The sequence below is a fragment of the Dryobates pubescens genome, chromosome 36 (assembly GCF_014839835.1).
Source record: "Dryobates pubescens isolate bDryPub1 chromosome 36, bDryPub1.pri, whole genome shotgun sequence".
NCBI classification, from domain to species: domain Eukaryota; kingdom Metazoa; phylum Chordata; class Aves; order Piciformes; family Picidae; genus Dryobates; species Dryobates pubescens.
In genome coordinates, this window is record NC_071647.1 from 4,573,356 (window position 1) to 4,642,272 (window position 68,917).

At 56.5% G+C, this 68,917-nt stretch overlaps 1 protein-coding gene across 1 annotated transcript; it reads right to left on the reverse strand.

Annotated features, from left to right (window-relative positions):
* Positions 1-13,690: 13,690 nt before the first annotated feature.
* Positions 13,691-49,148, reverse strand: CRHR1 (corticotropin releasing hormone receptor 1). Its single transcript, XM_054176812.1, has 12 exons — positions 49,058-49,148; positions 33,123-33,242; positions 31,446-31,531; positions 28,565-28,671; positions 27,329-27,449; positions 26,943-27,096; positions 25,971-26,031; positions 23,747-23,819; positions 19,987-20,072; positions 16,420-16,555; positions 16,164-16,205; positions 13,691-13,847 (listed from the first exon to the last, which is right to left on the reverse strand). Exons 1-12 carry the CDS (start codon positions 49,146-49,148, stop codon positions 13,707-13,709), a joined length of 1,218 nt encoding a protein of 405 aa, XP_054032787.1. The 3' UTR covers positions 13,691-13,706.
* Positions 49,149-68,917: the final 19,769 nt, after the last annotated feature.

Sequence of the window (68,917 nt, forward strand, 5' to 3'; positions counted from 1 at the left end):
TCTCTGCACCTTTCACAGAAGCAAAGAATCACAGAGTGCTTTTGGTTGGAGAAGCCCTGTAAGCTCATCCAGGCCAAGCATTCTCCGACTCTCCCAAGGCCGGTGCCAAGCCACATCCCTCAGTGCCGCATCCCTGAGTCTTTGCAGCACCTCCAGGGACGGGGTTTCAACCAGCTCCCTGGGCAGCCCCGTTCCCAGTCTGTGAGAAGCCTTTCAGTGAAGAAGTTCCTTCTAATGGCCATCCTAAACCACCCCCGGGGCGAGCCTGAGGCCCTTTCCCATTCGCGCTCCCAGCGCACTGCCGGCGCCTCTCTCCCTGCAGCGCCCTGAACGCCTTCGGTGCTAGCGCAGGGCTGCGCTGGCAGGAGGGAAGCGCCGAGCTGAGAACCGCTGCCGCAGCCACCTGCCTCCCCATTAGGATTCCTCTCACGCCGTGCAATCCCCCCGGGGGAAGGCGCCGGGAGCCCTGCCGGGGTTTTCTCTGCAGCTGCTTTGCGGCACGGCGGCCACCGGCGGCACCGAGCTGCCTGCTCGGGCTGGGTGATGGGAAGGCTGCAGGTGACGAGGCGACTTTGATGGAGGATCCACCGCCCCTGCGTGTAATGGGGCTGCTGATTATGCTCCTCCTGCTCGGGGTTTGCTGCGATACAGCCCAGCGGTGACGATGCTGCAGCAAAAGCAGGGTGAGGGAGGGGATTCTGGCCCTCTGCTCTGCTCTGGGGAGATCCCACCGGCAGTGCTGCATCCAGATCTGCAGCCCCCAGCACAAGAAGCACATGGAACTGTTGGAGTGGGTCCAGAGGAAGCCATGAAGGTGATCAGAGGGCTGGAGAACCTCCCTTGTGGGGACAGGCTGAGAGAGTTGGGGCTGTTCAGCCTGGAGAAGAGAAGGCTCCAGGGGAGATCTTAGAGCAGCCTGAAGGGGGCTACAGGAGAGCTGGGGATGGACTTCTGATAAGGGCTGGGAGTGCCAGGACAAGGGCCAATGGCTTTGCCCAGTTCTCCAGACCCTTCAGCAGCTTTGTTGCCCTTTGAGCAGACCTGACCTGCAAGGAGATGAAGGCTATTAGAATACATAGAATAAACCAGGTTGGAAGAGACCTTCAAGATCATCGCGTCCAACCCATCAACCAATCCAACTCCGCCCAAGCAACTAACCCACAGCACCAAGTATTCCTCCCTAGAAGGAGCAAGCAGGAGCTGGGGAAGGCACTGACCTCACCCAGGGGCTGCTCAGGTGCTGCACCATGTTCTGCTTCCTGATGTCTGGCTCTGCCTGCCCCATGCTTCACAGCCACTTGCTAATACCCATCCCTGGGGCTCCTCCAGCTCCCTGCCTCCGGTGCATGAAAGCTGAGCTGGAAACTTCACCCCCTCCCCAAGCAGGGCTCCTCTTCCCCAGGAGATCACAGCTTGGTGCTAAGCAGGGTGGTCATGCAGGCTCCTTCTCCACGGCTCTGTGTCCTTCTCCCCTTCACTGGAGGGTAATTGCTGCCTCTTGGCTTGCTGGTGTGATAACCTGGCAGCAAGAGCAGGGGCACAGCACAGGCAGCAGGGAGGGAGTGGGAAGCAGCTGGGGGTTAGGGTGCCTGGCTCCAAAATCCAGCCTCAGGTGAATGGTTCATCCTCTTGGGGCTTTGAATGAGTTCAAGCACTAGGAGAAGAACAAAATGGCCTCAGGTTGCTCCAGGGGAGGTGTAGGTTGGGCATTGGAAGAAGATTCTTTACTGGAAGGGTTCTCAAAGCCTGGCACAGGCTGCCCAGGTAGGTGGTTGAACCCCACCACCCCTGGAGGTGTTTGAGACAGAGATGTGGTGCTGAGGGACATGGCTCAGCATCAGCCTTGGGAGAGCTAGAGAATGCTTGGGCTGGATGAGCTTAAAAATATCTTCCAACCTAAACCAATTCTGTGCTTCCATAGCCCATTTCCTACCCTCTTGCTGGGCACACAAGGTGTGTCCCTAGGGTGTACCCCTAGGGTGAACCCCCTGCCTCTGATCACACCCCAGGTGTGGATCACTTCTGTGATTCAGGACAAAGACAAGAGCCTGATGGACACTGTCAGCACCTTCACCATGGGTGCTCTGGATGCTCTCCACCTGGTTCTGCTGCCCCTACCAAAAAGGGGACAATGAGCTGCTGGGGCAGGATCAGAGGAGGCCATGAAGATGATCAGAGGGCTGGAGAACCTCCTCTGTTGGGGCAGGCTGAGGGTGTTGGGGCTGTTCAGCCTGGAGAAGAAAAGGCTCCAGGCAGACCTTAGAGCAGCCTTCCAGTACCAGAAAGGGGCCTACAAGAGAGCCAGGAAGGGACTTCTGACAAGGGCTGGTAGTGATGGGGTGAGAGGGAATGGCTTGGAGCCTGGGGAGGGCAGATTTAGACTGGAGATTAGGAAGACTTTCTTTCAGTGAGGCTGGTGAGACACTGGAACAGGTTGCCCAGGGAGGCTGGGGATGTCCCTTCTCTGGAGGTGATCAAGGCCAGGCTGGAAGAGGCTTTGAGCAACCTGGGCTGGTGAAAGCTTATGTCCAGTTCTGGGCCCCTCAACTGAAGAAGGACTCTGAGAGACTTGAAGGTGTCCAGAGAAGGGCAAGAAAGCTGGGGAGGGGTCTGGGGCACAGCCCTGGGAGGAGAGGCTGAGGGAGCTGGGGTTGAAGAGGAGGCTCAGGGGAGACCTTCTTGCTCTCTCCAGCTCCCTGCAGGGAGGTTGCAGCCAGGTGGGGGTTGGTCTCTTCTGCCAGGCAAGCAGCCCCAGAACAAGAGGACACAGTCTCAAGCTGTGCCAGGGGAGGTTTAGGCAGGAGGTGAGGAGAAAGTTCTTCCCAGCAAGAGAGATTGGCCACTGGAATGTGCTGCCCAGGGAGGTGGTGGAGTCCCCATCCCTGGAGGTGTTTAAGAGCCTGGATGAGGCACTTGGTGCCATGGTTTAGTTGTCAGGAGGTGCTGGGTGCCGGGTTGGACTTGATTATCTCTGAGGTCTTTTCCAACCTTATTGATTCTCTGATTCTCTGTTTCTAAGGATGTGTGGGGTGGAACTGGATGATCTTTAAGGTCCCTTCCAACCCAATCCATTCTAGGAATCTGAATCTATTGATGCTCTCAGGAGTGTGGGAACAGCTAAGTACATCTCCATGCCAATGCAGGAGGTTGAACTTGCCCCAGGAAGAATCAGATGAGGCATGAGGGAGCTGTTCCTGTGGAGGTTAGAGCAGCTGTGTCCCCAGAGCCCTGCTCTTCCTCACCTCTGCTTGCCCAGGGCTATGACTCAGAAGCCCAGAGAGCCCCAGGGCTGCTGGAGGGCTGCTCCAGGCAGGGCCTGAGTTTCTCCAAGACAGACAGGTCTGCTCTGAGCACGGTGTTGCTGTTGGGTAATTAGCTCCTGCTTCCATCCCTCAGCCCTGCCATTAATCTCCAATTAATGCAATTAGCAGTGTGGTGGTGTGGCTGGCACAGAAAGCAGCTGCAGCTCAGCTGCTGAGAGCCAGCAGGCACCGAGTTGGGGGTTGCTCTGAGCTTGGGGAGCAGGGGTGGCTGGTGGTCACCTCTCCAAGCAGAGGATGGGCACCCACCTGTGCTCCCTGCTGGCTTCAGCTGCAATGCAAAACAGTTTCCCACCCTTTGCCCTTGCTTCAGAGCCCTGGAGCTGCTCAGGAGAGCTGATGAGAGGTGTCCCAGCTGCTCCCCAGAGGTGGTTTCTGTCCTTCTAGGGCATCAGAGGACCAAACCTGACCTTGGCTGGATGCAGATCCTCTCCCAAAGCCTTTTAAAGCCTGAGGCTGTGTGGATGCCAGAGGTGATCATCCATCTGGTTGCTGTGCAGGGGTTGTAAGGGTGGACAGGGGGAGGAATCTCATGTGGGTTAATGGCCATGGAGGTGTTAGTTTGAGAGGTGGATTCAGTGACCTTAGAGGACTTTTCCAACCAACACTATTCTGAGTCTATGACTCTGTCTGCCCACCCCATGCCATTCCCTGGCACCCAGCTCATCCTGGCATCTCATCTCATCAGCCCATGGCAAGGCTTGGCCTTTGGCAAGGTGGTCTGACAAAGCTCCCTGCTCTCCTGCCACACTGTGGTGCTGATGGCAAACAGAATTTGCCTTTCAGGATGTCAGGGAAGGAATCACAGAATCAGCAACTCAGGGGTTGGAAGGCACCTCTGGAGATTGCCCAGTCCAACCCTCCTGCTAATGTGGGTTTCCTAGTCCAGGCTGCCCAGGATGGTGACCAGGTGGGTTTTGAATGACTTGAGAGAAGGAGACCCCACAAACTCTCTGGGCAGCCTGCTCCAGGGCTGCTGTCACCCTCAAAGTGAAGAAGGTCCTCCTTAAGTTCAAGTGAAACCTGTACTCCATTGCCCCTTGCCCTGTCAGTGGCCAGCACTGGAAAGAGCCCAGCCTCATCCTCTTGCCCTCCACCCTTCAGCTCTTGCTGAGGATTGCTCAGATCCCCTCTCAGGCTGCTCTTCTCCAGGCTACACAGGCCCAGGGCTCTCAGCCTCTCCTTGTAAGAGAGAGAGAATGGAATGGAATGGAATAGAAGAGACCTTTGAGATCATCAAGTCCAACCTGTCACCCAACACCATCTGATCAACTAAACCATGGCCCCAAGGGCCTCATCCAGGCTCTTCCTAAACACCTCCAGGGATGGGGACTCCACCACCTCCCTGGGCAGCACATTCTGCCTGGCTGCTCTCAGCCACTCTGTCCCCAGCCTGTAGCACTGCCTGGGGTTGTTGTGGCCAAAGGGCAGCCCCTGGCACTTGGACTTGTTGAATGCCATCCTGTTGGACTCTGCCCATCTGTCCAGCCTGGCAAGGTCCCACTGCAGAGCTCTCCTGCCCTCTAACTGATCATCTCCTGCCCCCAGCTTGCTGTCATCTGCAAATGTACTGCTGATGGACTCAATCCCCACCTCCAGATCATCAATAAAGATATTGAACAGGCTGGGGCCCAGCACTGCTCCCTGGGGCACACCACTGGTGCCTGGCTGCCAGCTGGCTGTGGCACCATTCACCACCACTCTCTGGGCTCAGCCTCCAGCCAGTTCCTACCCCAGCTCAGAGTGCTCCAGCAGGATACAAACCAGTAACAATGCTGTTTGTTTGGGAGCATTTTGGCTGCTTAAGTAGTAAGTTCATGTTAAAATTCATTCATCAGTGGAGCAATACAGGAGGCAGCTTTTAAAGGGTTGGGTGGGATCAGGAGGGGGTTTCATGGCCGTGGTGCTGTTAGCTCAGTGGTTGGACTCCATGATCCTAAGGAGCCTTTTCCAACCAGACCAATGCTGTAATTCTATGGCTGTGGAGGGTCCATCTCCATCCCACCCCACCAGAGGTGTCACCTGTGAAATCTCTTACTGAACAAAGCAGTAAGCCACCCCCCTCCTGCTGCCTGTGCTTCTGTGGCGGGGAGCTGAGCAGGTGAAGCTGGGGCAAAGGGAAAGGGCTGTGCCAAGCCCTCCCTCTGAGGAGGCTGCTTGGCTTTGGGAGAGCTTCTGACAATCTTGATTAACAAGCTCTGCATCTGTTCACACCACTGATAAGCCATGGGAGCTCTGGGCCATTGCAGCTCGATAATCAAGAGGGTTTTGAGAGAAGCAATTTTCTCCCCTTGCCACCCAGTTAATTCTCATTTAATTGCTACCCACTTTGCATAGATTTTTTTTTTCCCCCTGCATTGCCATGGCATTGGTTCCAAGCTTCCTCCTCCCTCCAGTGGTGCTTGACTCGTGGTTTGTTTTGCCAGGCTGGGATTTGTGATGCTTCAGGTTGTGTCGAGGGCTTCAGATCTCCCTTTGCAGTTTAGGAGGAGCCTGCCTGAGCTGCAGCTTTTGCAGGAGGAGATCTCTGGGGACTGGGCTGAGCTTTGTCCCCTGCTCCCACTCAGTGTTTTGGGGTGTTGGAAAAAGAAGTAGAAAAGCATGGGTCCAGAGGAGGGCCACAAAGAAGGCTGGAGCACCTCTCCCATGAAGACAGGCTGGGAGGATTGGGGCTGTTCAGCCTGGGGAAGGGAAGGCTTCAGGGAGACCTTATTGCACTCTTCCAGTGCCTGAAGGGGGGTACAGGAGAGTTGGGGAGGGACTGCTTAAAAGGGCCTGTGGTGACAAGATGAGCAGCAATGGTTTGAAACTGGAGCAGGGGAGGTTTAGGTTGGACATCAGGAGGAAGCTCTGCACAGTGAGGGTGGTGAGACACTGGAACTGGTGCAGGCTTCATCACTGGAGACATGCAGGACTTGATGTGACCCTGGGCTGCCTGCTCTGGTTGGAGGTGTCCCTGCTGACTGCAGGGGGGTTGGACAGGATGACCTTTGAGGGTCCCTTCCAACCCAATGCCATCTGTGACTCTGTTAAACTGTGGCTGTGGGCTGCCCTCCAGCAGGCTGGGCAAGGCTCCAGGTGACGCGCGGGTGACAAGCAGCGGTGGCTCAGCTCCCCTCGGCTCAGCTCCCCTCGGCTCAGCTCGGCTCAGCTCCCTGTCCCCGTGTGCGAGCTCCCTCGGGTTCAGCTCGCAGTTCTGTTTATTGCTGGTAATTGGATGAATTTCCCTTGGCAGCAGCAGGGCACAAAGGCAGCGGCAGAACGATCCCTGTGCAGGAAGCTGGCTGGAACGAGCCGTTCCCCGCCGAGCGACGACAAAAGAAACCCCATCAAGGGCCATTTTGTCTGCTTAGTCGATCTGGGGGGCTTTGAGCACATCTTAACCACATTAATGAGTTAAAATATAGCTCCCATTAGCCACCCAAATCGCCTCCATCACCAGCAGCGGCGTTTCTATTGCCATGGCTTTGGGTTAGTGATGCAGCGGCGGTCAAACTTCAACAAGGATGCAATCATTCTAGCCTGCGATCCAGGGCTCTTCCTGCATAGCTCATCTCATTTCCCTTCCACCCCAGCAGGCACAGGCGTGCTGCTTCTGCCTGGCTTGTGCTGAGGTCCTGCTCCTGTGTTTGCAGCCTCTTTCATTTCCATGTGGAAAAGAGAAGGCTCCGAGGAGACCTAATCGTGGCCTTCCAGTATCTGAAAGGGGCTACGAGAAAGCTGGGGAGGGACTTCTGAGGGTGTCAGGGAGGGATAGGACTGGGGGGGATGGAGCAGCACTAGAAATGTGGAGATTCAGCTCCCTCCCTGGGCAGCACACATCCCAGTGGCCAATCTCTCTTGCTGGGAAGAACCTTTTCCTCACCTCCAGCCTGAACCTCCCCTGGCACAGCTTGAGACTGTGTCCTCTTGTTCTGGTGCTGCTTGCCTGGCAGAAGAGACCAACCCCCACCTGGCTGCAACCTCCCTGCAGGCAGTTGGAAAGAGCAAGGCTAAGCAACCCCAGCTCCCTCAGCCTCTCCTCCCAGGGCTGTGCTCCAGACCCCTCCCCAGCCTTGTTGCCCTTCTCTGGACACCTTCAAGTCTCTCAATGTCCTTCTTAAACTGAGGAGCCCAGAGCTGGACACAGGACTCCAGGTGTGGCCTGGGCAGTGCTGAGCACAGGGCACAATGACCTCCCTGCTCCTGCTGGCCACACTCTTCCTGCTGCAGTCCAGGATGCCCTTGGCCTTCTTGGCCACCTTCCTCACCCATCCTTGTTCCTTACCCTTGTGAACCCTTCTGTTATTGTTATATATATATATATAGCTTAAAGAAAATTTTTTGCCTCTGTACTTCCAAGCCAACTCCCAAATTATTTCTTGGTAGATTTGCTCCTTCCTTTCCCCCCTCCCCCCCTCCCCTCCTATTGGGGAAGAGGAGGGGGGGCAGCAGGGGAGGGATTCTGAGCCTTGCCCCCATCTGAGCTCTTACATCCCAGTGAAGGCTCAGACCACCACAGGGCTCCATCTGGGAGGATGGACTCGGGTGTGGGGTGACCACCATGGACAGATCCAGAGCCAGGATCAGGGATGGCTTTCCACTTGTGGGGCTGCCCCATGGCTGCTCCCTGCCCATCCCCAGCACTCTGTGTGATGCCTACACCTCTGCTACCTTCAGCACAGCCTTGGGGCTCCTCGAGGAGCGGCCAGGAAAAACCCTTTCTCCATGGCTGAATAGGCAAAGCTCTCTGAGGGGCCCTGTGGGAGCTCCACTTGTGTCTCTGATCTTCAGATTGCCTCCAAATAGGAACAAATAAAAGCAAAACTAAAGCACAGCCCTTTGACAGTTGCATGAGGGTGGCAGGAAGCTGCTGTCTGTTGCCACCACAGGCTTTTGAAAGCCACTCAGCTGTGACTGCAGTGACACGTGGCAAAGGGGAGGGGGGGGGTTGGAAGAGAAGTGGGAGCAGCTGCAGAGGACACCATAATCCACAGGGGAAAGGTTTGCTGGGGAGTTGGCAGTGTTGGAAGGACAACACATCCAGAGGCATTGGGATGGGTTACACCCATCCTGGAAGCAGGGTGGGGGGAGGGGTTGTGAGGGCATTGCCCTCCCTGCAGGGGGCTTTCCCCCTGGGAAACTCAATCACAGAATCACAGAATCCCCAAGGCTGGAAGAGACCTCAAAGATCACCAAGTCCAAGCTGTCACCCCAGACCTCATGGCTAAACCATGGCTCCAAGTGCCACATCCAATCCCCTCTTCAACACCTCCAGGGATGGGGACTCCACCACCTCCCTGGGCAGCACATCCCAGTGGCCAACAACTCTTTCTGTGAAGAACTTTCTCCTCACCTCCTGCCTAAACCTCCCCTGGCAGAGCTGGAGACTGTGTCCTCTTGTTCTGGTGCAGGTTGCTTGAGAGATGAGACCAACCCCCTCCTGGTTACAACCACCCTTCAGGTAGTTGTAGACAGCAAGAAGGTCTCCCCTGAGCCTCCTCTTCTGCAGGCTAAGCTCCCTCAGCCTCTCCTCACAGGGCTGTGCTCCAGACCCCTCCCCAGCCTCATTGCCCTTCTCTGTACAAATTAGTCTGTTCCACTCCCCCTCCCTGCCCAGCAGGGCTATAAAAGGGAGGACACTGCAGCCATTAGGTCTCTTGGCCCCTGCCTTTGCCTGAATGAGGACTGCTGCTGGCTCCCTGCTCCTCTGCCATGTGGTCAGGCCTGATCCTTCTCCCTGCTACCTCCACACCTCTGCAAAGAGACTGGTTCTGTATTCTTATTTTTTTCTCCCATCCATCCTTGTTCCTTACCCTTCTGAACCCTACCTGTTATTGTTACATAGATATATATATATAATGTTTAAAGAAAATTCTTTACTTCTCTACTTCCAAGCCAACTTCAAATTATTTCTTCCCTTTCTTTTTCCTCTCTCTTGGGAAAGAGGAGGGGGGAACAGGGGAGGGATTCTCAGCCTTGCCCCCATCTGAGCTCTTAAGTCCCAGTGAAGGCTCAAACCACCCCAGGGCTCCATCTGGGAAGAGGGACTCGGGTGTGGGGTGACCACCATGGACAGATCCAGAGCCAGCTCAAACCACCACAGGTGTGCTGGGCTGGATGGTGCTGGGAGCCCCAGAGGAGCCCAACAGGCCCAACCATGAGATTACCTCCTCAGCTCTCCCACCCCTTCCAGCATGGTTACCAGCTTGGGAAGGCACAGAGAGGGTTAAACATCCAGGAATGGCCCAGAGCTGTGGACAACCAGACAGAAATAGGGGTGTGAGAGCCAGGGTGGATGATAGTCAGCTTGGGAAGGCACAGAGAGGGTTAAACATCCAGGAATGGCCCAGAGCTGTGGACAACCAGACTCAAATAGGGAATCAGAGCCAGGATGGATGATAGTCAGCTTGGGAAGGCACAGAGAGGGTTAAACATCCAGGGTTAAACATCCTGGAGTGGCCCAGAGCTGTGGACAACCAGACTCAAATAGGGAATCAGAGCCAGGGTGGATGATAGTCAGCTTGGCTTTAAACACAAGCTGCAAACCCTCCCAGCTGATGCATGATGCCACCATGCCCATGCCAGTGCAGCAGGAACTGGGAGGTCCTGGCTCTGGCAGAGGGGATGTTTGCCCAGCAAAGCCTGGTCCCCCACAGAGGACCAGGATCATGAGCTGTCCTCTCCCTTCATTCATGGCTCTGGAGGGGAGGTTTCTCCTTTGCCAGCTCTTGGTTTGCTGGGGATGGGCAGAGTCCAACATGAAGGCTTTTAACAGGTCCAAGTGCTGGGCTCTGCACTTTGGCCACAACAGCCCCAGGGGTTGCTCAGCCTGCAGAAGAGGAGGCTCAGGGGAGACCTTCTTGCTCTCTGCAACTCCCTGCAGGGAGGTTGTAGCCAGGTGGGGGTTGGGCTCTTCTCCCAGGCAAGCAGCCCCAGAACAAGAGGACACAGCCTCAAGCTGTGCCAGGGGAGGTTCAGGCTGGATGTTAGGAAGAAGTTCTTCACAGGGGGAACTGGCCACTGGAATGTGTTGCCCAGGGAGATGGTGGCATCCCCATCCCTGGAGGTGTTCAAGAGGGGCTTGGATGTGGCACTTGGAGCTATGGTTTGGCTGCTAGGAGGTGTTAGGTATTAGGTCACAGGTTGGCCTTAATGATCTCTGAGGTCTTTTCCAACCTGGTTGATTCTGTGGTTCTGTGCAGCACAGGGCAGTCAGCACCACCAGGTGAGAGGTGTGAGGCTGGGGAGAGACTTCAGCTCTGGAGGCAAGCTCTGTGGTGGGTTTCACAGGTGACTAAAGAAAGAAGCTGAGTTAAACCCCACCTCTGTGTGCCGGGGAGGCTGCTCCTGCGGCTCTGCCTCAGGGCGTCCTGTTAAGCCCCGGCCCCGAGGTCCCACTTTGCCTCTCCCAGCCCTGAGAGCTGCCAGGATACATCAAAGATTAGCTCAGGATTACCTCAAGAGGCTCCAACCTCGTGGAGAGCGCAGGATTGGCAGGTCATTAACCTTGGAATTGCTTGCTAACAATCCTGTAATCAGCAGGAGCCTCTAATTATTATTTACGTGCAGGGTGCTTACCAAATGCCACCTCTCCAAGGCTCTGTGGGAGGAGCACATTCACTCTGCAAGGCAAGGGCTTGACCAGAGAGATGTTTGGGTCTGAATTCCCCTGGTAAACATTGATGGATGAAATGAAATTCGAGTTTAATTGCCACCCTCCCCCCCCCCCCAGCCCCCTGCTGTAAAGCACAGTTGGAGGTTTGCTCTCTCTTAGCTCAGAGCCTGCAGGAGTTTCTCCAGCCCTGATGTGTGGGAGACCTACAGGAGGTGCTCCTCACCCCTCTTAGATGAGATCACAGAACCCCAGCATGCTGAGGTTGGAAGGCACCTCTGGAGGTCATCGAGGCTGGAGGTGAGGAGAAAGTTCTTCCCAGGAAGAGGAATTGGCCACTGGGATGTGCTGCCCAGGGAGGTGGTGGAGTCCCCATCCCTGGAGGTGTTTAAGAGGGGCTTGGATGTGGCACTTGGAGCCATGGGTTAGTTAGTCAGGAGGTGTTGGGTGACAGGTTGGACTTGATGATCTCTGAGGTCTTTTCCAACCTGGTTTATTCTATGATTCTATCCAGTCCACCCCCCCCTTGCTCAAGCAGGGCACCCACAGCAGCTTGCCCAGGAGCACAATGGGCAGGGGGTGTTGGAAGCTCTCCAGAGAAGGAGGCTCCACAACCTCTCTGGGCAGCCTGCTCCAGGCCTCCAGCACCCTCACACCAAGGATATTTCTCCTCCTGTTCAGATGGAACCTCCTGGGTTCCAGTTTGTGCCCACTGCTCCTTGGCCTGCTGCTGGGCACCACTGAGAAGAGTCTGGCCCCAGCCAAGCTGAAAGAAAGTGGTAGTGAGGTGGGGGTCAGCCAGTTCTGTCAAGCAGCTAGCAACAGGGCAAGGGGAAATGGCCTCCAGATGCACCAGGGGAGGGTCAGGTTGGGGATGAGGAACAATTCCTTTGCTGCAGGAGTGGTCAGGGATTGGCAGAGGCTGCCCAGGGAGGTGGTGGAGTCTCCATGCCTGGAGGTGCTCAAGGAATGTGTGGCCAAGGCACCTGGGACCAGGGTTTGGTGGCCATGGTGCTGTTGGGTTGCTGGCTGGACTCAGTGGGTTCAGAGGACTTTTCCAACCCAAACTGAGGCTCTTAAAGGTCTCTTTCAATCAAAACACTTTGCTGATTCTGTGACCCTCTTTCCCCCTGCCCTCGAGAGGATTATAAGCACCGAGATGCTGTTGGTACCCCCCTGGACAGCAGGTACCTCACCCCCATGCTCCCAGGGGAGGTAGGGAGGGAGGGGCTGTGCTGGGGTCGTCTTTTCCAAGGGAGGAACTTGCCCCAGAAGTCCTTGAGAGAGGAGTCAAAGGCATTTTAATCAGCCAAGGCTGAGAACACACACTCACACTGCTCCAGCCACAGGAAGCAAGCTCACATCAGTTGGAGCTCACCACCAAGAGGAGAAGGGGGGAAAAACCAACCAGTGATGTGAGCATGGGGGCTTCTGGTGGGGTTGTTGCTTTGCTTCTTCAAATCCCAGCTTCTTTTCCACCAAAAAATGACCAATTCCAGCTCCTTGTGCATCACATTTTGGTGACATCACTTGTGTGGACCATGACAAAACCTCCCCCTGGGATGCAGAGATCAAACTTGAGCCATAACCCCTCTGCCCCGCTCCTCCTGCCTGAGCAGCCCCAGACCTCACGTGGGGCAGGGCAAATGTGGCTCCAGGAGGCCAGGGCAAACCCCTCCACCTTGCATGGACCTCTCTGCTCAGCTGCTTCTGGTGACCACAGGAAACAGGGCAGCTGCATGGGAGATGATCTGAGGTCCCCAGCATGGGGAGGGAGGCTGCTGCTCCTCCAAGGCACTTAACCCCAGTGCAGGAATGATTCGAGCCCATCCCCTGTGAAGGAGCAAGAAGCAGCTTTGGCACTGAGCCCACCTGGATGGGTCAGAGCAGGGCAGGAGGAGGGCAGCAAAGCCACAGCGTGTCCCCATGCTAGCTGCCTTCGGGGAGCTCATCCATTGCTTCTCTAAGGTGCTCCCTCACCTTCCCACCCCCTTGAGCAGGGGCATGGAGTCAGCCTGAGCTCCAGGCTGCAAAGACCTGCAGACCCTTCTGGGCTGGAAAGGACCTCAGGATTTCCTGACCTGAACTTGGTCCCTTCAGACCAAGCTGCTCAGAGCTCCTGGGAACCATCACCATCCTCTGCCTGCTTCCCTTCCCCTCTCCCACCCCATTGCTCAGCCTCACATCCTCGGTGTGGTGATGAGAAATGACTTGGTCAGACCAAGCAGCAGTTTCAGGATGTGCTGGAGACCTAGCAAAGGGCAGGGGAAGGGCTCAAATGACCCCAGGGGTATAAAAACACAGCCACAGAAACAGCATCTGCAACCAGCCCAGGGCTCTCCATCCATTCCCTGGCAACCCAGAGGGTTTTGCCTCCCCCAGCGGCATCCCAGCACACACTCACTGGAAGGCTGACCCAAGGGATTAGCCCCACAAACTCTCCTGCCAGTGTCCTGGTGTCCTGTCACCTCCAAGCAGGCAGTGATGGGACGTGGGGCATCGTGCCCAGGATGGAGGCAGGCAGGGATGATGCTGCAGCCTCTCTGGGCTCCTCTGCGCCTTCTGCCACCCCAGCAGGTCACAGCGCTGCCAGGGAGGTGAGAAAGCAGCATCTCAGCTGTCCTCTCCTGCAGGTCTGCCCCGGAGGAGCTTCTGCGGCGCTGCCCATGGCTGCAGCGAGTTTGGGGGTCCTCTGGCAGGCCGGTGCTGCAGGCAGGCGCCGGCTGCGGGGCCGATCCGCGGCAGGGTCCCACACGGTGGGGCCGGCAGCCTCCCCGCTCCCGTAGAGCAGCTCAGACAGCCGTGGACTGCTTGATGCTGTGGAAGCTGACGCGGGTGGGGGAGGTGGGGATGGACATGGCCCTGGCCACCCGGGCCCGGATGGAGTGTTTGTCCTGCCAGCGGTGCCAGCGCTTCCGCACGGCCGAGCGCACCTGGCGGGGAGACACGGGAGGGGACCGTGAGTCGCCGAGCAGCCGCCCGGAGCTGTTCAGAGGCCACCGCAAGCGCTGCCCGGGAGCCCCTGCCCCCCCCGCAGGGCACCCAGCCGCGCTGCATGTGATGCTGCCCCCGCAGCCGGGCGAGGAGAGAGAGCTGCTGGAGGGGGAACAGCGCAGGGCTGTGGAGGTGAGGAGGAGGCTGAAGAAAGGCTGAGGGGCTTGGGGCTTTTTAGACTGCAGAGGAGAAGCCTGAGGGGGGGATCCTCTCGTTGCTTATCAGTGTGGGTGTCAGGAGGATGGGGCCAGGCTTTTTGCAGTGGTGCCCAGGGACAGGACACAAACTGGAACATAGTTTAACACATCCAAGTGCCAGGGGCTGCACTTTGGCTACAGCAACCCGAGGCAGTGCTACAGGCTGGGGGCAGAGTGGCTGAGAGCAGCCAGGCAGAGAGGGACCTAGGGGTACTGGTGGACAGCCACCTAAACATGAGCCAGCAGTGTGCCCAGGGGGACAAGAAGGCCAAGGGCATCCTGGCCTGCATCAGGAAGAGTGTGGCCAGCAGCAGCAGGGAAGTCCTTGTGCCCTGTGCTCAGCACTGCTGAGGCCACACCTGCAGTCCTGTGTCCAGTTCTGGGCTCCTCAGGTCAAGAAGGACATTGAGAGACTTGAAGGTGTCCAGAGAAGGGCAAGAAAGCTGGGGAGGGGTCTGGAGCACAGCCCTGGGAGGAGAGGCTGAGGGAGCTGGGGTTGCTTAGCCTGCAGAAGAGGAGGCTCAGGGGAGACCTTCTTGCTCTCTCCAGCTCCCTGCAGGGAGGTTGTAGCCAGGTGGGGGTTGGTCTCCTCTGCCAGGCAAGCAGCACCAGAACAAGAGGCCACAGTCTCAAGCTGTGCCAGGGGAGGTTTAGGTCTGGTCTGGTCTGGTCTGGTCTGGTCTATTCTATCCTATCCTATCCTATCCCATCCTATCCTATCCTCTCATTGCTTATCAGTGTGGGTGTCAGGAGGATGGGACCAGGCTTTTTTCAGTGGTGCCCAGGGCCAGGACACAAACTGGAACATCAGCAGCTCCATCTAAACGTGAGGAGGAGCTTCTTAAATTTAAGGGTGACGGAGTCCTGGAGCAGGCTGCCCAGAGAGGTGGTGGAGTGACCCTCTGTGGAGAGCTTCCAGCCCCACCTGGCCACTGTGATCCTGGGCAAGCTGCTCTAGGTCACAGAATCATAGAATCAATAAGGTTGGAAAGGGCCTCAGAGATCACCAAGTCCAACCTGTCACCCTGATCAGACAGCAGGGGCTGGACTGGATGACCTACAGAGCTCCTTTCCAACCCTGTGGTTGTGTGATCCTGTGCAGAGAAATGGCCCTGGCCAATGGTGCCTCTGAGTGCAAAATGGGAACAGAAGAGTGAAATCAACCTGGGCAGGGGTTCTGCAGGAGAGCCAGCAGCTTGCACACTGCTTTGGGTGCTGCAAGGGGCTGGGAGCAGTGTGAGTGACAGGCTGGGAGGTTTCATGGCTTCCCTGGCTCACGCTAGGGACATTTCTTCAGCATTAATCCCACCCTGCAGCAGCCTCAGGTGCTTAGTGTGGCAGGTCAGCAGTGAGGAGGTGCCTGTTCACCAGCTGCAGTGTGGGATGGCTCTGGGACATGGGCACTGGCTGCAGGGGGCTGAGGAGCTGCAGCTGGGTGCACACCGAAATCCCCAGCCAGCCCAGCTGGGGACCATGAATTGCAGGGTTTGCTGTGCTCCTGGGCCACCAGCCAGTCCTGCTCCAGTTCCTTCTCCTCCTGCATCAGCCCTGTGTGATTTGGTAACAAAGCAGGCCTGCCTGGGGCCAGCTCTCCTGAGCCACCAAAGGTTCAAGAGCATTTGGGAGGAGGCAGAGGAAAGAGCTGCCCAAACCATCAGCCCTTCTCCACTCTCACCTCCTATGCCTTCCACTGTCTGTGTTTGGGGTCAGAGCCCTGAGATGGCCTTGTCTGTATAGGGAGAAGGATTTCCCAGGGATGGGAGGACCCTTGGCTCTTCTGATGCACCAGATCACACAGGTGCACCCCTAGAGCATCTGCTCCCAGAGAAGGATTTTCCTCCTCCAAAGGAGACCTACAGTAACCATTTCCACCTGTGGCTGCAGATGTGGCTGGAACAGGAGGTAAAGCACCAGCTTGGACCACCCAACACCTTCAGCTGGGGAACTGGGTGCCAGCACCCTCCAAGGCTCTGCAGGGGCAAAGCCTTGGGCTTGTCTTTGCTTGCAAGGAAAGATGCAGGCTCCCCCCACCAAGCATCCCCAGCCCTTAGTGCTCACCTCGCTGTTCAGGAAGCAATAGAAGACAGAGACAAAGAAGCCCTGGAAGGAGACAAGCAGCAGAGTCACCACAGGGCTACAGCCAGCAGACACCCCCAGGCCCAGGAGCTCGGGGGGAGCCCTGGGGGGGGTGGGAATGTCTGGTTTTGGGAGGGAGCAGAAGCAGGGTGAGGCATCAGCCAGGACAGGCTCCTCCACTTCCCTTGGCTGGGGGGGGTGAGGGGTCTGGAATGGTAGGTGGAGCTGGGGACCTTACCTGGAAGGACTCTAGGAAGGAGTTAAAGTAGATGAAGACGACCCTGGAGATCTCATCCTCCCCTGGATTGACGAAGAACAACATGTAGGTGATTCCCAGCAAGGGCAGCAGCACCAGCGTGGCCTTGACTGCTTTCCTGGGGGGAAAACAGGGACCTGAGCTGCTGCAGGGCAGCCCAGGGCAGGGGGAGCCTCTCCATCCCACTCCCAGCACCATGCCCAGGCTGCCCAGGGAGGAGGTGGAGTCACCACCTCTGGAGCTGTGTGGAAGATGTCTGGATGAGGAACGTGGTCTGGCAGCTGTGTTCAGGGAGATGTTAGGTTGTGGCTGGACCTGAGGACCTTGAGAGCTTTTCCAACCAGGCAATCACAGAATCACTAAGGATGGAAGAGACCTCAAAGATCATCAAGCCCAACCTGTCACCACAGACCTCATGACTGAACCATGGCTCCAAGTGCCACATCCAAGTCCCTCTTGAACACCTCCAGGGATGGGGACTCCACCACCTCCCTGGGCAGCACATTCCAGTGGCTAACAACTCTCCCTGGGAAGAACTTTCTCCTCACCTCCAGCCTAAACCTCTCCTGGCACAGCTTGAGACTGTGTCCTCTTGTTCTGGTGCTGCTTGCCTGGCAGAAGAGCCCAACCCCCACCTGGCTCCAACCTCCCTGCAGGGAGTTGCAGAGAGCAAGAAGGTCTCCCCTGAGCCTCCTCTTCTCCAGGCTAAGCAACCCCAGCTCCCTCAGCCTCTCCTCCCAGGGCTGTGCCCCAGACCCCTCCCCAGCTTTCTTGCCCTTCTCTGGACACCTTCCAGCACCTCAACATCTTTCCTAACCTGAGGAGCCCAGAACTGGACACAAGACTCCAGGTGTGGCCTCAGCAGTGCTGAGCACAGGGCACAAGGACTTCCCTGCTCCTGCTGGCCACACTCTTCCTGCTGCAGGCCAGGATGCCCTTGGCCACCTTCTCTTCTCCAAGCTGAACACCCCCAGCTCCCTCAGCCTATCCTCACAGCAGAGTTGCTCCAGCCCTTGGATCATCTTTGTGGCCTCCTCTGGACTTGCTCCAACATCTCTGTGTCCTTCTTATGCTGGGGACATCCAGCCTAAACCTAAACAACCCCAGCTCCCTCAGCAATGCTATGGTTGTGTGTCTGGAGCTGGTCTGTCTGAGGCTGGGCAAAGCAGTGCCTGGGAAAGGATGGAGCAGGGCTGAGCTGTTTGGTTCTCAAGTGCCTGGGCTGCCTTGAGCACTGGGCCCCTTCTGTGGTTTCTCCATGCAGAAGAGGGCAGTGGAGAGAGGAAGGCTGACCTTGAGCTGGCAAGAAATGATTGCTTGGCTGATCTAAGGCTCAATTAAAAACGAATTAAGGGGAGTGAAATAATTCCCAGCCTTCAGCACGGGTTTGTGACAACCTTATCTCAGCTAATTAATTGGCTGTCTTTTCCTAACGAGATTAGCAGTGTGGTTTGTGAGAAGCCATAGTGCTGATAGAGGATCAGGGGCTCTCCTTCATGTGGATTAGGGGGCAAGAACAATGCCAAGTCAACTCTTTTTGCTTCCAAATCCTGTTAATGGAGAGAGCCCAACACTAGCTGAGAGCAGGACGCTCATCCCTGGCAGGGTTGGGCTGGGGCTTGGGACTGTGCTGGCCTGGAGGAGAGCCACAGCCACTGACACAAACTGGCAGCTGGCATGGAGGGGGCTGGAAAGAAATGAGGCTCTGAGCATCTTCAGGCTGGCACATGATGGGACACAGCACAAGCACTGGGGTGGCTTTGCCAGGGGAGCAGCCACAGTGCTGGGGGATCCAGCAGCTTTTTCTCCCGTGTCACAAGGGATAGGACAAGAGGGAATGGCCTCAAGCTATGCCAGGGGAGGTTTAGGTTGGAGATTAGGAACAATTTCTTCACTGAAAGGGTGGTCAGGCAGTGGCACAGGCTGCCCAGGGAGGTGGTGGAGTCACCATGCCTGGAGGTGTTCCAACCCCCATGTGGGCCATGGCACCTGGGCACAGGGTTTAGAGGCCATGCTGGTGTTGGGTTGATGGTTGGACTTGATGGTCTTAAAGGTCTCTTCCAACCTTTAGGATTCTATGATTTCTTTACCAGAAGCCATCTTCTAAGGTGGGCAAGAGCCCCCCCCCAGGGCTGCCCCTTGCCTGGGTGAAGCAGAACTGCCCAGTTTGGAACATACCAAACCCTCCAGCTTTTTCCCACCAAATGTTCCTGGGGCATGAAAATGTTTCTCTGTGCAGAGGTGAACCACCTTAACCTCCTCTGCCAAAATCAGGAGAGGCTACTGGAAAAGCAAAAGTCTCTTGAGACTGCTGCCAGAGCCCAAGCAACCTGCTTCAGTAACCTTCAGCTTTGCTCGCTCCGGGCTGCATCACTCATCCCAGCTCAGTGCTGTGTGATGAGGAAAGCTGGCACCTCCCAGCTGAAGCTTTCCCTTCTCAGCTGACAGACTCTCCCTCCAGCCCAAACCTGCTTCCTCCTGTCCCAGCACTCAGGGAGATTCCCTGAGTCCAGAGAAAAATCACAGAATTCTTTTGTTTGGAAAAGACCTTTAAGGTCGTGGGGTCCAACCCTCCTCTGACTCTAAGGGAAGTCATTCTGCCCCTGTGCTGACCTTGAGTCCTGTGTCCAGTTCTGGGCTCCTCAGGTTAGGAAAGATGTTGAGCTGCTGGAAGGTGTCCAGAGAAGGGCAACAAGGCTGGGGAGGGGTCTGGAGCACAGCCCTGTGAGGAGAGGCTGAGGGAGCTGGGGTTGCTTAGCCTGCAGAAGAGGAGGCTCAGGGGAGACCTTCTTGCTCTCTGCAACTCCCTGCAGGGAGGTTGGAGCCAGGTGGGGGTTGGTCTCTTCTCCCAGGCAAGCAGCAGCAGAACAAGAGGACACAGTCTCAAGCTGTGCCAGGGGAGGTTTAGGCTGGATGTCAGGAAGAAGTTCTTCCCAGCAAGAGAGACTGGCCATTGGGATGTGCTGCCCAGGGAGGTGGTGGAGTCCCCATCCCTGGAGGTGTTTAGGAAGAGCCTGGATGAGGCACTTGGTGCCATGGTTTAGTTGCTCAGATGGTGCTGGGTGAGAGGTTGGACTTGATGATCTCAGAGGTCTTTTCCAACCTGGTTAATCCTATTCCATCCTATCCTATTCCATCCTATCCTATCCTATCCTATCCTATCCTATCCATCCCTCCTCCCTTGCCCTTTGCTTTGCTGCCAGGCATCGATTTAATTCTCACCTCCATGCCAGGATTTGCTGCTCCAAGGCAGCTGAGCTGCTCAGGTTCCAGCAGGACAGGCTGTTGCAGGGACTCATTTCCCAGCAGCTCCCTCCCAAGGCAGTCCCAGCCACCCATGGTCCCCATGGCAGGGCTCTCACTGGCCAGGATTTCTCAGCAACCCCATATGCAAGAGCCAGCGCTCTCCCAAAAGCACCTGAGAGGCTCTTAGATGTCTCTCCATGCTCTCATAACTTGCCTCTTGGCTGATGGGGTTGTTCCTATCCCCTCTAATGATGCTACTGCAGCTTCTAGGCCTGCTCTCTGCAGTGCCCCTCATGCTCTTACCTGTACTGGATTGTCTCTGACGTGGTTGAAGCTCGGAGCTTCGTCATGAGGATTCGGACAATGTTGAACAGAAAGATGAAGTTGATCTGGAAGGAAGGAAGGAAGAGAGCAGCTGGGCCCAGCTTCCCTCCCATGTCCTCAGCAGAGGCAATGGGATGTGCCAGGGGAAATGGGAATGGTTCCTCTGGGAACTGATCTGGACTTTTAAAGGTCTTTGTCAATGAGGTTTAGGAGGCTGCTGAAGGGAGCGGGGTGCGCCGGGGGGACTGCGGCCGAAGGGAGCGGGGAGCGCCGGGAGGATGCTGCTGAAGGGAGCGGGGAGCGCCGGGAGGATGCTGCTGAAGGGAGCGGGGAGCGCCGGGGGGGCTGCGGCCGAAGGGAGCGGGGAGCGCCGGGGGGGCTGCGGCCGAAGGGAGCGGGGAGCGCCGGGGGGGGCTGCGGCCGAAGGGAGCGGGGGCGCCCCGGGGGGAGCGGCGGCCGAGGGGAGTGGGGAGCGCCGGGGGAGCGGCGGCCGAAGGGAGCGGGGAGCGCCGGGGGAGCGACGGCCGAAGGGAGCGGGGTGCGCCGGGGGGACTGCGGCCGAAGGGAGCGGGGAGCGCCGGGAGGATGCTGCTGAAGGGAGCGGGGAGCGCCGGGAGGATGCTGCTGAAGGGAGCGGGGAGCGCCGGGGGGGCTGCGGCCGAAGGGAGCGGGGCGCCCCGGGGGGAGCGGCGGCCGAGGGGAGCGGGGCGCCCCGGGGGGAGCGGCGGCCGAGGGGAGCGGGGCGCCCCGGGGGGAGCGGCGGCCGAGGGGAGCGGCGGCCGAGGGGAGCGGCGGCCGAGGGGAGCGGGGCGCCCCGGGGGAAGCGGCGGCCGAGGGGAGCGGGGAGCGCCGGGGGAGCGGCGGCCGAAGGGAGCGGGGAGCGCCGGGGGAGCGGCGGCCGAAGGGAGCGGGGAGCGCCGGGGGAGCGGCGGCCGAAGGGAGCGGGGAGCGCCGCGGGGAGCGGCGGCCGAAGGGAGCGGGGAGCGCCGGGGGGAGCGGCGGCCGAAGGGAGCGGGGCGCCCCGGGGGGAGCGGCGGCCGAGGGGAGCGGGGCGCCCCGGGGGGAGCGGCGGCCGCGGGGAGCGGGGCGCCCCGGGGGGAGCGGCGGCCGAGGGGAGCGGCGGCCGAGGGGAGCGGCGGCCGAGGGGAGCGGGGCGCCCCGGGGGGAGCGGCGGCCGAGGGGAGCGGGGCGCCCCGGGGGGAGCGGCGGCCGAGGGGAGCGGCGGCCGAGGGGAGCGGCGGCCGAGGGGAGCGGGGCGCCCCGGGGGAAGCGGCGGCCGAGGGGAGCGGGGCGCCCCGGGGGAAGCGGCGGCCGAAGGGAGCGGGGAGCGCCGCGGGGAGCGGCGGCCGAGGGGAGCGGGGAGCGCCGGGGGAGCGGCGGCCGAAGGGAGCGGGGAGCGCCGGGGGAGCGGCGGCCGAAGGGAGCGGGGAGCGCCGGGGGGTTGGTGAGGAAGGACAAACATTAGGGAAAGGGCTGAAGGAGGAAAAGTTGGGAAGGGAGGGGAAGTACAAGGCAGCTGAAGGGCTCTGGGGAGAGTGGCTGCCATCACAGCAAGGAACCACCTGGCTGCTCTCCCAGCTGCCAAAGCACTAATGAGGGCAGGGGAAGGTGGCACTGGGGGCTGAGGACAATTGACACAGATTGGAAGTGGCCTGGCCGCCTGATGGGCTGGGAAATGAGAAGCAGGCTCAGTTATTAGTGAGTGATTAGCTCTCCCTTGGCTTTGCTCAGCACTGGGCAAGCAGGGAGGAAGAGCAGCTCAACATCTTTCCTAAACTGAGGAGCCCAGAACTGGACACAGGACTCAAGGTGTAGCCTCAGCAGTGCTGAGCACAGGGCACAAGGACTTCCCTGCTCCTGCTGGCCACACTCTTCCTGATGCAGGCCAGGATGCCATTGGCCTTCTTGGCCTCCTGGGCACACTGTAGGCTCATGTTCAGCTGCTGTCCACCAATACCCCCACGTCCATTTCTGCCTGGCTGCTCTCAGCCACTCTGACCCCAGCCTGTAGCACTGCCTGGGGTTGTTGTGACCAAAGTGTAGAACCTGGCACCTAGATGTGTTCAATCTCCTGCCCTTGGCCTCTGCCCAGCTGTCCAGCTTGGCAAGGTCCCTCTGCAGAGCTCTCCTGCCCTCTAACAGAGCAACTCCTGCCCCCAGCTTGCTGTCATCTGCAAATGTACTGCTGATGGACTCAATCCCCTCCTCCAGATCATCAATGAAGATATTGAACAGGCTGGGGCCCAGCACTGCTCCCTGGGGCACACCACTGGTGCCTGGCTGCCAGCTGGCTGTGGCACCATTCACCACCACTCTCTGGGCTCAGCCTTCAGCCAGTTCCTCACGCAGCTCAGAGTGCTGCTGTCCAAGCCAGGGGCTGCCAGCTTGGCCAGGTGTTTGCTGTGGGGGATGGTAGCAAAGGCAGAGCTACACTCTCCAATGGAATGCAATGGATATGAACCAAATATACTGCAGTTACAGTTAAGAAACAGCACAAGAACATCCTTGGCCAAAACCCAGGGGAGCTTGTAACTTCTCAACTCCATGCCTCCCCCCACTTCTCACCCTGGTCACAAAGAGAGAAGTGAAAGAGCAGAGAGTTGTTAGAACTGAGCCAAAACAATGCAGCCAAGGTCAAGCAGAAGCCAGCACAGCACTAAGTTAATATCTCCCAGAGCAATGAAGCCAAAGGAGAGAAAGATTGCTCACCAAGCTGATTCTTTGCTAGATCTCTCTACAAGAAGATGCTGTAGAGCTGTCATTGTTTGCCTTTTCACACCCAGTGCTGGGCTGGCAGTTTAAGGTTTGGGGGGAAAATTTCAACCTCAGCTCTGGTGAGGTCTGAAGAGACCTAATTGTGGCCTTCCAGGATCTGAAGGGAGCTACAAGAAAGCCTTCACCCACCCCCTGCCCTGCCCTTCACTGATGGCTGCTGCCCAGCTCCCTCCCCTGCTGCCCAGCTCCCTCCCCTGCTGCCCAGCTCCCTCCCCTGCTGCCCAGCTCCACTGCCCATCTGGGCTGCAGCAAGAGAAGTGTGGCCAGCAGGTCAAGGGAGGGGATTCTCCCCCTCTACTCAGCTCTGCTGAGACCCCACCTGGAGTACTGCCTCCAGTTCTGGGGCCCCTATTACAAGAGGGATCTGGAGGGGCTGGAAGGTGTCCAGAGAAGGGCCACGAGGAGGAGCAGAGGGCTGGAGCTGCTCTGCTCTGCAGACTGAGGGAGTTGGGGTTGTTCAGTCTGGAGAAGAGAAGGCTCCAAGGAGACCTAATTGTGGCCTTCCAGGATCTGAAGGGGGCTGCAAGAAAGCTGGAGAGGGACTTCTGAGGGTGTCAGGGAAGGATAGGACTGGGGGGGATGGAGCAAAACTAGAAGTGGGGAGATTCAGATTGGATGTGAGGAAGAAGTTGTTCCCCAGGAGGGTGGTGAGAGCCTGGCACAGGCTGCCCAGGGAGGTGGTGGAAGCCTCCTGCCTGGAGGTGGTTGCAGCCAGGCTGGAGGTGGCTGTGAGCAACCTGCTGTGGTGTGAGGTGTCCCTGGCCATGGCAGGGGGGTTGGGACTGGCTGAGCCTTGAGCTCCCTTCCAACCCTGACAGTTCTGTGATTTATTTACACTTTACTACTTTCTGTTCAAGATCTGTGGAAAAAACCTAAAGGTAGAGCCTAAAAATACCAGCTGGCCCCCTTCAGGAACAGCCTCATCCCAGGGGATAGCAAGCAAGCAAGGTCACTTTGCTCTTACCAGAAGCACCAGGATCATGGGACCTTGGTAAATGTAGTCAGTGTAGACTCCTGCTCGCTTCCCAAACCAGCACCTGCAAGCCAAGGACAGGAGGTGTTAGGGACAGCTGGCCTTGGGGACAAGCCTACCTGAAGGGACGTTGTAGCCAGGAGGGGGTTGGTCTCTTCTGCCAGGCAAGCAGCACCAGAACAAGAGGACAAAGTCTCAAGCGGTGCCAAGGGAAGTTTAAGCTCAAGGTGAGGAGAAAGTTCTTCCCAGAGAGAGTTGTTAGCCATTGGGATGCTCTGCCCAGGGAGGTGGTGGAGTCCCCATCCCTGGAGGTGTTCAAGAGGGGATTGGATGTGGCACTTGGTGCCATGGTTTAGTCATGAGGTCTGTAGTGACAGGCTGAACTTGATGCTCTTGGAGGTCTCTTCCAACCTTGGTGATTCTGTGTGACTGGCCTGGATTTACTGCTCTCCTTGCTCAGACTCTGTAAGCCACTGTCCCTGTAAGCACCTGCAGCTTGTACTGCTGGAGCCACCCTGGCATGGCTTTCCCAGGAACATGGTTCATGGAGGTTCAGGAGGGGGCTTGTGGAGGTGTTCTGGGACCCCACAGGGGTGTGGGATCTGCTCAGTGCAGGATGAGCAGGGAGGACATCATGTGGAGACAGGTTTGAGTTGGTTTTGTCCCCAGCAATCCCAGCAGGAACTCACTCTGGTGGATCCATGACCTGGAGACAGGCTTGGGTCAGTTCTGTCCCCAGCAATCCCAGCAGGAACTCACTCTGGTGGATCCATGACCTGGAGACAGGCTTGGGTCAGTTCTGTCCCCAGCAATCCCAGCAAGAACTCACTCTGGTGGATCCAAAAGGAGAACTGAAACCCAAGACAAGCTGCCAGTCACCTGAACTAGTTCCTTTTAACTCCCCAGCACAGCTGATGAGCTCTCAGGTGCTTGCTAAGTCCTCCATTAGCAGGTCCCTGTGAAAGTGGCTCTGGTGGTGGGGGCAGTCCCTGTCTCTGTTGGCAGATCAAATCCCAGCTCCATTTAGCAAACACACTGCAGGAGCTCTGCCTTCGCCCTGCCTTTCCCCCCTTAAAATCTCATTTGCCCTTTGAAGATCAAAATGCAGCAGCAGGAAGAGGCTGCAGGCAGGGCTGGTGCAGCCAAGAGCCCAAAGCAGGCATAGAAGAAAGGCTGGAAAAAAATCACAGAGTCACCAAGGTTGGAAGAGACCTCAAAGCTCATCGAGTCCAACCTGGCACCACAGACCTCATGACTAAACCATGGCTCCAAGTGCCACATCCAATCCCCTCTTCAACACCTCCAGGGATGGGGACTCCACCACCTCCCTGGGCAGCACATTCCAGTGGCTAACAACTCTCTCTGGGAAGAACTTTCTCCTCACCTCCAGCCTAAACCTCCCCTGGCACAGCTTGAGACTGTGGCCTCTTGTTCTGATCCTGGTTGCTTGGGAAAAGAGACCAACTCCCACCTGGCTCCAACCTCCCTGCAGGGAGTTGGAGAGAGCAAGAAGGTCTCCCCTGAGCCTCCTCTTCTGCAGGCTAAGCAACCCCAGCTCCCTCAGCCTCTCCTCCCAGGGCTGTGCTCCAGACCCCTCCCCAGCTTTCTTGCCCTTCTCTGGACACTTCAAGTCTCTCAATGTCCTTCTTAAACTGGGGGGCCCAGAATTGGACACAGAATCTGACCTCTTTTTCCTCCCACTCTTCCCAAGTGCCTGGTGCCAGCCTTTGCAGGCAGGATCTCTGCCCCTGGCACAATTGATCTGCAGGAAACTGGAACAGAAATCTGGTGGAAGGGTCTGGAGAGCAGGGCTGGGGAGGAGCTGCTGAGGGACCTGGTGGTGTTCAGCCTGGAGAAGAGAAGGCTGAGGGGAGACCTCATTGCTCTCTACAGCTCCCTGAAAGGAGGCTGAAGTGAGGTGGGGGTTGGTCTCTTCTCCCTGGGATCAGGTGGTAGAAGGAGAGGAAATGACTTGAAATTGTGCCAGGGGAGGGCTAGGTTGGAGGAACAATTCCTTTGCTGCAGCAGTGGTCAGGGCTTGGCACAGGCTGCCCAGGGAGGTGGTGGAGTGCCCATCCCTGGAGGTGTGCAAGAAACCTGTGGCCATGGCACTTGGGGCCATGGGTTAGTGGTTGAAGTCAATGACCTTAGAGGGCTTTTCCAACCCAGAGCATTCTAGGAGAGGAGCTGGGGGAGTGAAAGCAGCCAGGCTCACTTCTCGTTGTCGTAGTACAGCTTCCCGACGGCCCAGGCGACGATGATGGGCAAGGGGATACCTGCAGATGAACACACAGAGGAGTCTCAGGGCTGCCACACTGCCACAAGCCCCTAACCAGGCCTGCTCTCACATAGGCACAGACCACCAGGTGAGAAGAGACAACCAGGTAAACCCCAGCCTGCTCCTGGCTGCTAACATTTGGGCAGCCCTTTGAATCACAGAACTGTCAGGGTTGGAAGGGACCTCAAGGCTCAGCCAGCCCCAACCCCCTGCCATGGGCAGGGACACCTCACACTGCAGCAGGTTGCTCACAGCCACCTCCAGCCTGGCTGCAAACACCTCCAGGCAGGAGGCTTCCACCACCTCCCTGGGCAGCCTGTGCCAGGCTCTCACCACCCTCCTGGGGAACAACTTCTTCCTCACATCCAAGCTGAATCTCCCCACTTCTAGTCTTGCTCCATCCCCCCCACTCCTATCCCTCCCTGACACCCTCAAAAGTCCCTCCCCAGCTTTCTTGGAGCCCCCTGCAGATTTTGGAAGGCCATAATGAGGTCTCCTCGGAGCCTTCTCTTCTCCAGACTGAACAGCCCCAAAGCCCTCAGTCTGTCCTCATAGGACAGCTCCAGCCCTCTGCTCATCCTCGTGGCCCTTCTCTGGGCACCTTCCAGCCCCTCCAGATCCCTCTTGTAATAGGGGCCCCAGAACTGGAGGCAGTACTCCAGGTGGGGTCTCAGCAGAGCTGAGTAGAGGGGGAGAATCCCCTCCCTTGACCTGCTGGCCACACTTCTCTTGCTGCAGCCCAGATGGGCAGTGGAGGTGGGCAGCAGGGGAGGGAGCTGGGCAGCAGGGGAGGGAGCTGGGCAGCAGGGGAGGGAGCTGGGCAGCAGGGGAGGGAGCTGGGCAGCAGCCATCAGTGAAGGGCAGGGCAGGGGCTGGGTGAAGGGGGGGAGGAGACCTCCTGGCACTTACACCAGCCAATGCAGATGAACATCCACTTGCGGAGCTTGTCGGTGGAGTAGGTGAGCACGATGGCCGTGTGCAGGTAGCAGCCCTCCCCAAACATCCAGAAGAAGTTGGTGACGTGGAAATAGTTGTAGGCAGCAGTGACCAGGCGACACCAGACCTGCCCAGGGGGTTAGAGGTGAGGTGGGTGAGAGGCTGAAGGGCAGAGCTCTCTGTTGCTGCTGCACACAGCAGCACAGCGCCCAGCAGAGCGGCGGAACCCCGCCAGGCTCATAAGGAGGGCAATGTCCTCCACCCACCAGACACAGCCCCATTTGGGCCCTCAAGCTGGTTTTGTGGCCTCAGGCTCCCCAGGCTGGGCTCAGACTGCTGCCCAGCAGAGCTGCACCTACCACGTTGCTCTCGTGCACCTCTGGGTTCATGGTGAGCTGCACCACGAACCAGGTGGCGTTGCGCAGGATGAAGGCTGTGATCAGGTTCCAGTGGATGATGTTCCTCAGACACCTGATGCTCCTAGAGAAGGGGGAGGGGGACAAGGGACTGTCAGAGCATGGGCAAGGAAGCTGGTGTGGAGAGGAGAGGACTTATGAGGAGTGATTGAAGGCACTGAGGTTGTTGAGCCTTCAGCAGAGAAGGCTGGGAGGAGACCTCACTGCTCTTTACAACTCCTTGAAAGGGGGTTGGAGAGAGGTGGGGGTTGGTCTCTTCTCCCTGGGATCAGGTGATAGAAGGAGAGGAAATGGCCTGAAATTGTGCCAGGTTAGGTTGGAGATGAGGAAAGATGTCTTCACTGCAAGAGTGGTCAGGGATTGGCACAGGCTGCCCAGGCAGTCCCCATCCCTGGAGGTGTTCAGGAATTGTGTGGATGTGGCACTTTGGGGCATGGCCTAATGTCCATGGTGGTGTGGAGTTGATGGTTGAACCTGATGGCCTTAGAGGGCTTCTCCAACCCAACCAATTCCAGGCTTGGCACTGGGGGACCCCAATGCCTCTCACCACTGAGGTGCCGTGGGAGCAGCATGGGGGCTGGCTACAGGAGGGCTAGGGGACAAGGATGTTGGTGAAGCTGAATGTCTGTGCTGGGAGCTCAAGGTGAGCTTCTGAGGTCAGTCTTTGGGTGAAGTGGGCAGGAGCAAGGCCAGGAGGTGGAAGGCACCAAGGATGACTCTCTGCCTCCTTATCCAGGTGCTCTCAAACAGCAGCAGGAGGAAAATAACCCAGAGATACATCTGGTGATCCCTCCAGACCAGAGAGCATCTGCCTCACAGAATCTCAGGATCAACCAGCTTGGAAGAGACCTCCAAGATCACCAAGTCCAAGTGATCACCCAACCCTCAGGTGGTGAAATATAGGGGCTGGGTCCATCCCCAGACCAAGTTCTTCCTAGAAAGGGGAATTGGCCACTGGGATGTGCTGCCCAGGGGGGTGGTGGAGTCCCCATCCCTGGAGGTGTTCAAGAAGGGATCAGATGTGGCACTTGGAGCCATGGTTTAGTTAGTCAGGAGGTGTTGGGTGCCAGGTTCGACTTGATGATCTCTGAGGTCTTTTCCAAGCTTATTGATTCTATGAATGGCTCCCTCTGGGCTGGTCCCCCCAGCAGGAAGAGGGCAGCAGGTTGGGTCACTCACCTCAGCCGCATGAAGAGGACGAAGGCCATGAGCAGGGCCCCCAGTGAGACACAGTGCCCCAGGTAGTTGATGATGACAGCAATGTGGTAGTGCAGCTTGCTCTTCTTCTGGGGGGGCAGATGGAGAGGGTGTCAGCAGCAGCCTTGGCTACCACCACAGACCCACCTCCTCCTCCCCACCACCTCTGAGAGCTGCACCACAAATCCACCTCCTCCTCCTCCTCCTCCCCACCACCTCAGAGAGCTGCACCACAAACCCACCTCCTCCTCCTCTTCCTCCTCCTCACCACCTCTGAGAGCTGCACCACAAACCCACCTCCTCCTCCTCCTCACCACCTCTGAGAGCTGCACCACAAACCCACCTCCTCCTCCTCCTCCACACCATCTCTGAGAGCTGCACCACAAACCTACCTCGTCCTCCTCCTCCCCACCACCTCTGAGAGCTGCACCACAAACCCACCTCCTCCTCCTCACCACCTCTGAGAGCTACACCACAAACCCACCTCCTCCTCCACACCACCTCTGAGAGCTGCACCACAAACCCACCTCCTCCTCCCCACCATCTCTGAGAGCTGCACCACAAACCCACCTCCTCCTCCACACCATCTCTGAGAGCTGCACCACAAACCCACCTCCTCCTCCTCCTCCTCCACACCATCTCTGAGAGCTGCAGCACAAACCCACCTCCACCTCCTCCTCCTCCACACCATCTCTGAGAGCTGCACCACAAACCCTCCTTCTCCTCCACACCACCTCTGAGCTGCACCACTAACTCTGGGCCCTTCTTTCAGAAAGCAATTGGAGCCCAGCTGATGCAGGACGGTGGAGATGGGGCTGGGAAGGGGCACAGCTGGTTGGTGGACAGCAGAGGCACCAGCCTGACCCTGCAACGAGCTGAGATGTTTCACATCCTACTCACGCCAGAGCAGCACCTGGTGGCTGCCCCTCTGTCACCCCTGCTCAGCGCTGGGACATCCCCAGGCTGCTGCGCAGGGAGATCCTGCTGCAGCTCCTCCCAGCTGCCAGCAGCCTGGCGTCGGAGGGCTCAGCGCATTCCCTTTGCCCCGGGGGCAGCTTGAGAGGCTGGGCTGGCTTTGGACAGAAGGAGCAGAGGATCCCGGGGGAGGTGTGAGTGATAATGGAATTAATTGATCCTCCTGCTGTTAGGCACTCAGCCATGAGCGATTAGCTGAGTGAGGAAACCATTCCTGAGGGGAGCAGCAGCTCGAGTGCCAGAGGTGGCATCAACTGCAAATGAGCAGCCTGTGTCCCTTCTCCTCTCCTCTGAGGGGTGGCCTGACCTCCTCAGGGGCTTGCAGTCCTTGGGCCCTATCCTTTTTTATCCCTTCCAGCTTCCTGAACATCTCCTTCATGTCATTTCCAGCACAGAGGGATGAGCAGACACCGAGTCCCTGTGTCAGCAGGGAGCTGCAGGAGGGTGATGTGGCTGGAGGGTGTTTTGATCTGCACCCTTGGGCCAGGAGACCTCACCCTGCAGGTTCTCTTGGCTTTCTAACAGGGAAACAACCAGGAGTGGTTGTGTGCATGGCAGGGAATGAAAGTGCACATCAAGAAGGGGGTCAGCTGGTGAGCAAGGCCTGGAGAACAGGTCTGGTGAGGAGCAGCTGAGAGAATTGGGATTGCTCAGCCTGGGGTAAAGGAGGCTGAGGGGAGACCTCAGTGCTCTCTACAGCTCCCTGAAAGGTTGGAGCCAGGTGAGGGTTGGGTTCTTCTCCCTAGTCTCAGGTGATAGAAGGAGGGGAAATGAGCTGAAATTGTGCCAGGGGAGGGTTAGGTTGGAGATGAGGAACATGTTTGTTACTGCAAGAGTGGTCAGGGATTGGAAGAGGCTGCCCAGGGAGGTGGAGGAGTCCCCATGCCTGGAGGTGTTCAAGAAACCTGTGGCCATGGCACTTGGGGTCATGGTTTAGTGGCCATGGTGGTGCTGGGTTGCTGGTAGGACTCAGTGGTTTTAGAGGACTTTTCCAACCCAATCAGTTCTGTGCTTCTCCACATGCTGCATGAAACCTTCTCCCTGGGATGCTGCTGCACTTGCAGCCAGCAGCTCCCTTGGGCCATTCCTGACCTGGAGGCTGTTGTCCTTCAAGGGATGATGCACTTTGGTCACAACAACCCCAGGCAGTGCTGCAGGCTGGGGAGAGTGGCTGGAGAGCTGCCAAACAGAGAGGGACCTGGAGAGACTGGGGGACAGCAGCTGAACATGAGCCTACAGTCTGCCCAGGTGGCCAAGAAGGCCAAGGGCATCCTGGCCTGCAGCAGGAAGAGTGTGGCCAGCAGGAGCAGGGAAGTCCTTGTGCCCTGTGCTCAGCACTGCTTAGGCCACACCTGGAGTCCTGTGTCCAGCTCTGGGCTCCTCAGGTTAGGAAAGAGGTTGAGCTGCTGGAAGGTGTCCAGAGAAGGGCAAGAAAGCTGGGGAGGGGTCTGGAGCACAGCCCTGGGAGGAGAGGCTGAGGGAGCTGGGGTTGCTTAGCCTGCAGAAGAGGAGGCTCAGGGGAGACCTTCTTGCTCTCTGCAACTCCCTGCAGGGAGGTTGTAGCCAGGTGGGGGTTGGTCTCGTCTGCCAGGCAAGCAGCACCAGAACAAGAGGACACAGTCTCAAGTGGTGCCAGGGGAGGTTTAGGCTGGAGGTGAGGAGAAAGTTCTTCCCAGGGAGAGTTGTTAGCCACTGGAATGTGCTGCCCAGGGAGGTGGTGGAGTCCCCATCCCTGGAGGTGTTGAAGAGGGGATTGGATGAGGCCCTTGGTGCCATGGTTTAGTTGATCAGATGGTGCTGGGTGAGAGGTTGGACTTGATGACCTTTGAGGTCTTTTCCAGCCTTATTGATTCTGTGATTGTCTGATGAGGGACAACCAAGGTCCTACCTCTTCGCTGAGGATCTCCTGGCACTGGGAGTAGTTGACCCGTGCTGCCCAGCTCCCGTTGGCAAGGCACTCCCTGTAGCCATTATCTGAAAGAGAGGCAGCAGCCAGAGGGTGAGCAGTGCCTGGGGATGGGCACCAAGAGGTGACCTGATGAGGGGCTGCTGCAGGGGTCACTGCCATCAGCACAGCACTGCCTCTTGCTTTGAAGCCAGCTCAGATGCTGCCTTGGTTGCAATTGCAGAACCAAAACCCTTGGAAATTTCTCTCCCACTGAAGGACTTTGGGTTTGCTGCAGCTTTCTTTCCTGTCCAGAGAAGGGCAAGGAAGCTGGTGGAAGGGTGTGGAGAGGAGAGGACTTATGAGGAGTGATTGAAGGCACTGAGGTTGTTGAGCCTTCAGCAGAGAAGGCTGGGAGGAGACCTCATTGCTCTTTACAACTCCTTGAAAGGGGGTTGGAGAGAGGTGGGGGTTGGTCTCTTCTCCCTGGGATCAGGTGATAGAAGGAGAGGAAATGGCCTGAAATTGTGCCAGGTTAGGTTGGAGATGAGGAAAGATGTCTTCACTGCAAGAGTGGTCAGGGATTGGCACAGGCTGCCCAGGCAGTCCCCATCCCTGGAGGTGTTCAGGAATTGTGTGGATGTGGCACTTTGGGGCATGGCCTAATGTCCATGGTGGTGTGGAGTTGATGGTTGAACCTGATGGCCTTAGAGGGCTTCTCCAACCCAACCAATTCCAGGCTTGGCACTGGGGGACCCCAGTGCCTCTCACCACTGAGGTGCAGTGGGAGCAGCAGGAGCTCAGCTCCTTTCTCTTCCTCTGCACCTTTTGCTTGAGTTATCATCCAGCATGAAGCTTTCAGTTCTCTCCATGACTTAGGAGACTTCTTCAGCTCCCAGCAAAGGCAGCAAGCAGCAAGGCTAATCGGAATGGCCTCGACTGCCCAAGAGGAGTCACCAGTTACCACTGGCACCAGGGTGATGCCAGCACTGGGCTGGGCTGAGCTGGTAACAGGAGAGCCCATGAACCCCATCAGGGTGATGGGATGGGACAGGAAGAGGGATTGGGGATGGGTTCTGGGCAGACACCAGGGTGGGTGAATGCAGAGAGACTCCTGTGAGGCCCCACCTGGCAGGAGCTGTCTGCATGCAATCTCCCACCCTGGCCAAAAGGTGTGGGATGGTAAAATGCATGTTCTCTGTGGGAAGCAAGATGTTCCTTTCACCACTAGCAGAGCTTGAGTGGTCAGAAGCTTAAGCATGTGCTAGGAATGGCTTTGGGCACTTTGCAAATGCCTTTGCTCTGCCCCCTGCTCCCAGCGTGTCATCGGCAGTGCCAAGGCAGTCACCCGTGCCAGGAGCTGCAGGCTCCCCAAGCCCATCTCCAGCCGGGGGCTGCAGACCTCTGTGCCACCTCCAGCAGCACAGCTGGCCCCCTCCTCTTCCCCTCTCCCCAAGATGGGGACATCAGCCCTCTTCCCCTTCACAGGGGCACGGCAGGGAGGACCTTTGGGTACAGCTGCTGCTTTGAGACCGCCCCCGGAGGCTTGGGGCGCGATGGACGGCACAGAGCCTCCAGCGAGCTCTGGCCCCCGAGGTGCCACCCATGCCCCACAGCTCCTGCTGCACAGGAGCCCCCACCCCCATCCTGCACCCACCCCCCCGGTGCTGGGGGTCTTACTGGTGGTGTTGTACCGCACACCATAGAAGTACTCGGGGCAGGGACGAGCCACCAGCTGCCCCCCGGCGCTGCGCGGCCAGCAGGTGCCGATCAGGTCCACCGAGGCGTTGCACTGGGGACCTGCAGGCAGAAAGGACAGAGGCTTAGCAGAGGTCTGTGGGCCACTGTGGGCCACCTCCAGGCTTGCCTGGAATGCTGGGGCTGAGTCCTGGCTCAGCTACCCTATGGAGATAGACTGAGGGAGTTGGGGCTGTTCAGTCTGGGGAAGAGAAGGCTCCCAGGAGACCTAATTGTGGCCTTCCAGGATCTGCAGGGGGCTCCAAGAAAGATGGGGAGGGACTTCTGAGGGTGTCAGGGAGGGCAACAAGGCTGGGGAGAGGCCTTGAGCACAGCCCTGTGAGGAGAGGCTGAGGGAGCTGGGGTTGCTTAGCCTGCAGAAGAGGAGGCTCAGGGGAGACCTTCTTGCTCTCTCCAACTCCCTGAAGGGAGTTGTAGCCAGGTGAGGGTTGGTCTCTTCTGCCAGGCAAGCAGCACCAGAACAAGAGGGCACAGTCTCAAGCTGTGCCAGGGGAAGTTTAGGCTGGAGGTGAGGAGAAAGTTCTTCCCAGAGAGAGTTGTTAGCCACTGGAATGTGCTGCCCAGGGAGGTGGTGGAGTCCCCATCCCTGGAGGTGTTGAAGAGGGGATTGGATGTGGCACTTGGAGCCATGGTTTAGTCATGAGGTCTGTGATGACAGCTTGGTCTTTATGATCTTTGAGGCCTCTTCCCACCTTGGTGATTCTGTGACTCTGTGATCTCCTTCCCAGCCTTTGCCGTTGGTCTCTTGCAGCCTTTCCTGGGACAGAAAGCTGCGGAGTCCGCTTGCTGCTATTTCAGCTTTCAGGCAGGACTTGTGTGTGCTTTTCCCAGCTCCACAAGTGTGCTAACGTAGGCATTAGGTAGGCCAGATTGCAGGCTTTCATTTTTTTTCCCCCCTGTGTAATTTGTGTATATTTAGAACAACTTGTTCTGCTGCTAAATATGTCCCAGCTGCAGCCCAGAGCGAGCTAGGAAGCACGAGGGCTGCAGTATCCATATCACACTAACCCTGATGGGCAGCATCAAGGTGGGGGGGAGGGAAGGAGACCCTAGAAGGGGGTAGAGTTCAGTGCAAAGCACTCCTGAGGCCCAGAGCTGTTTGTGCTGCTGGCTCAGAGGCAGGCCTTGGCGTCTCCTAAAGCACGGCACCCCCCGGTCGCAGCGCTCGGGGTGCGGGAGCGTGGCGTCTCCTCCCCACCCAGGCTCAGCGGTGGTTGCTTGAATGTGCTTCACAGAAGCAGAGAATCCCAGCATGGAAGGGGCTGGAAAGGACTTCTGGAGGTCACAGAATCACCAAGGTTGGAAGTGACCTCGAAGATCATCCAACCTGGCACCACAGACCTCATGACTAAACCATGGCTCCAAGTGCTACATCCAATCCCCTCTCTAACACCTCCAGGGATGGGGACTCCACCACCTCCCTGGGCAGCACATTCCAGTGGCCAATGACTCTTTCTCTGAAGAACTTCTTCCTAACCTCCAGCCTAAACCTCCCCTGGCACAGCTTGAGACTGTGGCCTCTTGTTCTGCTGCTGCTTGCCTGGGAGAAGAGATCAACCCCCACCTGGCTACAACCTTCCTGCAGGGAGTTGGAGAGAGCAAGAAGGTCTCCCCTGAGCCTCCTCTTCTGCAGGCTAAGCAACCCCAGCTCCAGAACAAGGGGACACAGTCTCAAGCTGTGCCAGGGGAAGTTTAGGCTGGAGGTTGGGAAGAAGTTCTTCAGAGAAAGAGTTGTTGGACACTGGAATGTGCTGCCCAGGGAGGTGGTGGAGTCCCCATCCCTGGAGGTGTTCAAGAGGAGCCTGGATGAGGCACTTGGTGCCATGGTTTAGTTGATCAGATGGTGTTGGGTGACAGGGTGGACTTGATGATCTCTGAGGTCTTTTCCAACCTGGCCTGATCTGTTCTGTTCTATTCTATTCTATTCTATTCTATTCTATTCTATTCTATTCTATTCTATTCTATTCTATTCTATTCTATTCTATTCTATTCTATTCTGTTCTGTTCTGTTCTGTTCTGTTCTATCCTATTCTATTCTGTTCTGTTCTGTTCTGTTCTGTTCTGTTCTGTTCTACTCTACTCTACTCTATTCTATTCTTCCATTCCATTCCATTCCATTCCATTCCATTCCATTCCATTCCATTCCATTCCATCCCATCCCATCCCATTCCATTCCATGATGTTCTCAGAGGGAAGTTTCAGTGCAAAGCAGAGGAGGCTTTCCTCCAAACAGATCTGCAAGAGACAACAACTTCCAAGCTGGGGAACAGGAGAGCCTGCTGAGCCTCTCCCTCTGCCTTGCATAGCTGCTGGTGAGAAATTACTGTTCACAATGACCTTTGTTTTCAGCTTTGCTGGTGTGGCTGGTTGCTGAGGCAACCTTCCCTTGAAGTTAACTGTTTTAAGCCTGCATTTGTGAGGAAACAAGGAGCGTGGCATCATGAGCAGTGGCTGAGCCCATCTGCATCCAGCAGCTTTTGCTGAGCCCCTAAGTGCTTTTGTCCCCAGACCTGACAGGGGAATAGGAGGGCACCAGGAATGGAGGCCCTGGTTAAAGTTTTATGATCATAGGAGAGAATCATAGAATCAATAAGGTTGGAAAAGACCTCAAAGGTCATCAAGTCCAAGCTGTCACCCAACACCTCCTGACTACTAAACCATGGCTCCAAGTGCCACGTCCAATACTCTCTGTGAAGAACTTTCTCCTCACCTCCAGCCTAAACCTCCCCTGGCACCACTTGAGACTGTGTCCTCTTGTTCTGGTGCTGCTTGCCTGGCAGAAAAGACCAACCCCCACCTGGCTACAACCTCCCTGCAGGGAGTTGCAGAGAGCAAGAAGGTCTCCCCTGAGCCTCCTCTTCTGCAGGCTAAGCAACCCCAGCTCCCTCAGCCTCTCCTCCCAGGGCTGTGCTCCAGACCCCTCCCCAGCTTTCTTGCCCTTCTCTGGATACCTTCCAGCAGCTCAACCTCTTTCCCAACCTGAGGAACCCAGAACTGGACACAGGACTCAAGGTGTGGCCTCAGCAGTGCTGAGCACAGGGCACAAGGACTTCCCTGCTTCTGCTGGCCACACTCTTCCTGCTGCAGGCCAGGATGCCCTTGGCCTTCTTGGCCACCTGGGCACACTGCTGGCTCATGTTCAGCTGCTGTCCACCAGTACCCCCAGGTCCCTCTCTGCCTGGCTGCTCTCAGCCACTCTGCCCCCAGCCTGCAGCACTGCCTGGGGTTGTTGTGCCCAAAGTGCAGCACCTGGCACTTGGACTTGTTGAATGCCATCCTGTTGACCTCTGCCCATCTGCCCAGCCTGGCAAAGTCCCTGTGCAGAGCTCTTCTACCCTCTAACAGATCAACTCCTGCCCCCAGCTTGCTGTCATCTGCAAATTTACTGCTGATGGACTCAATCCCCTCCTCCAGATCATCAATAAAGATATTGAACAGGCTGGGGCCCAGCACTGATCCCTGGGGGACACCACTGGTGCCTGGCTGGATGTGGCACCATTCATCCAGCTGGAGAAAAGATAACTGATAAAAGGCAACTGATAATAGCTTCAACTAAGGACAAAGTTAAGTTGCAAGTCCCCTCTGTGTTAGCCACCCAGGTGAGAAGGTGCTTGAATAGCTGCAATAGGAATAGCTTCCCTTGGAGGAACCCAGCACTGAATAAATGGGGCTTGCACAGGGCTAATGTCCACAGCAGCTCATGCAGTCATCCAAACCCCTCCCTGTGACTGAGGGGGCTGAGCACAAACTCCATCTTCTCCATCCCCCTCATGCTTCAGTTTCCCTCCTGCATCCCAGGGGCTGTGCTGGGGCGCAGATGCAGGCTGCTCAGGAGCACTTAGTAGAAGTCAGCAGAGCCAGAGGTCAGCAGCAGTGGACCTGCCCATCAGTCCAACAAATCTCCTAGAGCTGTTTCACTTGGAAAAGATCTCTAAGATGAAGTCCAGCCCTTGGCCTGACACCACCATCCCCTCTAAACCATGCCCCCATTAGATGGCTTTTGAACACCTCCAGGGATGGTGACTCTGCCACCTCCCTGGGCAGCCTACAGCAGTGCCAGTGGTGACCAAACCCAAGGCAGACTCCTGGAGATGATGAAGCCAGATAAAAGTGGCATCAGCTGTAATGGCCTTGGTGATGGTTGGACTGGATGACCTTAGAGGACTTTTGCAAGCAAACAATTCCCCTCTGACAAGGAGTCCCATGGAGGAGACAAGGGCTGATGGGGACAAGTTACTGCTGGGGACATTCCCATTGGACTCCAGAAGGAAGTATTTCCCCATGAGTGCAGACACTGGAATCATCCCCTAGGGAAAGCAGAGGAGTTCCCTGCATTGGGCAGTTTGAAGACTCATCTTGCCAGGGTGCTGGGCCAGCTCATTTCAGCTTGGAAAGCTTGGAACAGATGATCCTTGGGGTCCCTTCCCACCTGGCATTCTCTGAATCTGTGTGATTCTGCTAGGCATCTGCTCAAGTCTGGATTCCACATTTAGCCTGCAGAGGAGGAGGCTCAGGGGAGACCTTCCTGCTCTCTGCAACTCCTTGCAGGGAGGTTGTAGCCAGGAGGGGGTTGGTCTCTTCTCCCAGGCAAGCAGCACCAGAAGAAGAGGACACAGCCTCAAGCTGTGCCAGGGGAGGTTCAGGCTGGAGGTGAGGAAGAAATTCTTCCCAGCAAGCGAGATTGGTCATGGGAATGTGCTGCCCAGGGAGGTGGTGGAGTCCCCATCATTGGAGGTGTTCAGAAAGTTTGGATGAGGCACTTGGAGCCATGGTTTAGTTGATCAGATGGTGCTGGGTGATAGGTTGGACTTGATGATCTCTGAGCTCTTTTCCTGGTTAATCCTATCCTATCCTATCCTATCCTATCCTATCCTATCCTATCCTATCCTATCCTATCCTATCCCATCCCATCCCATCCCATCCCATCCCATCCCATCCTATTAGTTAGGGCTGGGTGATCTTGGACTTGATGGTCTCGAAGGTCTTTTCCAACCTGGTTAATCCTATCCTATCCTATCCTATCCTATCCTATCCTATCCTATCCTATCCTATCCTATCCTATCCTATCCTATCCTATCCTATCCTATGCCATGCCATGCCATCCTATTCACATCTTCACACTTGCTTGAATGCTGATGGCTCTCCCATTAAAGCACTCTGGGCACCCCCCAGATGACAAAGTGGGTGGTGGGGTCTTGCAGTCCCACCGTGGCATGGGTGAAGGTGGAGCAGCACCCCCAGGGGCTCTGCCCCTTCCTTGTCCCACGGCTCAGCGTTGGGCTGCGAGGGGAGAGTTGGGCTTGGTGCCTGCAGTTGGGTGAGCTGAGGTCAGGGCTCAGCCAGGCTGCAGGAGCTCTCAAAGCCTTCACCCAGCACACAGCAGGCTTCCCCAGCACTGCTGCAGGCAGCACGTTGAGGTCTGTCCCACCAGTTGTTCACCTCGTGGGTGGCTGCAATGTTTTGCTCAGGCTCACCCTGGGAAGTGCTTGAGGGAGCAAAGCTGCAGCAAGCAGATGTTGCTCTTTCTGCTCTCACCAGCATGGAGGGGAACGAAAAGAAACAGCCTCCTGCCGGGAAAGAGTTAAGCCAAAGAGAGAAGGCAACCAGCGCTGGGAGGGCTTCACTGCCCGGTTTGCCCAGCACGACCGTCTGCCGCAGCTGCTCCCCGGTGGCAGCAGCTCCCAAGCACTTAGAGCGCTGCTTAGTATGGAAATGAGATGGATCGGCGCTAAATGCTCCTCTCTCCGCTTTCAGGCCCAGCCCTGTTTGCGGGGGGATTACTCTCCCGGGTTCTGCAGATGCCTGCTCCCTCTCTTCCACCACCGCTGGCTGCACAGGCAGCTATGGGCGCCGCAGTTTGACAGCAGGAGAGGTCGATGATTTCCGACCTGCACCCAGTCCCCTGATTTCAGTCACTGAATCATTACAACAGCACAGAAGGCCAGGTGGGAAGGGACCCCAGGGATCATCTGGTCCAAGCTTTGTGAGTCATAGCATCGTTTAGGCTGGATGTTAGGAAGAAGTTCTTCCCAGCAAGAGAGATTGGCCACAGGGATGTGCTGCCCAGGGAGGTGGTGGAGTCCCCATCCCTGGAGGTGTTTAGGAAGAGCCTGGATGAGGCTCTTGGTGCCATGGTTGAGTTGATCAGATGGTGCTGGGTGACAGGTTGGACTTGGTGATCTCTGAGGTCTTTTCCAACCTGGTTAATTCTATTCCATTCCATTTCATTCCATTCCATCCCATCCCATCCCATCCCATTCCATTCCATTCCATTCCATTCCATTCCATTCCATTCCATTCCATTCCATTCCATTCCATTCCATTCCATTCCATTCCACTCCTGAAATGAGCTGGCCCAGCAGCCTGGCAAGCTGAGTCTTCAGACTGTCCAATGTAGGGGACTCCACCACTTCCCTTGGGAGATGATGTTGTAGCCAGGTGGGGGTTGGTCTCTTCTCCCAGGCAAGCAGCACCAGAACAAGAGGACACAGTCTCAAGCAGTGCCAGGGGAAGTTTAGGTTGGAGGTGAGGAGAAAGTTCTTCCCAGCAAGAGAGACTGGCCACTGGGATGTGCTGCCCAGGGAGGTGGTGGAGTCCCCATCCCTGGAGGTGTTCAAGAGATGTGGCACTTGGGGCCATGGTGTAGTTAGTCAGGAGGTGTTGGGTGATAGGTTGAACTTGGTGATCTCTGAGGTCTTTTCCAACCTGGTTAATTCTATTCCATTCCATTCCATTCCATTCCATTCCATTCCATTCCATTCCAGGTGCTAAATGCTTGAGCAACACCTTGAGGCACTGAGGGAAATGGCACTGGGGGACAACTTATGCTGAGGAGGGGTTGAACCCGGGGGTGGTGGAGCTGCTTGCCTTCTCTCTGAGTCAGGACTGAGTACCCAGCACGGCTGGGGAGGAGCTGTGGTTGTCTCAAAATGCTTAGATCCTTGCTCACCCCCTACCTCCAGCACTGCTTTCAGTGGCTCTGGGTGTTTCTAAGCATCTTTGTAAGAGTCCAGCCCTTCAAAACCCACATCCCCAGCAATCCTCCCAAGCATTCAAACTCCATCATCCACGATGTAAAATGATTACCCAGGCTAATTAAGTGTTATGAGAGCAGAGTGTCTTTGTAATGAATTTTCAGCTGGTTGCTATTCACCATCACTGACTGGCCCCTTGGGTCTTTGCTGCTGTTCTGGAGAAGAATAAAAGGCAGGCATCAAGCCTGGGGTCTGCCATTGGCATTTGGTGCATCTGCTCAGCGTCGTCGCTTCAGGCTGATCCCTGCACGGCTCCTGTGGAGCATGGGCACTCCAGGGAGTATTTCCTGGGGTGGGATGGCTTTGGGGCTTATCTTGTCCTCCTGGTATGACCTGTGGGGTGGTTGGGCTTTGTCAGGGGCCAGGGTAGGAGGTGGGCTGCTACCAAGGGCAGCAGCAAGTGGAGGATTCCCTGGTGTGGGCTGGGCTTTGCTGGTGGGGAGAGCAGAGACACACAATGATGCCTTGTTGGCAGAGCCTGCCTAGCAAAGGCTTCTAGTTTGGCTACATCTGAGCACAGAAGCTGGCAATGATTTTCCTGCTTCCAGTCCAAAGCACAGTGTAACTGTGGTAGCTGCTGCTCATGCTGAGATGTGCCAGGACACCTCTTCCTACCAGAAGCACAGAATCACAGCCTGCTAGGGGATGGGAGGCACTCCAGGATCTCCAAGGTCTCTTCCAATCTGGTCTATTCTATTCTATTCTATTCTATTCTATTCTATTCTATTCTACTCTATTCTTCCACTCCACTCCACTCCACTCCATTCCATTCCATTCCATTCCATTCCATTCCATTCCATTCCATTTTTCCATTCCATTCCATTCCATTCCATTCCATTCCATTATTCTATTCTATTCTATTCTATTCTATTCTATTCTATTCTATTCTATTCTATTCTATTCTATTCCATTCCATTCCATTCCATTCCATTCCATTCCATTCCATTCCATTCCATTCTATCCAACCCCCCCTGCTAGAGCAGGTTTGCTGATGGTCACACAAGAATGAACCCAGCTGGGTTTGGAAAGTCTCCAGAGAAGGAGACTCCCCAGCCTCTCTGGGCAGCCTGCTCCAGGCCTCCAGCACCCTCACAGTGAAAAGGTTTTTGCTCATGTTCAAGTGAGACCTCCTGAGTTCCAGTTTGTGCCCATTGCCCTTTGTTCTGTCACTGGGCACCTCTGGCAAGTCAGAAGGGGGAGGAGTACGATGAGGGTTGCTTTTGGATAGCTTTGGAAGGCTACTCAGCACTGGTTAGGCCACACCTTGAGTCCTGTGTCCAGTTCTGGGGCCCTCAGTTTAAGAAGGGCATTGAGAGACTTGAAGGTGTCCAGAGAAAGGCAACAAAACTGGAGAGGAGTCTGGAGCACAGCCCTGGGAGGAGAGGCTGAGGGAGCTGGGGTTGCTTAGCCTGCAGAAGAGGAGGCTCAGGGGAGACCTTCTTGCTCTCTGCAACTCCCTGAAGGGAGGTTGGAGCCAGGTGGGGGTTGGTCTCTTCTCCCAGGCAAGAGGACACAGTCTCAAGCTGTGCCAGGGGAGGTTTAGGCTAGAGGTTAGGAAGAAATTCTTCTTAGAAAGAGAGATTTGCCACTGGGATGTGCTGCCCAGGGAGGTGGTGGAGTCCCCATCCCTTGAGGTGTTTAGGAAGAGCCTGGATGGGGTGCTTGGTGCCATGGTTGAGTTGATCAGATGGTGTTGGGTGACAGGTTGGACTGGATGATCTCTGAGGTCTTTTCCAAGCTGGTTAATTCTATTCTATTCTATTCTATTCTATTCTATTCTATTCTATTCTATTCTATTCTATTCTATTCTATTCTATTCTATTCCATGCCATGCCATGCCATGCCATTCCATGCCATTCCATGCCATTCCATGCCATTCTATGCCATTCTATGCCATTCCATGCTATCCTGTGGGGAAGATTTGCCTTTGCTCGAATTCGGGAGGGCTGTGTTTAGGCTTTGACTCAGAGAAGATTGTAAACATCTTGTAACTGAAGGAGAGAAATGGAGCAGAATTTGGTTGGATGTGTTAAACCAGTGTTTTGTGGTGTTAGCCTATTGTATGCCTTAATTACAGGCATGCCAGGAGAAAAGAACCAATTAAGATGTGACGCCTGTGCCTTCTGATAGACTAGAGATAATCTTGCTATGTAACATAATAAACATCTTCCAGTGCTTACAGCTTGTCCTGGAAGCTGTGCTCAGGGTGAACTGAACCTCTCTAGGACATCATGACCCCATCCTCTTGCCCTCCACCTTTTAGCTCTTGCTGAGCATTGCTCAGATCCCCTCTGGGGCTTCTCTTCTCCAGGCTCAACAGCCCCAGGGCTCTCAGCCTTTCCTCCTCAAAGGGATGCTCCAGGCAGTAGCCTCCACTGGACTGTCTCCAGCAGCTCCCTGCCTCTCTTGGAAAGCCCAGAGCTAGACCCAGGACTCCAGCAGTGGCCTCATTAGGGCAGAGCAGAGGGGCAGGACAACCTCCCTTGACTCCTTGGCCTCTAAACTAAACTTCATAGTATCATAGAATCAGTCAGGGTTGGAAGGGACCACAAGGATCAGCTAGTTCCAACCCCCCTGCCATGGGCAGGGACACCCCACACTAGATCAAGCTGGAGAGAGCCTCATCCAGCCTGGGCTTAAAACTTCCCCTGGCACAACTAGAGACAATTTCCTCTTGTTCTATCATCTGATCCTAGGGAGAAGAGAGCAACCCTGACCTCACTCCAACCTCCTTTCAGGCAGTTGTAGAGAGCAGTGAGGTCTCCTCTCAGCCTCCTCTTCTCCAGACTAAACCACCCCAAATCCTTGCTGCGGCAGGGAACATTTCCTTCCTGGGAAGGAACCAGCTGTGCTCCCTCCTCTCTCCTGAGCACACCCAGGGCACTGAGGACAACAAGTGATTGTGACAACTGTTTAACAGCTCAGAGGGGTGAATGGTGCAGCCAGGAGCAGCTGGGGCTGTTAGCATGTTGGGTGCAAACCCCTTGGGCTGATCTGAGCTCGACTGCTCTGAACAGCAAACCACCCCCAGGAGCGCTTCCAGCCCCCTCCTCTGAGAGCTTCCTGCTGGGCTGCTTGGAAAAGCCTCGTCTATGCCTTAAGGAGAGGCTTGCCCATCTGCTCAGATCCCCCACCCCTGCCTTCCCCAGGGAGGTGCCACGATGGGAAGAGATGCTGCAGCTGCAGGGGGATGCTCTGCCCTGCTGGGTGAAGCGACCTTGTCCCTCTGCGATGAGCTTGGTGGCAAGGCTGAGGCGAGAAGCAGCTGCGCCCAGACCCCGGGGAGCTGAAGCCAGCAGGAAAACAAATCCCTGCTCTGAGGCAGTCTGCAGACTTGGAGCCATTGGAACAAGAGCTCATCCACCCAGGACAAGTGATGCTGAGCCTCTCTGCAAAGAGAGTCTGGGAGCTTCACAGAATCACAGAATTGGCAGGGCTGGAAGGGACCTCAAGGCTCAGCCAGCCCCAACCCCCCTGCCATGGCCAGGGACACCTCACACCACAGCAGGTTGCTCACAGCCACCTCCAGTCTGGCTGCAAACACCTCCAGGCAGGAGGCTTCCACCACCTCCCTGGGCAGCCTGTGCCAGGCTCTCACCACCCTCCTGGGGAACAACTTCTTCCTCACATCCAATCTGAATCTCCCCACTTCTAGTTTTGCTCCATCCCCCCCAGTCCTATCCTTCCCTGACACCCTCAGAAGTCCCTCTCCAGCTTTCTTGCAGCCCCCTTCAGATCCTGGAAGGCCACAATTAGGTCTCCTTGGAGCCTTCTCTTCTCCAGACTGAACAACCCCAACTCCCTCAGTCTGCAGAGCAGAGCAGCTCCAGCCCTCTGCTCCTCCTCCTGGCCCTTCTCTGGACACCTTCCAGCCCCTCCAGAGCCTTCCTGGCACAGAGGCTCCAGAGCTGGCCCCAGAGCTGCAGCTGTGGTCTCAGCAGAGTGGAGCAGAGGGGCAGAATCCCCTCCCTGGCCCTGCTGGCCACACTTCTCTTGCTGCAGCCCAGGCTCTGCTTGGCTCTCTGGGCTGCAAGTGCTCCCTGCTGGCTCCTGCTGAGCTTCTCCTCCCCCAGCACCCCCAAGGCCTTTTCTCCAGGGCTGCCCTCCAGCCAGTTGCACTTCTTGGCTTCCAAAGGTTCTGGGGGTGCAGTGACCTCGCTTTTCTAACGCAGCATGTTGACCACAAGTCTTGCCTGGTGTGGCTCCTGCCTGGAGCAGGGCTCCAAAGGCTCCAAAGAGGATTAGGGCACACCTCTCTTAAGAGGAAAGACTGAGAGAATTTGGGCTTTTTAGCCTGGAGAAGAGCAGCCTGAGGGGGGATCTGGTCAATGCTGATCAATACTTAAAGGCTGGATGGCAGGAGGATGGATCCAGGATCTTTTAGACAGGGCTTGGAGTAGCACACACCAACCTGAAGACAGAGAGTTCCATTTACACATGAGGAGGAACTTCTTTACTTCAAGGGTGGTGGAGCACTGGAGCAGGCTGCTCAGAGGGGTGGTGGAGTCTCCATCTCTGGAGATACTCAAAACCTGCCTGGATGTGTTGCTGGGTGACCTGCTCTGGGTGCCCCTGCTCTGGCAGGGGGGGTTGGGTTGGATGAGCTCCAGAGGGCCCTTCCAGCCCTTACCATTCTGTGACACTGAGTGGTGCTGAGGAAAGCAGCCTTTTGGATGGGGTGTGCACAGGAGCTCTTCTGTGCCAGCACTGGCCAGAGCCAGAGGCTCACCATGGAGGGGTTTTTGATGCACACCAGCAATGCCAGCTGGGATCATCACAGCTGTGCAGGAGACTGAGTGCCAAGGGGCACAGCCCTGTGCTGGGGACAGTGTGCTTAGAGGAAGATGGGTAAATTACTGCTGAAGGGAAGGGAAGGGAAGGGAAGGGAAGGGAAGGGAAGGGAAGGGAAGGGAAGGGAAGGGAAGGGAAGGGAAGGGAAGGGAAGGGAAGGGAAGGGAAGGGAAGGGAAGGGAAGGGAAGGGAAGGGAAGGGAAGGGAAGGGAAGGGAAGGGAAGGGAATTAACCAGGTTGGGAAACACCCTTTGAGATCATCCAGTCCAACCTATCACCCAGCACCATCTGATCAACTAAACCATGGCTCCAAGTGCCTCATCCAGGCTCTCCCTAAACCCCTCCAGGGATGGGGACTCCACAACCTCCCTGGGCAGCACATTCTAACATCTAAAAACTCTCTCAGTGAAGAACTTTCTCCTCACCTCCAGCCTAAACTTCCCCTGGCACAGCTTGAGACTGTGTCCTCTTGTTCTGGTGCTGCTTGCCTGGGAGAAGAGACCAACCCCCACCTGGCTACAACCTCCCTTCAGGGAGTTGGAGAGAGCAAGAAGGTCTCCCCTGAGCCTCCTCTTCTGCAGGCTAAGCAACCCCAGCTCCCTCAGCCTTTCCTCCCAGGGCTGTGCTCCAGACCCCTCCCCAGCTTTCTTGCCCTTCTCTGGACACCTTCAAGTCTCTCAATGTCCTTCTTAAACTGAGGAGCCCAGAACTGGACACAGGACTCAAGGTGTGGCCTGGGCAGTGCTGAGCACAGGGACAGAATGACCTCCCTGCTCCTGCTGGCCACACTCTTCCTGCTGCAGGCCAGGAGCAGGGAGCTCTGTGGGGCTCAGCTGCTCTGCTTCCAGGGATGAGGTTTTGCTGGCAATTCCTGCACCCCATGAGCCTGGGGAGCATCATCCTGGCTCTGTCTCCAGCACACTGCTGTCAGCAGAGACCTTTTCCAGCCTCGGGGAGCTCTTGGCACCCTGCTGGCATCACTGCCCAAGCCATGAATCCTCATTAAACCTTGGTGAGATTAAAGACTGAAGGGCTGGTGACTCGAGGGAGGAGGAGAGCCCACGCTGGGCTGCTTTTCAGAGGAGGGATGCTGAGGTAGGAGGCAGGGCTCCCCTGTGCATGCCGGCGGTGCCCTGCAGAGCTGGAGCACCGCTGGGCTGCTGTTAGCAGCATGTGCCATTTCCCCAGGGCTCTGGAGACGTTAACAAATTAAGTCTCACAGCCTCACTGCAGTTCTCATTAGTGTCATCCTAACAGCTCCCCACGCTAAATAGCCTCCAAACAAAGGCTCCAGCTTTGTAAATAGCCCTCCCTAGGAATCGCTGCCTGACTCAGGCAGGGCTTAAATGCACCCCAAGGATGAGGGCTGGCTCTGAGCTCCGCTTAACCAGCAGACAATTAGCTACATCTCTTCTTCTTGTTCTAAGCTCCCACCTCGGGCTGGAAAACAGCTCTCACATGAGCCATCCCCACCTCAAATTAATGGGTTTCTCTGGGGTGACAGCTTGGATGTGTGGAGGAGCTGGAGGCTGTGCAAGTCTGAAGTGTTGTGCTCCCCTGTCCCAGGGTGATGGGCATCGAGGTGCACTAAGTCCTGCTTAGGGTCACACTAACAAATCCCTGCACTAATAAGTCCCTGAACAAAGCCCAGTCCTTGCAGAGAGCAGCTCCCACTGCTCAGGGGTGACAGTGGTTGCATGGCACAGCCACCAGCAAAGCCATGGCAGAGGTTCTCCCCTGCCTCTGCCCCTTCCTCGGGGCTCAGGAGTCCTCAGCACTGAGTGGCAAAGGCCATGAGCTGGGCACAAGCAGGCTCTGGGATGTGCCTGCTGCCCTGGGTCGTGCCACCAGCCCGTCCACACACCATGAGAGGGCTTGGCTGTTGCTTCTGTGGCTCAGAGCCCTCAGAGCTGGCCGTGTTGCACCAGGAGAGGTGAGTAAGAGGCAAACAAGTGCCATTTGTCACAGCCCAACGTGGCCAAGGACAGCCACCTTGCTGAGCAGAGTGATGAAACCCTCAGGAAGCACAGCACATGAGTGATGATCAGGTTTCTCCTTTGCACCGTGCCCTGGCCAGAAGCACAGCAGCGATTCCCTTTCCAGGGGCAGCTTTGCTCTCTCCTTTGGCTCTCTGCCCCCACCCTGTGGGCTGGGGATGCTCCGGGGATGCTCCCCGCAGGGCTGTGGTGGCCGGGCCTCAAGCCAGGCACTGCATCAGCCTCTGCCAAGCTGGGAGTCGTCAAGAGGGAAGTTTTAAGGCTGCTGTTAATGGGAGCTGGGTGGTGAGCAGCCATCCATTCGAGCCCAGCCTCCAGCACCATCCATCACCCTGATGGGTGAGAGCTGCTCCAGCAGCAGGGACTGGGGCAAGCTGGGCAGCTGCTGGGTGCCTGCTCTGGTCTCCAGGCACTTGTAGGAAAGCAAACTGCAGCATCCCTGAGCTGGGAAGCACTTTCCTGCTTGTCTCTGTGAGCTCCTCTCCCTCAGCCACGTTTCCTCCCCCCAAACCTGTCACTGAAGCAGACCTGCTGAGGTGACATCCAAGTCATGCCTTGATTACAGCTAAAAGCCACTTCTGGCACAAACACAGCTTGGACCTGACCCAGCTGGATGCAAACTCATCCATGGGTGTTGGGTAGGAGGGAGCTCTCCATGACCCTGCTGGTCTCACCCAGCTCAGCTGAGCCAGCCCTGGCCAGGGCCACGTCCCCAGAAGCTCCTCATGGCTGGTGGCATCCCAAAGTTCCCAGGGGCACAGCTCTAGGAGCCATGGGGGGGATGGAGGATGGCTGGGCCCTGAGCACATGGTGGCCACACTGCACTGCTGAGGTGGTTCCCCAGGGAAGTCACAACCTCCAGCTGTCACCCTTGGGCAGGGGGTTGGCACATGGGGGTGGACATAGGCAGGAGATTGAACACATCCAAGTGCAGGGTTCTGCACACTGGCCACAGCAACCCCAGGCAGGGCTACAGGCTGGGGGCAGAGTGGCTGAGAGCAGCCAGGCAGAGAGGGACCTGGGGGTAATGGTTGATGGTAGGCTGAACATGAGCCTGCAGTGTGCACAGGTGGCCAAGAAGGCCAAGGGCATCCTGGCCTGCAGCAGGAAGAGTGTGGCCAGCAGGAGCAGGGAAGTCCTTGTGCCCTGTGCTCAGCACTGCTGAGGCCACACCTGGAGTCCTGTGTCCAGTTCTGGGCTCCTCAGGTTAGGAAAGAGGTTGAGCTGCTGGAAGGTGTCCAGAGAAGGGCAAGAAAGCTGGGGAGGGGTCTGGGGCACAGCCCTGGGAGGAGAGGCTGAGGGAGCTGGGGTTGCTTAGCCTGCAGAAGAGGAGGCTCAGGGGAGACCTTCTTGCTCTCTGCAACTCCCTGCAGGGAGGTTGGAGCCAGCTGGGGGTTGGTCTCTTCTGCCAGGCAGTCAGCACCAGAACAAGAGGACACAGTCTCAAGCTGTGCCAGGGGAGGTTCAGGCTGGATGTTAGGAAGAAATTCTACGCAGAGAGAGTGATTGGCCATTGGGATGTGCTGCCCAGGGAGGTGGTGGAGTCCCCATCCCTGGAGGTGTTTAGGAGGAGACTTGATAGGGTGCTTGGTGTCATGGTTTAGCTGATTAGGTGGTGTGGGATGATAGGTTGGACTTGGTGATCTTGAAGGTCTCTTCCAACCTGCTTTATTCTATTCTACAGGAGACACAGGTCCTGGTGTCCCTGAGCAGCATGGGAGAGAACAAGCAGTGTGGGAGCAGGGGCTGGCTTGATGTCTCTTTGTCCACTTTCCCCTCAAGCCCATTCCACCAGACCTTCCTTTTTCTCTACATCTTCCACCTGCCCCAACCCTGCAAAGAGGCTGCCAGAGTAGCCAGCAAGGGGCTGCAATGCAGGCCCAGCACATCCCTCAGCACATGCCATCTCCCACCAGAAGAGAGCCAGGCAGCTGCAGATCAGCACAGAGACCACCCCTTACACCCTCTTCTAGCCACTGCTGGCCTGGGGTCCCCTGGGGGTGGTGAGGGTGGGCTGGGGACAGAGGTCACTCACCTGTGTGGTTGGTGGCAGCTGGCAGGCTCTCACAGTACTGCTCTTGGATGGAGGCTGCAACCTGCCTGTCCCAAAGGAGAAACACCTGCATGGGGAGAGAGCAGAGCACAGGCAGGGGCAGGAGTGATAGAACAGAATAGAAGAGGATGTGCCAGGTGCAGCTTCCCCAGCCCCCAGCCTCTCCTTGGACGTGGCAGCAGGTGGATCAGATCTGAGCTTGGCCATGCCTTGGTGGATGCCCCCCTCCAGAGCTGCACCATGCACTTGCAGGTCCTTGCAGGACCTGCAGCCTGCTTGCAGGATGGATTCCCAGCCCAGAGGAGCTTGGCTGGTGCAGCCTGGGGCTGTGGGGCTGATGCTTTCTGCTCCTTCATAGAATCAGAATGGTTTGGGTTAGAAGAGACCCTGCCAAGTCCAACCTTCATCCTAACCCCACCATGGCCACTAAGCCACGTCCCCAAGTGCCATAGCCACAGGTTCCAGGGCTGGGGACTCCACTGCCTCCCTGGGCAGCCTGTTCCAAACCCTGACCACTCTTGCAGTAAAGAAATTGTTCCTAATCTTCAACCTAACCTTCCCCTGGCACAACTTCAAGCCATTTCCTTCTTGCTCTCTGCAACTCCCTGCAGGGAGGTTGGAGCCAGGTGGGGGTTGGGCTCCAGAACAGGAGGACACAGTCTCAAGCTGCACCAGGGAAAGTTTAGACTCCAGGTGAGGAGAAAGTTCTTCCCAGCAATTAGCCACTGGGATGTGCTGCCCAGGGAGGTGGTGGAGTCCCCATTCCTGGAGGTGTTCAAGAGGGGATTGGATGAGGCACTTGGAGCCATGGTTTGGTTGATCAGATGGTGTTGGGTGACAGCTTGGACTTGGTGAGCTCTGAGATCCTTTCCAACCTGATTGATTCTATGATTCTTGTGCCTTTGCAGCACTCTGGGGAAGCTAAAACTGAGTAAGGGAACTGCAGGTGGGAGCTGGGTGAGGGGCAGGGCTGCTAGAGGCAGGGCTCACCAGGGAGGCAGATGGGGGAAGAAGAGGAGCTGCTGTTGTGTTATAACACAGAGAGTTCCACAGAGCAGCTGCCTGCTTTCTCCTCCAGCTCAGAGAGGGATGACACAGTGGCATGGGCTCAGGGCAGGGAGGTCAGATGGGTGAGGCTGAACTGCACTTCTGTCACCCCAAGCCTACCCAGCAAGGACTGAGCAAAGCCCTTGGAGGAGTGCTCCCTGCTGACTGACCCAACAGCAGAGCCTTGCCCTGAGACAGGAGCTCACACAGATCCCTTGGGAGCTCAAACCAGAGCCTGGAGGCAGGGAAGGCTGCAGCCTCCTCTACCTGCAGGCCATGTGTCAGCTGCCCATGGTGGTGGGCTCAGATGGCATCCTGCACTGAGCCAATACAGTGAACAACAACCTTCACCTTCTCCACCAGCCAGGCAGGTCCCTAGTGCCTGACAACACCAAGCTGTGTGGTGTGGTTAACGCTCTGGAGGGAAGGGATCCATCCAGAGGGGTCTGGACAGGCTGAAGAGGTTGGCCCAAGCCAACAAAGCCAAGTGCAAGGTCCTGCACATGGGTTGGGGCAACTCCAAGCACAAATCCAGGCTGGGTGGAGAAGAACTTGGGAGTGCTGACTACTGAGAAGCTCCACATGAGCCAGCAACGTGTGCTTCCAGCCCAGAAGCCTCCATGTCCTGGGCTGCATCCAAAGCAGCACAGGCAACAGTGCTGGGGAGGGGATTAGCAAACCCTGGAGCAGGCTGCCCAGGGAGGTGGTTGAACCCCCATCCCTGGAGGTGTTTAGAAGAGATGGTACTGAGGGACATGGTTTAGCACCAGGTAGAGTTAGAGAGTGGTTGGACTTCATGGTCTTAAGCCAAAAGGATCCTCTCCTGTGACTCCTATCTCCCTTCCCAAGTGCCATTTGCCTTCAACACCTCCCTGGGTAGGGAGAAGACTCTCCTCCTCTTGCTCTTTAGGCAAACAGGCCCTGGCTGCTCTTGCTGCTCCCTTCCAGCACCCCCCTGAGCCTCCCCAAAGCATCAGCAGGATTTGTTCAGCCACAGAGACGAGCTCAGCACCCGACTTGCTCTTTTCCAAACAACTATTTACTGCCTGGGGAAGCTGCTTCTGACAGCAAGAGCAATGTCAGGCAGACAGATCAACGGAGCTGAGAATAGCTCCCTTGTTATGACTGCTCCAGATGGCACAGGGGAGCTGGCAGCAAACCCATGCCCCAAGTGTGGGTGCTGCATGGGGGTCCTGGTGTGCTGGTCCTGCAGGAGCCAGGCACCTCCTGGCTTTCTTTGCTGAAAGCTGAGACCACACAAACTCCAGGGGTGGGGTAGGGAAGGGCAGAGGGCTCAGCTCCCTCTGTGCTGCTGCCCACCAGACCTGGTGACTCTGGAACAGAAAGGGTCGTCCCAAAAGGGGCCAGGGAGGGTTTCCTACCTGCCCAGGCTCTCAAGTGTTAATTGGATCTGTCTCTCTAATCCCAGCCTGCTCCAAGCTGGCAGTGCCCCTTCTCCTTCCAGACACAGGGAGAGGTCTTGGCACCGAGCAGCACCGCAGACCAAGCTACAGCGAGAGGGGAGGGGATGGATGGATGGAGGGAGTGCAGTCTCTGGCTCTGTAAATCAGCTGAAAGAGCTACAGAAGGGAAATGGAAAGGGGGAAAGGGCTCCCCAAACCACAACGAGCTCTGGCAACTATTTTGTGAGGCTCTGAGTCTTGTCCCACTGCCTCCTGGCCAACGCTCTTGGCAGAGGCAGAGGCTTTGTCCCGCCGCCACCAGCCCCAGCTCGAGGAGCTTGGGAAGGTGGCAGCTGCAGGTGGATTTGCAGAAGCCCAAAGCATCCTCAGCTGGTACCCTGGCAGCAGCTGGGCTCTCCTCTGTTCTGCCCTTTGCAGGTTGCTCCAAGCCCTCTCCAGCCTTTGCAGAGGGAGGAGGTCAAAGCTCTGTCCTTGAAGAGCCTCTCCTGCCGGAGCCTCGCTGCCGTAAGCTGCCACATGGTGCCCAGCAGGTCCCAGCCCGGCCAGCCTGCAGCCAACAGTGCCTCAACAGCCCTGAAACGTGCTCAGGCCAGGGAGGGGCAGTGTCCCTCTGCCCTCCTGGCCCTGCTTTGCCACAGGCTATGGCAAGTCGTGCTCTGCGGTGCGGAGCACCTCGGTGACCTCTCTCAGGCTGCCAAAACCCTGGAGAGCCTCAGCTGAGCGTTCAGCTGCAGGGCTGGGAGCAGCAATCTGCTTCCCTGGAGGCAGCCCCTTGGCACACAGCTCCTGGGCAGCCTGGGGGACTTGCTCCCTCCCATGGGCTCCACGATTCTGCTGGGAGCTGCAGGGGCTCTGTGAGTCCCCACAACGGCAGCAGCTTCTCCTCCATCAGCCCTCACTACCTCAGCCCCTTTGCAGGTGCTGCTAATGTCTCTGTTCTACACACGTGGTGGCATCACAGCAGACACTGATGGTGCTGGGTTAAGCTTGGACCTCTTGGAGCAGCAGGCTCCTTCCTACCATCCCAAAGTCTCCAGCAGTGGGATCAGCTGCCTCTCATCAGTCCTCACTGCACAGCTCAGACCCCAAAACCTGACTCTGCTCCAGTGTTTGCTGCATGCCTCACATGGCAAACACCAGCTGCAGTCTGTGTCCCACACCAAGCCCAGGCTGCCCCAGGAGGGAAACTGAGGCAGCACTTGCCTGAGGTTTGTGCTGCCCAGGGAGGTGGTGGAGTCACCATCCCTGGAGGTGTTTAGGAAGAGCCTGGATGGGGTGCTTGGTGCCATGGTTTAGTTGGTTAGGTGCTGTTGGGTGACAGGTTGGACTTAATCTGGAAGGTCTCTTCCAATCTGGTCTATGTATTCTATGTATCCTATCCCATCCCATCCCATCCCATCCCATCCCATCCCATCCCATCCCATCCCATCCCATCCCATCCCATCCCATCCCATCCCATTCTATTCTATTCTATTCTATTCTATTCTATTCTATTCTATTCTATTCTATTCTATCCTATCCTATCCTATCCTATCCTATCCTATCCTATCCTATCCTATTCTATGGTAACCAGCTCTCAGGCTGCTCTTCTCCAGGCTCAACACCTCCAGGGCTCTCAGCCTTTCCTCCTCACAGAGCTGCTCCAGCCCCCCCCCAGCATCTTTGTAGCCTCTGCTGGGCTCTCTCCAGCAGCTCCCTGTCTCTCTTGAACTGGGGAGCCCAGAACTGGACACAGTACCCCAGATGCAGCCTCACTAAGGCAGAGTACAGGGGCAGGAGAACCTCTCTTGACCTGCTGCCCTGCTGCAATGCCATGGGGTTTTTTGATCAAGGCTCTCCCTGTCCCTGTGTGAGGGGCAGAGAGTGGCAGGTCCCCTGGACCAGGAGATGCAGCCCAGATTCTGTGCTCAGCCTGGAGAAGAGAAGGCTCCAGGGCAGCTCTTTATGGTGAGGAGGCTGAGGGTCTGGCTGCTGGTACGGCTGTGAGCAGCCAAATCACTCCTGGTGTCAGCCTCTGTGACCTGCCACTGACCCAGCAGCAACATCCAATTAATAGCAATTAGGAATTAATGTCTCCCTGCAGTGCTTTCCCTCTCCAGAGCACTCCACAGATATTAATTAATACATTCACATCAGCTCCTGCTCTCTGCTACCCAGAGGCAGGCGTGGCCCCCACCCTCGGTGTCCTCCTGCCTCAGACAAGATGGGAGCTGGGTGGCAGGCAGGGCTGGCAGCTCTGAGCAGTGAGCTCGATGGCTCCTGGCCTAATTAGCAATCTGAGCTCTGGGGCCTGGGTTTCCCAGTGCCAAGGGGGCTGTGGCTGGGGAGGGGAGAGATTAGCAGGAGGAAGCAGCACCAGCCATGGCTCTGCACAGAGCTGGAGAGCAGGACAGATCTAGAATAGAATAGAGTAGAGTAGAGTAGAGTAGAATAGAATAGAATAGAGTAGAGTAGAGTAGAATAGAATAGAATAGAATAGAGTAGAGTAGAATAGAATAGAATAGGAGTAGAGTAGAATAGAGTAGAATAGAATAGAATAGAATAGAATAGAGTAGAGTAGAGTAGAGTAGAATAGAATAGAATAGAATAGAATAGAATAGAATAGAATAGACCAGGTTGGAAGAGACCTTCAAGATCATCGTGGACTGATGGTTGCTGATGGCCAACCCCTGGAAGAGGGCTTCAGCCCTGTGAGGAGAGGCTGAGGGAGCTGGGGTTGCTTAGCCTGGAGAAGAGGAGGCTCAGGGGAGACCTTCTTGCTCTCTGCAACTCCCTGAAGGGAGGCTGTAGCCAGGTGGGGGTTGGGCTCTTCTCCCAGGCAACCAGCACCAGAACAAGAGGACACAGCCTCAAGCTGTGCCAGGGGAAGTTTAGGCTGGAGGTGAGGAGAAAGTTGTTCCCAGAGAGAGTTGTTAGCCTTTGGAATGTGCTGCCCAGGGAGGTGGTGGAGTCCCCATCCCTGGAGGTGTTCAAGAGGGGCTTGGATGTGGCACTTGGTGCCATGGTTTAGCCATGAGGTCTGTGGTGCCAGGTTGGACTTGGTGATCTTTGAGGTCTCTTCCAAGCTTGGTGATTCAGTGATTCTGTGAACATCAGCCACCCTGGGGCTGTTCTTGCTCTAGGGACCTTTCTAACCCATCAGTTCTGCTTGCTGCCCACTGTGAGACTTGGGGTGGAAAGTCACTCTGCTGTGCTCTGATGAGACCTCAGCTGCAGGACTGTGTCCAGCTATGAGACACCCAACACAAGAAGCTGGACACAGTAATCCAGGTGAGGTCTCACCAGTGCAGAGCACATGGAACCTATGGGCTTGCTGGAGCAGGTCCAGAGGAGGCCACAAAGGTGATCAGAGGGCTGGAGCACTTCCTCTGTGGGGACAGGCTGAGAGAGTGAGGATGTTTGGCACTTGGAGCCATGGTTTAGTAGTCAGGAGGTGCTGGCTGACAGGTTGGACTTGATGCTCTCTGAGGTCTTTTCCAACCTTATTGATTCAATGATTCTGTGTTCAGCCTGGAGAAGAGAAGGCTCCAGGGAGACCTCAGAGCAGCTTTTCAATATCTGAAGGGGACCTGCAGGAAGGCTGAGGAGGGACTGTTCAGAAGGGGCTGTGGGGATAGGATGAGAGGCAGTGGTTTGAAACTGGAGCTGGGGAGGTTCAGGTTGGGCATCAGGAGGAAGTTCTGCACAGTGCAGGTGGTGGAACACAGGCTGCTCAGGGATGTGAGACCCTGTCCCTGGAGACATTCAAGATCAGACTTGATGTGGTCCTGTGAGCTAGCTGGAGGTCTCCCTGCTGGCTGCAGAGGGGTTGGACAAGATGACCTTTGAGGGTCCCTTCCAACCTGATGCATTCTGTGGATCACAAAAGCAGCCCCTGGGACACAAGGGCAGGGGCCAGGCTGAGCGCAGTCTCTGCCCTGTACCTTCACCGAGGTTCCTGAGGGTGTTAGGCTGGGACAAAGCCTGCTTTTGGCTCTGAGCCTGCAGCAAGAGGTGCCAGACTTTGGGTGTTAAATACAATGAATATTAGCAGAGCTGGATGCCAGCTTTGGATGGCAGAGGAACATCAGTGGAGGGGAGGGAGGGCACAGAGCAGCGCTGTGGGCTGGAGCTGGCCTTGAAAAGCCTGCCTGAAAGAGCTGTCCCCTCAGCTGTGCCTGGAGGTAGCCAGGGTATCTCCAGCCCCTCCTGCCATGCCCTCCCTGGCATAGCAGCATAGAATGGTAGGGGTTGGAAGTGTCCTCTGGAGATCACTGAGTCCAACTGCCCTGCCAAAGCAGGGGCACCTCAGGCAGGTCGCACAGGAACACATCTGGACAGGGCTTGAAGTCTCCAGAGAAGGAGACTCCACTGTCCCCTGCCTTCACTCCTCTGTTGGCAACTCCTTTGCCCTTGTCTCCTCTGTCTTCCAGGCACTCTCCTGTGCAGCTGGTGAGCTTCTTATCACCTCCAGCCTTGAGGGCTTTCACTTGGATATGCCCCATCCTCAGGTCAAGCCATGAAGGAAACCCCTGAGCAGCATCTGGCACACGAAGGACACCCTCTGCAGCCCTCTGTGCTGAAGGTGACAGGACTCAGGCCCTGCCAGGGACCTGAGGTGCTGTCCCCTGAGCTCAAGACTTCTCCCAGACCTCTGTTTTCCTGCCAAGCTCCCCCTTGCTCCCTCACTGCTTTCGTGCAAAGCCACATCAGAAGCCCTGCTGGCGTCAAGGCATCAAGGCACAGCGCAGGCAGCAGAATGATGCTCAAAGCGAGGACCACAGGGGGATTGTCTGTGGCTGATGGCACTCAGGGGGAAGAGCAGGCACTGAGAATGCCTTCATCTGGCATTAAACTCTGTGATTTAATGGATTTAGCTGTATCAGAGGGCCAGGCCCTGCGGTGTGCAGACAAGAGGCTTTGGTGTGAGGGCTTCTGCTGTTGGGAGTCTCTCTGTGAGCATGCTGGGTGCAGATCCTAACAAAAGAATATCAATCAGGGCTAAATGAGTGCCCTGGAAAACCTGATTTATGAGCAATTAAAGGTTTGCCTTGGATTAAGCTCTGGTTTCACTTGCCTGCCATAAAGAATCCTGCCTTCCTTTATCTATCAAAGGCAGCAGGGACTGGGGGTGGGGGTGGGGGGAGGGGAGTGGGGCAGGTTAAAAGGGAGGGAAAAAAGGACTAATGGCATTTGGATATTGGAAGCTAAAGGCACAACCAAGCTGGGGAAGGGGCCACTGTGTGGCTCAGAGGGTCTGGGGGCATGTGGATGTGCCAGAGCAAAGGCTGCTGAAGCAGAGTGGGAGCGATGGATGCAGGTACAGGAGAGGGCTGGCTCTCCGGGGGGGTTGCATTCAGCTCTCCTGTGGCTTGTGCATGCAGGACCTGTGTGCATTCACAGGTGTTCCCAGCTGGGGGTTGGAGACCTGCTTTCTCCAGCTGCCTCCCCAGATTCACATCTCAGCTGCCCCAAGCACACCCCTTCACCCGTCACCTCTTTAGGGTCATACCCTGGGGCTGAGCACCCACCACTGAGCCCAGCTGTAATGTTTGTCTCTGTTTATCAGCTGGGGAAAGCTTGGCCACCCCGAAGCTGCACCTGCCAGCCCCTTCCCGGGCTGAGCTGTGCAGGATTTCAGGGTGGAAGAGGAGTTATGATCTGCAGATGGCCCTTTGCTCTCTGCCCTCTGAATGGAGGGGATTCTGCCCCTCTGCTCCGCTCTGCTGAGACCACAGCTGGAGCTCTGGGGCCAGTTCTGGAGCCTCTGTGCCAGGAAGGATCTGGAGGGGCTGGAAGGTGTCCAGAGCAGGGCCACGAGGAGGAGCAGAGGGCTGGAGCTGCTCTGCTGTGAGCACAGACTGAGGGAGTTGGGGTTGTGCAGTCTGGAGAAGAGAAGGCTCTGAGGAGACCTCATTGTGGCCTTCCAGGATCTGCAGGGGGCTCCAAGAAAGCTGGGGAGGGAGTTTTGAGGGTGTCAGGGAGTGATAGGTCTGGGGGGGATGGAACAAAACTAGAAGTGGGGAGATTGAGATTGGCTGTGAGGAAGAAGTTGTTCCCCATGAGGGTGGTGAGAGCCTGGCACAGGCTGCCCAGGGAGGTGGTGGAAGCCTCCTGCCTGGAGGTGTTTGCAGCCAGGCTGGAGGTGGCTGTGAGCAACCTGCTGTGGTGTGAGGTGTCCCTGGCCATGGCAGGGGGGTTGGAACTGGCTGAGCCTTGAGGTGCCTTCCAACCCTGAGAGCTCTGTGATTCTGTGGCTGGTTCTGGTGGTGGTGGGGGGTGACTCACTGCTGAAGCAGGACGCTCTGCAGAGAAGGAGGGATCTCTATTAGCTCAAAATACAGTTAGGGAAGAGAAGGAAAAACAACAGATGGCCTCTGGGTGTGTTACACCATCTTCATGGAAGAGTGGCAGCTGTCAAGCACTGGACAACAGCTCCTGGGCTCTGCTTCTTGAGGGAACCCCCTGCCAAGAAATTGTCCTTTCCCCTTGCAGCCCAGTGCTGGCCTTCAAGACAAAAGATCTCACAGATGCAGCCTCTCGAAGCGCTGCAGGCTTCGACCCCAGCTCGCAACGAAGTTCTGGGCCAGCCCTGTGCAGGATTTGTGGTGGGCAGAGCTGTGTTCCAGGGCAGGGCTGAGCAGGGCTCTGCTCACTGCCTGCTATATATTCATCCTATGGTGGCAGAGCAGCTATTCTGGGCACAGGCTGTGCCATTTCCATTCACTTCTCCACTGGAGATGTGAAACCAGGGGGATGATTTCATACACTCTGAATCAACTCCAGCTTTTAAGGAAGGGGGGAAAAAACAAACCCACAACCAAGAGGGCTGGGAGAGATCCCCAGGCTCAGCATGTCCTGCTCCTGGCAGCTCTGTGGCTGTTACACAAGGAGCTGAGCAGCAAGAGGGCTGAGGGATGGGTTTGGGGCTGCTTTGTTGCTGGAGATGGTGAGGGGAAGCTACCACAACCCCCAGCAGCGACTGCTGGCTTGGGTTCTGTTTCCATCAGATGCTTTTGCAAACAGGGTGTTTGGTTGTTTTTTTTCTCAGCCCCAGAAATGTCATCAGGTCCTGACAAAGCTGCTGCTGAACTGTTCCTCTCTTTCTCTCTTCCTTTTTCTTTCTTCTCACCACGTGTTTCATTTGTTTAAGTCACAGAATTGTTTCACTTGGGAAAGATCAACCTCAGAGCACCACGGCCCTTAAAACATGTCCCAAAGTGCCAAGCTCACACCTCCAGGCATGGTGACTCCATCACCCCCCTGGGCAGCCTATTCCAATGCCTCAAACGACTTGCAGGCTGCCCCAGAGCATCCTGCAGCAAGTTTGGCTGCCTGTCCCCTTGTCTGTCTGTCTGCCTCCCCCCCCCCCCCAACTCGCTCCCTCCCTCAAGGGATGCCTGCCCAGCAAGGCAAGGTGGCCAAATCCATTCTAAACCACAGCTGCTGGCCAGATGCATGTGGAACACCTTAGCTGTGCCAGCTCAGGGAGCTGCAGGCTGCACAGTTTGCCCAAGCAGCAGAGATTGGTCCCTGCTGAGCTCTGCTGGAGCTGGACTGCTGCAGGTCCCTGCACCTGCAGGCTGGACACTGCTGGCAGCTGCCTGGCTGCAGGGATGTGCTCCCTTAGGGCTGGATTGTCATGGTCCTTTAGCCCACAGTGTCCCCAGGAGAGGGTTGGGATTGTGCTGGGAAAGGATCTGAATTTGGCATGCATGGGCTTAAGAGAAAAAGGCTGCAGAGGGCTGGGTTGTAGCTTGGGTGTTTCTTTATGGAGCTGCCTTGGCAGAGACTTCTCTCTGCTTGGGCTGGGTTTTGAGCCCCCCTCCTGGTCCCAGCCCCAGCCCAGGGGTGGTTTTGCTGCCAGACTCCAGAATCTGTTTAAGGATTTGGCCTCCTGATCTCCCCAAGAAATCCTTGGGGAACACCTAGGGATGGCTAGGGAAACCCCTGAGCCTGAGGAGGTTTAGCAGAGGATGGCAGCTGTGTCTCAGCTCCTTTGGCTTTTTTTTCCCCCCCCGACCACCTTTTGCTCCCACAGGAGCTCTCAGGCTCTCTTGACTTGTCCCCATCTCAGCCCCTGCCCCTGCTGTGCCAAGCCTGCAGCTTTGCTGGCAGTGTCCCCACTTACTGACCACAGAGGACCTGAGCTGGGGAGGGGAAGAGATCCTGCCCTGTCTCACCACCATTTCTTACATCAGAACCAAACCAAACCTGACCTGGGGAATGCAACCCCCCCTCTGGGAGCTGCTAGCAAACAGCCTCAGGGCTGTGCAGCTCTAGGAGAAAGCAGCTTTGCAGGGCAACCCCAAGTGGCACTCTGGGTGCATCCCAGCTCCTCTGCATGGCTGAGGTGAGAACTTTCCTGTCCCAGAGGTGCAGCTAACCACTGCTCCCTGCTCTTCCCATGGGCAATGCACAGCGAGGAGCCAGCCTGGGGGGTACAGAGCACAGCAGGGCCAACTGCTGACCCTCTCCTGCTTTTCTCTGCTGTTTTAACTCTGCAGGCACAAGTGGGCCACTGAGACAGCATTTTGCAGAGAGCCAGGCAAAGTCCCCCTTGGGTCTGGGTGTCTTTGAACCCTCTTTGGCACAGAGGTTTCATTCTGGTTGTCATTTTGTTTAACTGCCCTGCACAGCTCTGGGCAAATGAGATTTGAGTGGAGGCTTTCTGGGTCTCTTCATTTCTCCAGGGGTTGGGGGGTGGTGGTGGTGGTTTAAACATGCTTTGGGGTTGGGAGTATTTCCCTTCTTGATGAGTCCTCAGGGAGGAGGAATATTGCTTCTGACAAAGCATTTGCATTTTGTGCAGAGCTGCAAAATTAGCCCTGCCACAGCCAGCAGGGTAGAGAGGGAAGACTTCTGCTTTGCAGGTGTTGGAGAGGTGGGAGGGAGGGAGGGAGGGAAAGGAGAGATTTCTTTAGGAGATCAGTTAAAAGGGCTACAATTTGGCGTTGCATTTGTGTCGTCCCCATCCATCATCACCCCCCCTTCCCCAGCAGCCTAAGGCAAACTGGTTTCACTGGGAGGTGCGATGCAGGCTGAGCTGGGATGCTCTCGGGAGGACCTGGCTGCAGGCTCCCCCAACCCCGCTGCCTTTCATGAGCTTTCAGCCCCCTCCCCGCTGGTTGTTTTGGGTATCCTGAGTCCTTGCCAGGTCCCTGTGCCTCTGTTGGAGGAATTCTTCGGAGGGCCCTTTGTGTACTGGGTTCTCCCTTCTACTTTTCCCTTCCTCCCAAGAAACGGCAAAGTGACTGCGGGGAGGGCGAGCGGGGCAGGGGGCAGGGGGCTGGCAGGAGGAAAGGAGAAGAGGACCGAAAAGCATCTTACCTGCAGCAGGAGGAGGAGGAAGGCAGAACGCAGGCTGAGCACCATCCTTACCTCCCCCTGTGCCCAGCTCTCCGGGGCATGGCTGGCACCGGTCCCGCTCCCGCTGGGCTGCTGCTGCCGGCGCGGGTAAAATCCTCTGGGCTTGGTGTCAGGAGCGTGGCCGGGTCCCGCAGGGGTGCGCAGGGCTGGGCAGGTGCCTTCTGCCTTCCCTTCGCTCAGCGACCTGCTCCTGCCTTTTATAACCTCCCTCCGAGCCGATTCTCCGGCTTCCCCCTTCCAGCTCGCCCGGCGATGGGCTGCAGCCCTCCCCACCAGCCTCCCACTCCCCCCTCCCGCCCCGCTCTCCCTCCTCCTTTCCCTCCTCCCCTTTTCCTTCCTCCACCTCCTTAGTGCCTTCCAACTCTATTTTTTCGCCCTCTTTCTCTTCATCGTCTTCAGCGGCAGAAACTTCCCCTGCCCCAGGGACCCCCACCGGCCCCCCACCCCCAGCCCCGGCTCTCCCCACTCTGCTCCCCTACCTGTCCTGCTTTGCAGCCCCTGCTCCTGTGTCTGCGTGCACAGGGCTGGGGGCTGCAATGTACTGGGGGCTCCGTGGCTCTGGCAGAGGGACTGGGGGGAGAGGGGTGCTCCCCATCGTGCCACCACCCTTTACAGCCTCTTCAGGTGAACATGGAGGGAGGTGAGAGCCCCTTTCTCCTCCTCAGAGGGGTGGAAGGGACTTCAGCCCTTCCTTGTGAGGGAGATGCTCCTGAGACAAGGAAAGGACCTGGAGCAGGTGGATGGAGCAGCTTCCAGCAGTGGGGCTGTGCTGGGGGCACTGAGTCATAATGGGGGGACCTGGAGTCACTGAGAAGAGGGGGCTGCTGCTGGGGGGGTGTTTTTTAGGGTGGTGGTGGAAGGAGGAGAGGCAAGGGGCAGGCAACTGGCTTGAACTGATAAAGGAGGGGAGCCCTGTTCTGGGGGACATGTGTCCTAGGGAGGATGGGGAGCAGCAGCACATGGTGCAGGGGAGCCTGGAGGATGCTCCTGGGCTAATGACAAGACTCTACCTCCCCTCACACCAGCCTCAGACCTTAGAGAGTCTCTGCCATGCCTCTCTCTCACCTTGTGCCACTACCCCCTGCAGCCTTGACTCTGGATTTCAGGGGAGAGGTCCTCCCCATCCCCTGTCTCTCTAGGGATGCTGTGGTCAGGCTTGGCTCCATCTCTGATCTGTATGAAGCTCTGACTGGGTGTAACCTGCTCCCCTGTGCCAGGGCAGTTTCAGGGCATCCCTTCTGCACCCACCTGGGGCTTTAGGGGGTTGTCCCAGCAGTGGTTGCTGTGCCCACCCTGGGGAGTGAGCCAGGCTCTACCTGTCTGCAGCAGAAGGCCAGAGAGGAAGTTAGAATTTCTTCTTTCCTTGAGGAAATGAGAAGAGCCAAGGTCTGCCTGCTGGGAAGGGGATGACAGAAGACACTGCCATTGGGGTCACCATCCTGGGGGAGGCAAAGGTGTTTCCCCTACTTCATGCTGGTGTAGCTACCAAGAGCCTCTTATGGGGTGCTGGGCCATGCTCCCCTCTCTGTGATGCTGGTGTAGCTACCAACAGCCTCTTACAGGGTGCTGGGCCATGCTCCCCTCTCTGTGATGCTGGTGCCTCCACCAAGAGCCTCTCATGGGGTGCTGGACCTTGCTCCTCTCTTTTTGATGCTGGTGCATCCAGCAACAGCCTCTCATGGGGTACTGGACCTTGCTCCTCTCTTTTTGATGCTGGTGCATCCAGCAACAGCCTCTCATGGGGTACTGGACCTTGCTCCTCTCTTTTTGATGCTGGTGCATCCAGCAACAGCCTCTCATGGGGTACTGGACCTTGCTCCTCTCTTTTTGATGCTGGTGCATCCACCAACAGCTCTCACGGGGTGCTGGAGCACACTCCTCTCTTCATCCCAACCACAGCCACAGGCTCTGGGAGCAGCTGCAGACCACGACACATTGCAGACAGATCAATAGGAGGGCAGTGTCCTTTGATGGATTCACAGCTGAAGCCTCCATCCATCTTTGCTGAGCCACTTTCTGAAGTGTGGGAGAAGGCAGGAGGTGGACAAGGTCCTTCTTGCATTTGCTGGACCAAGGCCCACGTGGGCAGCCAGGGCTGGACACCAACCAAAGGCTGCAAGCAGCGAAGCCACCCCAGAGCCCAAAGGGTAAATGCTCCTGGCCCAGTAATTAAAGGGAATAAACAGCACAGGCAGAAACCTCCCAGCATTAGCTGGATTTCATCAACTGCATCCTTGCTTTGGCCAAGAAGCCTGAAAATATGCAAAGCTCTGGCAAATTCAGGACACTCTTTGTTTCTTAGGTCTCTTCACATCCCCACCCCTGACAAGTGACAGCATGAGACACACTCCAGAGCCACCCCTGTGCCACCCCTTCACCAATCCCAGCTGAAAAGGCAAGATGTGCTAAAAGAGGCTTGAGAAGGCTCCTGCAGCCTGGGCTCAGCCTGTTCCCTGAGTGCTTCATGGCTCTGGGGGGCAGCTCCAGGCTCTGCTTTTGGGGGATTGCTCAGAGCTTTGTGCACCCCAGGGCACAGAAGGCACTTTGCAGCTGGGAGCACAGGGGAGCTGATTGTCATGCTGAGCTCCCTGGGGCTTGTCTTGGGCCATCTCAGCCTGCCCGTGGCCAGCCAGTGCAATGTGCAATGGGGGGAGATTCAGACTGGATCCCTCTGGAGGATCTGAGGGAGTTGGGGTTGTGCAGGCTGGAGAGGAGAAGGCTCCGAGGAGACCTCATTGTGGCCTTCCAGGATCTGCAGGGGGCTGCAAGAAAGCTGGGGAGGGACTTTTGAGGGTGTCAGGGAGGGATAGGACTGAGGGGGATGGAGCAAGACTAGAAGTGGGGAGATTGAGATTGGATGTGAGGAAGAAGGTGTTCCCCAGGAGGGTGGTGAGAGCCTGGCAGAGGCTGCCCAGGGAGGTGGTGGAAGCCTCCTGCCTGGAGGTGTTTGCAGCCAGGCTGGAGGTGGCTGTGAGCAACCTGCTGCAGTGTGAGGTGTCCCTGGCCATGGCAGGGGGGTTGGAACTGGCTGATCCTTGAGGTGCCTCCCAACCCTGCCAATTCTACAGCTCTGTATCCCTCAAGCCCCCCCAGTGTGGCGTGCCTGGGGGCAAGGACCAGCGAGCATCAACTATTTTCAGTCAAGGCATCGCCTGCCAGGGCCAAGAGGATAATTCCTTCCCTATATATCAGGGGGAAAAGGGCTGCAGAGCTGCTTGAAGGGCCTAATTGAGGGGATTTATAGTAAAATGCAACTTGTCAGAGGAGGCAAGGAGAGAATAACCCAGTGCCTGAGACAAGGAAATCAGCCCATTCGTCATGGTTAAGCTCAAGCTCCTCGGTGCGGCGCAGAGACGGACGTGCGAGAGGGGCATTAGGGCTGGGGAGAATGAAGAGGAATATTTGATCTCCAGCAAGGAGGGAGAGAAGCCACTGAGCCTGGCTTCATCTGCCCTTGGTGTCTTCTCCTTGTTATTTTCTGTAGCTGCATATGGTTTGGCACTCCTGGCTCCGTGAGGTTGGTTGTGTGACTTGCACCAAGCACCACAGTGCTTCGTCCTTGTGCCCTGCAGCCATCCCCTCCCCTTGCATATAAACTCTGTCCTGCACCACGGGGACAGGGCTGGGGCTGGTCTCATGCACCAAGGAAGGTGGCCTAGAATCATAGAATCAGTAAGGCTGGGTAAGAACTCAGAGATCATCAAGTCCAACCTACCACCCAACACCTCCTGACAGCTAAACCATGGCTCCAAGTGCCACATCCAAGCCCCTCTTGAACACCTCCAGGGATGGGGACTCCACCACCTCCCTGGGCAGCACATCCCAGCGGCCAATCTCTCTTCCTGGGAAGAACTTTCTCCTTACCTCCAGCCTGAACCTCCCCTGGCACAGCTTGAGACTGTGTCCTCTTGTTCTGGTGCTGCTTGCCTGGGAGCAGAGCCCAACCCCCACCTGGCTACAACCTCCCTGCAGGGAGCTGGAGAGAGCAAGAAGGTCTCCCCTGAGCCTCCTCTTCTGCAGGCTAAGCAACCCCAGCTCCCTCAGCCTCTCCTCCCAGGGCTGTGCTCCAGACCCCTCCCCAGCCTCATTGCCCTTCTCTGGACACCTTCAAGTCTCTCAATGTCCTTCTTAATTTGAGGGGGCCAGTCCTTGCTTCCCACATGGGGCACTGGGAGCAGTGTGGGCTGTGGGGCTTTGCTTCCAAGAGGGACATCTGCAAGAAACAAACTACTCCTTGTGTCATGCAAGGGTAGATCAAGGGTAGATGGGAGAGTGGAGTTTGGCTCTTCAGCTGAAAACACAGCAAGGTGCCTCAGTTTCCTTATCCACATGTTGGGTCTTTGGGTGAAGTGTGACCAGCAGGGCAACCTCTGCTCTTGGGACATCATACCTGGAGCACTGTGTCCAGCTCTGGGGCCCCCAACACAACAAGGACATAGAACTGCTGCAGAGGGTCCAGGGGAGGCCACAAAGATGATCAGAAGGTTGAAGCACCTCCCCTGGGGGGAAAGACTGCAAGAGCTGGGTCACTTCAGCCTGGAGAAAAGAAGGCTCTAGGAGACCTCACAGTGGCTTTCCAGTACCTGAAGGAGGCTACAGGAATACAGGGAAGGGACTTTTGTTAAGGGCTTTTAGTGCCAGGAAGAGGGGCGATGGCTTTGAGCTGGAAGAGGAGAGACAGAGACTGGAGATCAGGAAGAAACTCTTTCCAGTGAGGGTGGTGAGACACTAAAACTGTTGAAGACCAGGCTGGGTGAGGCTTTGAGCAACCTGTTCTAGTGGGAGGTGTCCCTGCCCATGACAGGGGGGGGTTGGAGCTGGATGGTTTTAAAGGCCCTTTCCAACCCAAACCATTCCTGCAGCAATGGAGTGAAGCTGAGGACGCTTTTGAGCGAGGTGTTTGGTGGAGGAGGGTCTGTCAGCACATGGAGCTGTGTTAGCAGATGCAGCCTGAGGGGAAAAAAACCCAGCACAATACAAGCTCCTCCCAGGGGACTTGCCTTTTTTCCCCCCTGGTTCTGAAATCCAGTTTCAGGCTTTCTGTCCTGTGCCTGACCCTTTTCCCTCCTCCCAGCCCCGTAGTGAGGGGAAGAACACGCTCCCGAACTCTGCCTGGTAACAGAAAGTGGTTGCTGCAAGCAGGCTTCCCTCAGTCCAGGTCACCACATCCCAGAACTCTGCCCCACATTCAGGGAGCCCTGCTGGGTTTGACCTCTTCGTGTAGCTTGCTCAGGCTGCTGTGCCAGGGGAGGTTGAGGCTGGAGGCGATGAAGAAGTTCTTCCCAGCAAGAGAGATTGGGATGTGCTGCCCAGGGAGGTGGTGGAGTCCCCATCCCTGGAGGGGTTTAGGAAGAGTCTGGATGAGGCACTTGGTGCCATGGTTGAGTTGATCAGATGGTGCTGGGTGAGAGGTTGGACTTGATGATCTCTGAGGTCTTTTCCAACCTGGTTAATTCCCTTCCCTTCCCTTCCCTTCCCTTCCCTTCCCTTCCCTTCCCTTCCCTTCCCTTCCCTTCCCTTCCCTTCCCTTCCCTTCCCTTCCCTTCCCTTCCCTTCCCTTCCCTTCCCTTCCCTTCCCTTCCCTTCCCTTCCCTTCCCTTCCCTTCCCTTCCCTTCCCTTCCCTTCCCTTCCCTTCCCTTCCCTTCCCTTCCCTTCCCTTCCCTTCCCTTCCCTTCCCTTCCCTTCCCTTCCCTTCCCTTCCCTTCCCTTCCCTTCCCTCCCCTCCCCTCCCCTCCCCTCCCCTCCCCTCCCCTCCCCTCCCCTCCCCTCCCCTCCTCTTCTCTTCTCTTCTCTTCTCTTCTCTTCTCTTCTCTTCTCTTCTCTTCTCTTCTCTTCTCTTCTCTTCTCTTCTCTTCTCTTCTCTTCTCTTCTCTTCTCTTCTCTTCTCTTCTCTTCTCTTCTCTTCTCTTCTTTCATAGAATCCTATCCTATCCTATCCTATCCTATCCTATCCTATCCTATCCTATCCTATCCTATCCTATCCTATCCTATCCTATCCTATCCTATCTTATCTCTGCAAGCCTTTGTGCTGCACTGAAAGGAAGAGAAGGGAAACTTAAACCACAGACCCTCTGAATGTGTTGTACAGAAGGGAGCCAGAGGCTTGTTGCACAATCCCCAACCTCCTCTAACCATCATCACCTCGGAGCTGAGCTGGCAGAGAGGTTCCTTGCTCCTGAGAACCTTGCAAAAGGCTTGGGTGACCTGTGGATGCTCCAGAGCCCTCTTCACTCCACTGAAGAGGCAGAAGCTGTCCATGCAGTCCTGCAGGGAGAGACTCCAGTGTCCTGGGAGGTGGAAACCCCAAGTAAATCAGGAGCTGGGCTGGGTTTTGCTCTGACTCATTGCTCCATGCGGCAAACGGCTGCTCCCTTCAGCACACGGATAATTCCCTCCTGCCCTTTCTCCTCCTCCTCTCCCACAGACTGTGTGAGTCAATGGGAGGTAGCCTGCTAACAAACCCACCAAGGCTGCAAATTAAAACAAGCAAACTCAAGGAAGCTGGGAAACCCACCAAGAGCTGGGATCTGGCTGAAGGTCTCATTTGAAAGAGCTTGTCAGAGCTCTCAAGCGGCTCCAATTTCTTGGAGGAGGGAGTGTCAGACTGGGGCAGAGCAGCCACAGAAGAGCTTTTGTCTCACAGCTAATTAAACCTCCAGGCAGAATGCTAAGCTAATCACAATAATAGTCATAATGATTGTTTTTCTCAATCAATGTGCTTTAGCTGAAAGTCAACCATATTTTGCCAATCAGCAGCTGGGGGATTTCCCAGCAGTCAAACTGCTGCAGCTCCAGAGAAGCACAGAATGGTTGGAGGAGACCTCAGGAGATGGTGGAGCCCAACACCCTGCTGAAGCAGGATCAGCTAGGCCAGGACACACAGGAATTAGTCCAGATGGGTTTCAAAAGTCTCCAGACAAGGAGAGTCCACAGCCTCTCTGGGCAGCCTGCTCCAGGCCTCCAGCACCCTCACACCAAAGAAGTTACATCTCATGTTGAGGTGTGTTCCAGTTTGCATCCATTCTGCCCCTGTACACTGCACTGCTTAGGCCACACCTTGAGTCCTGGGTCCAGTTCTGGGCTCCTCAGGTTAGGAAAGAGGTTGAGATGCTGGAAGGTGTCCAGAGAAGGGCAACAAGGCATGTGAGAGGCCTTGAGCACAAGCCCTATGAGGAAGAGCTGAGTGAGCTGAGATTGTTTAGCCTGGAGAAGAGGAGGCTCAGGGGAGACCTCATTGCTCTCTACAACCACCTGAAAGGTGGCTGTAGCCAGGTGGGGGTTGGTCTCTTCTGCCAGGCAAGCAGCACCAGAACAAGAGGGCACAACCTCAAGCTGCACCAGGGGAAGTTTAGGCTGGAGGTGAGGAGAAAGTTCTTCCCTGAGAGAGCTGTTAGCCACTGGAATGTGCTGCCCAGGGAGGTGGTGGAGTCCCCATCCCTGGAGGGGTTCAAGAAGGAATTGGATGTGGCACTTGGAGTCATGGCTTAGTCATGAGGTCTGTGGTGCCAGGTTGGACTTGGTGATCTTTGAGGTCTCTTCCAACCTTGGTGATACTGTGATTCAAGATGCTGTTGGGGTGTAGATGATGCTGTTGGGGTGCAGATGATGCTGTTGGGATGTACATGATGCTGTTGGGGTGTCGATGATGCTGTTGGGATGTACAAGATGCTATTGGGATGTACGTGATGTTGTTATTGGGTTGTGGATGATGCTGTTGGGGTACAGATGGTGCTGTTGGGGTGTAGATGATGCTGTTGGGATGTACATGATGCTGTTGTTGGGGTACAGATGATGCTGTTGGGGTGTAGGTGATGCTGTTGGGATGTACATGATGCTGTTGTTGGGGTACAGATGATGCTGTTGGAGTGCAGATGGTGCTGTTGGGGTGTAGATGATGCTGTTGGGATGTACATGATGTTGTTGTTGGGGTACAGATGGTGCTGTTGGGGTGTAGATGATGCTGTTGGGATGTACATGATGCTGTTGTTGGGGTACAGATGGTGCTGTTGGGGTGTAGATGAT

Excerpts from the sequence above, each read along its gene's own strand:
- CRHR1 (XM_054176812.1), bottom strand. The coding sequence starts at position 49,148 with ATGCAGGTGTTTCTCCTTTGGGACAGGCAGGTTGCAGCCTCCATCCAA. Across the intron at positions 31,532-33,122 it reads TGTGCGGTACAACACCACCA|ATAATGGCTACAGGGAGTGC; the intron begins GTAAGACCCCCA and ends CCTCTCTTTCAG. Across the intron at positions 13,848-16,163 it reads ATTGCTTCCTGAACAGCGAG|GTGCGCTCGGCCGTGCGGAA; the intron begins GTGAGCACTAAG and ends TCTCCCCGCCAG.